The sequence below is a fragment of the Frieseomelitta varia genome, unplaced genomic scaffold (assembly GCF_011392965.1).
Source record: "Frieseomelitta varia isolate USP_RPSP 00005682 unplaced genomic scaffold, Fvar_1.2 scaffold_29, whole genome shotgun sequence".
In the NCBI taxonomy this organism is placed as follows: domain Eukaryota; kingdom Metazoa; phylum Arthropoda; class Insecta; order Hymenoptera; family Apidae; genus Frieseomelitta; species Frieseomelitta varia.
This window is the reverse complement of record NW_025110023.1, coordinates 358-71,096: the sequence shown is the minus strand read 5'-3', so window position 1 is coordinate 71,096 and position 70,739 is coordinate 358. Positions and strand designations below refer to the sequence as shown.

General features: G+C 39.2%; 4 protein-coding genes and 2 long non-coding RNA genes across 13 annotated transcripts in view; 4 read left to right on the top strand and 2 right to left on the bottom strand.

Moving 5' to 3' along the window:
* LOC122529491 (dentin sialophosphoprotein) overlaps positions 1-12,749 on the top strand; it is an 82,056-nt gene extending 69,307 nt beyond the window's left edge. For both annotated transcript variants that reach the window (XM_043655674.1, XM_043655675.1), the window contains 11 exons: positions 3,452-3,997; positions 5,996-6,216; positions 6,290-6,390; positions 6,460-6,576; positions 6,671-6,821; positions 6,892-7,230; positions 7,313-7,408; positions 7,514-7,643; positions 7,742-7,899; positions 7,980-8,084; positions 8,325-12,749. In XM_043655674.1, the coding sequence (XP_043511609.1) occupies positions 3,452-3,997; positions 5,996-6,216; positions 6,290-6,390; positions 6,460-6,576; positions 6,671-6,821; positions 6,892-7,230; positions 7,313-7,408; positions 7,514-7,643; positions 7,742-7,899; positions 7,980-8,084; positions 8,325-10,610 (4,250 nt within the window). In that variant the 3' untranslated portion in view covers positions 10,611-12,749. The remainder of the gene's footprint in view (positions 1-3,451; positions 3,998-5,995; positions 6,217-6,289; positions 6,391-6,459; positions 6,577-6,670; positions 6,822-6,891; positions 7,231-7,312; positions 7,409-7,513; positions 7,644-7,741; positions 7,900-7,979; positions 8,085-8,324) is intronic.
* A 5,904-nt stretch (positions 12,750-18,653) lies between these two features.
* Positions 18,654-31,525, bottom strand: LOC122529492 (mitogen-activated protein kinase kinase kinase kinase 5). 6 transcript variants are annotated; one of them, XM_043655676.1, is made up of 21 exons: positions 30,150-31,525; positions 30,008-30,065; positions 29,307-29,462; positions 28,968-29,200; positions 28,634-28,897; positions 28,345-28,540; positions 28,161-28,261; positions 28,011-28,078; positions 27,397-27,489; positions 26,523-26,561; positions 25,720-25,773; positions 24,960-25,027; positions 24,693-24,839; positions 24,391-24,566; positions 24,109-24,313; positions 23,857-24,040; positions 23,496-23,773; positions 23,325-23,408; positions 23,161-23,253; positions 22,957-23,083; positions 18,654-22,861 (listed from the first exon to the last, which is right to left on the bottom strand). In XM_043655676.1, exons 1-21 carry the CDS (start codon positions 30,258-30,260, stop codon positions 22,762-22,764), a joined length of 2,835 nt encoding a protein of 944 aa, XP_043511611.1. In that variant the 5' UTR covers positions 30,261-31,525; the 3' UTR covers positions 18,654-22,761. The 6 variants fall into 6 exon arrangements, with proteins under 6 accessions (XP_043511611.1, XP_043511612.1, XP_043511613.1 ...); XM_043655677.1 differs by lacking the exon at positions 25,720-25,773 and having other exon boundaries at positions 30,150-31,524; XM_043655678.1 differs by lacking the exon at positions 27,397-27,489 and having other exon boundaries at positions 30,150-31,523.
* A 1,130-nt stretch (positions 31,526-32,655) lies between these two features.
* On the top strand, positions 32,656-42,013 carry LOC122529493 (hemicentin-1-like). The gene is made up of 6 exons (XM_043655683.1): positions 32,656-33,961; positions 35,948-36,077; positions 38,603-38,802; positions 39,242-39,562; positions 40,049-40,543; positions 40,686-42,013. The coding sequence occupies exons 1-6, from the start codon at positions 33,592-33,594 to the stop codon at positions 41,231-41,233; spliced, it is 2,064 nt and encodes a 687-aa protein (XP_043511618.1). The 5' UTR covers positions 32,656-33,591; the 3' UTR covers positions 41,234-42,013.
* A 696-nt stretch (positions 42,014-42,709) lies between these two features.
* LOC122529490 (spectrin alpha chain) lies at positions 42,710-57,674 on the bottom strand. 2 transcript variants are annotated; one of them, XM_043655673.1, is made up of 14 exons: positions 57,431-57,674; positions 57,089-57,366; positions 55,387-57,007; positions 54,000-55,299; positions 52,883-53,926; positions 52,504-52,789; positions 51,661-51,879; positions 51,147-51,589; positions 47,930-50,721; positions 44,331-47,852; positions 44,099-44,236; positions 43,944-44,018; positions 43,714-43,760; positions 42,710-43,492 (listed from the first exon to the last, which is right to left on the bottom strand). In XM_043655673.1, the coding sequence occupies exons 2-14, from the start codon at positions 57,125-57,127 to the stop codon at positions 43,253-43,255; spliced, it is 11,766 nt and encodes a 3,921-aa protein (XP_043511608.1). In that variant the 5' UTR covers positions 57,128-57,366; positions 57,431-57,674; the 3' UTR covers positions 42,710-43,252. The 2 variants fall into 2 exon arrangements, with proteins under 2 accessions (XP_043511608.1, XP_043511607.1); XM_043655672.1 differs by lacking the exons at positions 43,944-44,018; positions 57,431-57,674 and adding an exon at positions 50,848-50,901 and having other exon boundaries at positions 57,089-57,268.
* A 1,444-nt stretch (positions 57,675-59,118) lies between these two features.
* On the top strand, positions 59,119-63,999 carry LOC122529497. Its single transcript, XR_006306817.1, has 4 exons — positions 59,119-59,240; positions 59,543-59,820; positions 61,669-62,696; positions 63,049-63,999. It is a non-coding gene; the product is annotated as an uncharacterized LOC122529497 (long non-coding RNA).
* Positions 64,000-64,024: 25 nt separating this feature from the next.
* LOC122529496 lies at positions 64,025-66,067 on the top strand. The gene is made up of 3 exons (XR_006306816.1): positions 64,025-65,188; positions 65,338-65,557; positions 65,630-66,067. It is a non-coding gene; the product is annotated as an uncharacterized LOC122529496 (long non-coding RNA).
* The last annotated feature ends 4,672 nt before the right edge of the window (positions 66,068-70,739 follow it).

The window sequence follows — 70,739 nt, the reverse complement described above, 5'->3', positions numbered from 1 at the left end:
TAATAGACGTATAACATAAAATCATCGTCGAGTCAAAATGAAATTAAATCATGGTACAGAGAGAATAAAGTATCTTCTCATGTAAAATTCATTTTTCCTGCGATAAAGAAACAGACCTAGCCTATTAGATATTAACATTAATGTTAGAAAAAAAGTATAAAAAGAAATAAAAAAAATATACAAGTACAAACATAAGAAATATATAAAAAAATGCCCATTTTTCTTAAAATAAAAAAAAACTTAATCTGGACGTTAATATTAATATTAAGTACTTATAAAAGTATAAAGTGTAAGAAATAACAGACACACGATGTCAAAATCAAAATTAAAAGTCATAGTACACACAGAAAATAAATAAAATGTGTAAAAAAAAAAAAAAAAAAGAAACAAAGAAAGAAGAAAAAAATACCCATTTTTGTCGAAACGATCGAACCTAACCTAAAAGACCTAGCCTGTACATTAATGTTTATAGGATTGCAGCGTATAGGAATAATAAGAGGCGTTAATTCGGGTTCGAGGTGAGAGAGACGGCGAAGCGTGTCATCGGTCTCGAGCGTGACAGTCGCGAGGAAGCTGATGCACGGCGAGGCCGAGACGAAAGTTGGTCCCGTTCTATTATTAGCCGAGTTCCAGCCAAGTGCAACATCGCGATCGGGGGGATAGGAAGAACGCATATGGCCAGCAACGAGCGAAACGGAGCAGAGCAGGAAGGAGCGGAGCGGAGCGAGGCGGAGAGAGCCACCGCCTCTCGTCTCCTTGCTCGTCGATCTGCCTGCCTGGCTGCTGTGCGTTAGCCTCTCCGCGTTACTAGATCTCCTCTGTTTAGTTACTTTTTCTTTCTCTTTTCTTTTTCCCTCCACGCCTCGGACCTCGATACGGCGGGAGCCGCCGCAGATCCGATGAACTGATTGCGTCGAGATTTCAGATTTATCGACCGAGTATGTATTTTCAGGATGATGGGATATTTAGATTAGCGAGGAAAGTCTGGAACGAAATTATGTATGCCTCGAGGCTGGTCGGGCCTAGTGACTTTTTTTTTCCCCCCGGGGATTCTTCCAGACGTCGGCGATTTGGGGAATTACTGACGACAAGACCATTAACAGCTCGTTTCATTTTGCAGATTTCGTACGTTTTAAGCATCACGAGTCAACGTGTAAAAGAACTTTCGGAGATTTTGAGAATTTTGAAAGTATTCAGGATTAATTGTCGTTTGAGATGGATTTTAAAAGTGTCTTCGTATTCGAAGTGCAACAACTGAATTGGCGAAGAAAGAATTTAAGAATCAAGTACACGTCTTTAGAAATAAAACTAAATGGCTTTGGATCGGGGATCCAAGAATTTTTCGAAAATCTACTCAGCGGCTCTTTTCTTCAAAATTTCAGAAATATTAGCAATGTTAATTAATAATATTAATAATGCTGTGAACAATGGCCAGAATATTTCCTTTCGACGAAGAAAGCGCGTAAAAGGAAGCATTCGGAGGGTTCTTCGAAACTGCAAGAATTTTAAGAATTTCAAGTGTCGTAAATGATATACAGAAGGTAATTAGCAATCCATAACGAGGTTGCAATTAAGAGAAAGGCGTTCTCCGCTGTAATATGCTCGCGGTAGATTTTTGGGGAAAGTTGGGTTTAAAAGCTGTAACGTTTTACTTTCCTGCAAATTGGTCCATCGATAACATTTTACGATGGAAAAATACGGTTTGCTTTCTTTGCGAATCGTGTTTGTATTTTATGCCCGACGCAGCTGCAAATCCTGAAAGAATAACTTCCTCCGCGTTGGCCGCTTGGCACCGAGGGCTCTGGATCATTACCGAGCTGCAACTTTTTCGTACGTAGACACGGAAACCGCGTTAATTACCTCAAGCGTGGAAAGTCGAGCCACGCTAATTACAACAAAAATATAACAGTTGGTATATCGGTGGCTGGCGAGAAGTTTGTTGCATTGTAAGAAATATGTGTTAACGTGCCAAAGGGATTTATTTAACAAAAATGTCACGCTATCGCGCGAGATAATTAGAAGCAAAAATTCATTATATCACCGTCGTGATATAAAATGTTCATTGGTATGTTTATTGGAGATTTACAACGATCAAGATCGAAATTAAGCAATAAAACAGTCTCACAGTGGTTCTCACAGTGAAAAATTATAAAACAATTGCAAAAGAGTATTTACTTTCTACTATTTATTATCAAACTTCAGAAAAGAAGCTAATAATAAATACGTAGATGACAAGTAAGACGAATGGTATTTTAAATTTTTAATTTTACAATACGAGAGAGAGAGAGAGAGAGAGAGAGAGAGAGAGAGAGAGAGAGAGAGAGAGAGAGAGAGAGAGGTCGATATTAGAGGAAAAATCCGCGACTTTCGCCAGGGGGGAACTTTCTCCTTGAATCACCCTATAGAGTTTCAGCGCGCGCGAAGTGCAAAAAACCGCGCGCTGGTACAAGTTCATCGGACTTAGTCGATTCACGTCAGCCTCGCGGCGAATTGGAAACCATCAGGGGCTGCTCGTTTGTTTATACGACATTGTTATGCCTCGGTCGGAGTAAAAGCACGAGCTCTCTGCCATGCCAGACACACGATATATATATTCGCAATAAACGAAATTCCCCGCGCTGCACGTGCGAAATCGCGCTCGCCTGTATGCGATAAACTGCCTGACAGGCAGAGTCGATTCTCTATTCTCGCTTTCTTTCGAGCGACAGTCGAAACGAAACTATTTTCTGATGATAATGATATTAGTAACAAAGTTCCGATGCCTCGGGTTAGGTTAGAATACGTCTAGGGATATTTTTTTTTTTTTTTTTTTGAGAAAATTGTACAAATTGCAAGCAAACGATAAAAATATTTAGTTACACTTGATAATGATACTAAAAATACTCAGTCACGCTCGAGGGACTAACACTTCCGTTTTGGTATTTTGAGAATTTTTAAAAAACTCGAGGTTAATTTTATAACCTCACAAGCGAGTTTGATAAAACTAGGGACTGTAATTATCCAGGGAACCCTAGAAATTAAACGTGATTGAATCGTGAGGAAAGTTGAATTGATTTTTTTTTTTTTTTAATCGAGCGAAGAATTGAACGATATATCTCAATGTTGAAATAAAGAAATTTTCAGAAAACTGGTCAATTTGGCTTCCAAGTGATTCTTTCATCCACGAGGTGGCGAATTCTCAATCTTCTCGAAAGACCGAAAGTTAAAGAACGAATTAAAAATGAACAAATTATTATACACATGCGACGGGCTGAGAGTCACTGCCTCCGATTACTTAATCTTCCAATCTCGAACAGAATCTTACAAAACTGTTGCCCACTTTCAACTCTCTGCTTGCCCAATTCCGCGGGGTCACACACAAGATGAAATTAATACAACGTTTCCCAACTTTTGAGACAGCCTGTTTTGTTTTTCTTTTTTTTAATCTCTTGTTTCTTCACTTTCGTTTCAGGGACAAGCACGGATCTGGTGCCCCAGCTGCTGGGGATGTTCGACGAGCTAGCTCGCCGGGGCAATGGCTACACCGAGCACGTGGTACTTCCGTCTGCCTGCAACATACCGGCGGTGCTGCAAAAACGTTTGAGCCTGGTGTCCCATCGGGGCTCCATATTCGGCCAGTTCCACCCCGAGTTGTCCAAATCGCAGCCGGATGACGCCATGGCCGAGCACCCGACTTTGGAGAACACGGTGGACATAGTGGTGGCCGACGGGAAGGAGAACGACGCCGGAGAAACGGCGGAGAACGGTCAACAGGGGCACAGAAACGAGTGTACGATAGAGGGGAAGCCGTACAGACGCGAAAGCAACGGTCTCACGCCGTTCAGGTACAACAGACGATGCAGAAACGCTGGGAGGCCGCTGTCTGGAAGCTCGGTCGCGTCCTCTGGAAGTTCGAGCACCTCATCCAGCGGGTGCAGCAATCAGGGGAACCCGTGCACCATTAATCCTTATTTGGCATCGGTCGAGTCGCTGGCGGACACTTGCGCCAGCTCGCAAGGTGAGGGTTCAGTGCGGTTTGGTGAGATTGGCAGAAGTTGGAGACGCGTAAAGGTGGATTGATGGCGTTGAATGATTTATTTGAAAGAATGGTCGTTTAGATCAGTTCAGGGATTTCCAGAAGAATTTTATAGGAATGATTAAAAAAAGGATAAGATTAAAAAAGATAAGAGAGATGGTTGATTTGAAATTTGATGGTTCAGAGAGGTTTAATGAGGTTGGCAGAAGTAGGGGAAGCATAAAAGTGGATTGATGGTGTTGAATGATTTATTTGGAAGAGTTGTTGAATGGTCTTTTAGACTAGTTCAGGGATTTACAGAAGAATTTTGTAGGAATGATTTTAGTAAGATTAAAAAAGATAAGAGAGATGATTGATTTGAAATTTGATCGTTTAAAGAGGTTTAATGAGATAAAAGTAGGAGAAGCATAGAAGTGGATTGATTTATTTAGAAGAATCGTAGAAAAATCGTAGTTTTTTCAGGAAATTTTCTAGGATCAGAATTTTGTAGAAATGATTTTAGTAAGATTAAAAAAGATAAGAGAGATGATTGATTTGAAATTTGATGGTTTAAAGAGGTTTAATGAGGTTGGCAGAAGTAGGAGAAACATAGAAGTGGATTGATGGTGTTGAATGATTTATTTGAAAGAATCATAGAATGGTTTTTTAGGGTCAGAATTTTGTAGGAATGATTTTAGTAAGATTAAAAAAGATAAAAGAGATGGTTGATTTGAAATTTGATGGTTCAAAGAGGTTTGAGTTAGGTTGGCAGAAGTAGGGGAATCATAGGAGAGGATTAATATTGCTAGATATTTTATTTAGAAGAATAGTTATATTTAGAAGAATTGTAGAATGGTCTTTTAGAGAATTCAGGAATTCCGAATTTTTTAGGAGTGACTTTAGTAACATTAAAGAAGATAGAGCGATGATCGATTTGAATTCTGAGCCATTTTAAATATTCAAATCAGTTTTATCATATCTGACATTTCGATTTTATCTTCAGGTGGGATTAATTTTATAAGAATAGAAAAAAAATCAATCAATTTTGTACTATTTTAATTGCCCAAGCCAATTCACTTTATATTCTTCATCAATCAAGAGCTTCATTGATGGCATTCGCTTCATCATAAAATAATCTCCAGTATAATCCAATATAAGATGGACGTGTACATCTTCTTTTCATCTTCTTCAAAACCATACTACTGTAATTCTGCTTGAGAAAGATACAAGCCAAATCGAATTATCATCATCAAGAGTAGATCTATAGATCATCCCAGATTTTCCTTCAACACTTCTGTTCTTTGCGGAGTTCTACAATGCAGAGTATATAAATAAATGAGCGTGCAGGTGGACACAAGGAACGTGTAAAAAGCTTGGAAAATATTTTAGAAATCCAGATATATCGGTCGAAAGAGATTTCAAGGCCTTCGACTTTCTCCCCGGGTTTGTAGCGTAATCAACGGCAATGACAGTAATGATAGCGGCGGTAAACTTCTCTCTCGACATTCCGCGAGCGTCGTTAAAGGAAACGGTTGCCACGGAGGCTGAAATAGCGAGGGAACGTGCGCGTTTCGACGATCGAACAACCGTCTCTGATAACACGTTATACGTTAATAAACAATCTTTCGAGCGCTTTCGGCTCCTTCACTTTCATTTTAATGGAGGCTGTTTGACACTTGGAACCAGTTTGGGAGGGAAAGAGGAAACGTCTTTTGGTTGTGTCGACGATGAACTCTTGTATCAAGTTTATAATCCTGATGAGGACTTGAAGTGAATTTCTTGAAAAGAATCGGACGAGAATTAATCTTTATCAGAGATTTTGAATGGTTTTTGTTTGGAATCTCAGATCTTCTTCAACATTGTTTTGTTGTTTCAACTGGTGGAGTAATTTTTATAGATAGAATAAAAAGAAAGAAACGCGAGTAATTCGTCTGAAAGTTCTGCGCGTGTTTTTGTACTTTATTGGAAATAAACGTGTGTGTAAATATCTTGTAAATTAAGGTTCTGGAGACAGTGGAGTGGTGACAGTGTCGGAGACCAACTGTCGAATAGGAGACGATGGCAGCGATCAAAGAAGAAACAGTACAGAGGAAGATCCGCTCAATTCTCTGTGCTTCAGGCCGCGTTACTGCGACCCCCATAGGAACCCTATGGAAAGGGTGCTCCTTGAAATTGTCGACACCGAGGCGATATACGTGGAACATCTGCGACAGGTCATCCAAGTAAGCGTCATCTCTCATCATCCATCGAATCTCGTCATCCAAACCATGAGATTCATTTCATTATTTCTTTCAGGGTTACCTTATATTTTGGAGGAACGATCCGGCGTCGTTTGTGGATCAAATGCAGCTGAGTAACTTATTTAGTAATATTGAAGATATCTTCGAATTCAACAGGTAAAATAACTTCTACTTCTACGTGTTATAATATTATAAAATTATTAATCTGAAAACACTTGACGTCAGAGAGTTCCTGAAAGAGATAGAGGAATGTGGTCTGGATCCAATCTGCGTGGCAAACACATTCATAAAGCACAAGTCGGGATTCAAAGTGTATACAGAGTACTGCACCAATTATCCAAGGTAAGATTTAGCGGCATAATCCCTAATGGGGATGCTGCTCAGAGTTTGGTACATTCCCCTGTGTAAACGTAGCTACTAACACTGTTCATTTTAGCACAGTTTCCGTTCTGACCGACCTCATGAGTCAAGAAAAGACTGCGCACGCGTTCCGCGAGAGGCAAGCAGCTTTAGGCCACGCGCTACCTCTTGGATCCTTTCTTTTGAAACCTGTCCAAAGGATCCTCAAGTACCACTTACTTCTGGAGGTAAGTCGTACCTGCAGTTTTATCTCTGCTTGCACGTGAGATTTACATTTACACCCCTGTTGTTGCGCAGAACTTGTCAAAGGAGTACGCGGCGGATTGCGAAGTAAGAGAAAATGAGACTGAAGGTAGCAAGGCGATCGAGGCGGCGCTGGCTGCCATGACTGATATTGCCAAGCACATAAACGCGATGAAACGAAGGCACGAGCACGCGGTGCGTGTTCAAGAGATCCAGTCCCTTTTGTACGGTTGGCCTGGCCCAGACTTAACCACCAGCGGGGAGCTGGTTGCCGAGGGAAGATTCCGAATGCGAGGCGCCAAGGCTCCCAGGCACGCTTTCTTATTCGATCGCATGATTCTGCTCACCAAGAAGAAGGAAGACGGGCTTCTAGTCTACAAAGCTCACATTATGGTACATATCTTTCATGACGTTTCATTTCAATCACTCGTGTAATTTGTTTGTTAATATTTCGTTGTTATCGGTGTGTCGACAGTGTTCGAATTTAATGCTCATTGAAAGCATACCAGGCGAACCCCTCAGTTTCCACGTGATTCCTTTCGATAATCCTAGACTGCAGTATACTCTCCAGGTAACATGATCATCCGTTATTATTATTATAATCCTTGATAGTAATTTAATGTCAAATTGGTATTTTTTTTTTTTTTTTTGTTTTGTTTTGTTTTTCGCTTATCAGGCACGAAACTTGGAGCAGAAGAGAGAATGGACTTTGCAAATAAAGAGAGTGATTTTGGAGAACTATAACGCGGTCATACCGTCTCACGCGAGGCAGTTGGTTTTGCAACTTGGACAAACGCAGTCGGAGGGTAAGTTTATTCGTTAAATTACACAATTTACACTGTGAATAAGTTGATAATAATAATAATAATAATAATAATAATAATAATGATAAAACGGTTTACAGATGACACTTTGGCAGATAAAGGGTCGCTGAAGAAACAGTACTCCTCGCCTCCGGAGTACTTGGAGAAACGAAAACAGGAGAAAGAGAGGCGAAGGTCCGAGACAGGACTTAGACAGAAGTTTAAAAAAGGTGGCAGAAGGTCTGAGACGACAACTGAGGTACGATCAGTTTCAGGCATATCTTATACAGTATTCTTCAACTCTTCGTCTCTTCCACTTAATTCATTCATTCTCAACAGTATTCTCCAGCATCGCCACGGAAAAATCAAGCCGAGGATTCCGGCATGAACGACTCCAGAGAACACGGATTTAAATCTTCAGACGGACGCGGATCAAAAGTGAAGGTAAAAACGTAAATATTTTAACCTTGACTTGGAATCTGTGTTCAGAATTTTAAGGAATCATTTTCTTTTGTTCTTTTGCATTAAATATCATCGTGTTTTTAGGATCACTTTGCCGGTAACTGAAAAATCCAAGTTAGAATAAATATTTTACTTTAACGTGGAGTCCGTGTCCAGAATTTTAAGGAATCGTTTTTGTTCTTTTTGCATCAAAGTTTGAGAGACGTTTGTCATTGTGTTTAGGATCGCTTTACCGGTTGGAGGAGGAAATCCGAACCAGGTTTTCAATCCTACGTGTGCCTTAACCAGTCCGACGAGGAACAAAAGGAGGACACGATCGATACGGGATCAGCCACGATCGAGACCGAGTGCGCGATTATCGAGACGATCAGCGACAAGCACGCGAGCTCTTCGCCGCCTGAAACCAAAGAGAACAACGAACAGCAGACCCAGGCGCAAACGGTCGAAGAAATAGTTGGCCACATTCTCATGCAGAACCAGGAGTTCCAGAAACTGCTGGAGAAGCAACGAACGAACAGTATAATCAACGTCAGGCAGCAGCAACGTTTCAACAAACGCGTGCCCGCCGACACATCTGACGACAGCGACTCGGAGAACACGAACTACATCGCGGACAATTCGGTGAACAACAGGATATCGCGTATTAGATCGGCCCATCGCGAACGATTCGTCAAAACGAACAACACTTGGAACTCGTTGTCATCCTCGCGTGATCATCAGCAGCCTGCTCTGCAGCTGCTCTACGATAATTTGAGCAAAACCGAGAACAACAAGTCGGCGGACAACAACAGCAATTCGAAGAACAAGATCAACATCGTGCAGGAGAAGAAAGCGTTGTTCGAAACGTTCAAGAAACAGAGCATCGTGACCGAGAGCAAGGTTATCAAGACCGCGCTCAGGATAAGAGAGAACTCGTCGTCGAGAAACGAGGAGACACAGGCTTCGGATCGGATCACGAAGGCAACTGATGAAATCCAGATCGTGGAAAACGACAGAGGGAGAAACGACGAGTGCGAAACGACTGGCGTTAATCAGGAAGCGACAGAGTCGAGCAAAGGTTTCGGGAACTATGACAACCTGCAGCACGTGTGGGAAGGTTGTCTGCAGGAGGAGAGGAGCTTGGACGGGAACGACAGCCCGACTCGTCCAGCGGTCTGGCTGACGAAACTGTGCGAGGGCCTGCCGACGTCGCCACAAAAGTGCGGTTCGCTCCCGCGTAGCTTCCAAATCCATCCAAACTCTAACCAGAACGTAACGAAGTCGCGGTTCTTGCAGAGGGATGGCAAACCGATGAGCGAGAGGCCGTTCACCATAGCCTCCGACAAGCCGGCGGAGATCAATCTGGAGGACATGGAAAGGTACGCGTCCACGTGCCAGCCAGAGGGAAGAATCGCCAAGTTCCCGACCTCCGTTTCAACGTCCACGTCCACGTTCTTCTGCTCGTTGGACGACACACTGACCGACGCTTACTCGGAGATTCACATGTCGTCCACGACCGCGAACATCCATCCCGATCACAAGATCTACAGGGCAACGAACGCCACCAGCGGCAGCACGATATTCAAGAACGTGCTCTCCAAGGCTGGCAATCGTCTTCAGGGCCTGAGGAACACCATGAGCACCGAGACTCTGGAGTGTAGCGAGGAGCTGGAGAGAACCAAGTACTTTCGTTCCCTGAGCGCAGGTAAGTTGAAGAAGAAGGGCAAGACGAAGCATCCGAGGGAGTCGTCGTCGGACGTGGAAGAGCTGGTGGGATGCACGGCCAGAGGGGGCAGTTCGGACGTGAGAGTACCCTCGCTGTACTACAAACAGGGGAGCTCGAGTTTAGGTGCTCGCATCGCTCAGTCCGACTACGCGGACCCGACCGTCTTGTTCTTCGAGAGCAGACGGCACAGCCAGCAAACGCAACAAGCGAAGAAGGAGAAGAGGAACGACGACGACGAGGAGGAAGAGGAGGAGGAGGAGGAGGAGGAAGAGAGCACGGAGAACCGAGAGAGCGAGACGGACAGTTTCTACGAAAGATCGTTCGAGACGATTGAGAACTACGTGGACGTGGACGTTGACGACGCGTTCCGGGACAGTGCAATATTCAGCGACGTCGAGGAGGTCCTGGTGGTCAGGCCGCAGTCGAGCCAGCCGTCCGAGGACTCGCCACTGTTCAAGAACAAGGTGGCGCCGCCAGTGCCGGCGAAGAAGAGAGCAGAGTCGATCGCGACGATCAGTAGTCACAGCTCGGGGCGTGGCGTTGCAACGACGAGACGTTGCAAACCCAGCGTCGCTCAGAAACCCGACTACCTGAAGGTCAAGTCGGTTTTCTTGAAGGGCCAGCGGGATGAACAACTGGACTGTAAAGTCTCGTCGAGGTCTCTCGCGTCCTGCGAAAATGGAACGTATCGTTCCACCGAGAGCAACAGCGGCGAAGAGAAAGACGACGTGTCGGCGGGACAGAGTCAAGCGGGTTGGGTGAGGAAGATAGTTGGCCAGTTGCAGGGCCACGTCGAAACGTAATTTATGCCAATGAAAAGTGTACAAATCCTCGTAACCTTGAACGCAGGAATATCACGTTTGTCAACGTTTTCTTTTTTATATTTTAATCTAGGTATCCTTTCCTTACCTTCGCGAGTTGACGGAACAAAAAAGAAAAAAAGAAAAAAAAAAAAGATGAAAGTGTGTTTTGTAAAAAATTTGAACGCGCGGTCTGCAGATCGATTGTACTCGTATGGAGCTTGTTCTCGGGTATGATGTATCTGTCGAGTACAATTATATTTGAGATTATATATCTTGCTAGCGAGAAAGAGCGAGAGAGATTAATAGAACTAAGGGCGTTGGTTCGGACACAAAATTGAAATGCTTCGATTGAAGAAAGAAAAAAAATACAACGCGTACGTAACGAATCATTTTGGTTGAAAGTTTTTCATTCTGTTTTTTGTAACATTAATGTCAATGTTTGCTCGAAACTGTAGAGAACAAAGAATATTATTCTTATGCACGTGTTACGTTGTTTAATTCTATTTGTGCCTTGCGTCAATCTCCGATCTGTGCAAGCACAAAGTTGTCAGCGTGTTGTGTGCAACAAATTGAAACGAATATTACTGCCGAACAATTCGTCTTGTCGTGTAAACTAGCGGTGAAACTGTTGTAAGTGATGTACTTTCTCAAATATCGTATGTCGTATTTAATCCGTGTCATGTATAAATTTAAAGGAATAATACAGGGTAATCGAGGATTGCTCTTTTGGAGATCGTTTCTTGTGTCGTTCGGTGATTGAAATGTTTAAATAAGATTTAGTCGCTCGACGAGACACTCGGCCGCGGTGTAAATAAATAAATTGTTACGACGAACGCGAATTGGGTTGATATTGAAAATTTTATGACCACCCTGTATTGTTGCGAGGAGAAGTAACAGTTTTTTCACATTTTAACGTGTCGTTAGTCGGATTATTGTTGATCGACTGATTATTTTAACCGTCGGTGTTAAACGACATTGGAATTAACTCGTTAGGATTCGAAAATCATTTTATTTCAGTTTATTTTTCAAGAATGAAAGGAGAAACGTTACGTTTTGTTTTCTTTTTTTATTTAAGTATTTTTTCTTTTTTATTTAAGTATTATCGTAGAACCTAACGAGTTAAGCATCAAGTTCAACAAGAACAAGATGAGAGAAAGAGCGTACGGTATGTTTAAGACTAGACAATAATGGACCCATGATGCAAATGAGATTACGATTTATATTTGCAGTCACATACACACACACACACACACACACATACACTGTGCAGAAGATTTAGTATCCTTGCAATAAATCGACTTGATTATTGTCAACCAGCGTCGCCTTTTATTGATCATTGTCACATCGTGCAACAAGGATGCAAAGATAATAGGATGTCCAGGTTCAGGTGAACTCGATTATCTCGTCACGTATATACTTATATACTTCAGGTAGATTTTATTACGAGAAATGTTTATTTACAAGAGGTTTCGGCTAGTCACTGTTTACAGATACAAGGGTAAATGATACGCAACGTTCATAAATTAGTTTCGCAAATATACTGTATACAAAAAAGAAAGAAAGGAAGAAAGCAAGAAAGAAGAGGAAAAGAAGAGAAAGCAACGATTCTAAAGTAACGTGAACGAAGCTGAGCGAAAACTTAGGGGAGAAGAAAAAGAAGAAAGGAAACGATCGTTCATTATACACATTATGTACAACTGGTAGTAACTATATAATACACTTAATCGTTCGCTATTATATATCCTCGAGTCAGAGCCCTTTCCCCATCGGAAAGGATCTTCTTTCTTTCGAATCTCTCCGTGAATATAAATATAAAGAATAAATTAAGATTTATCGTTATTTCGTTTACAGAGTCTTCTCCGGCGATCGGCACGTCGCAGAAAACGCGTTTCACCTAACGAAAAGAATCATCTTGTAACAACGACACGAGACGAGGAAGTGTTTTCTTTTTTTTCTTAGTGCATTTCATTCGATTACAAGATTACATCATCGTACGCATTCTAATCGCTCGAAATCAACGCTGCCCTTGAGATTAGACTTTCACTGCTAAAAAATTTCTCCTTGTCGCTGTCTGATGGTGTGCAGCGAAGAACAACACGGACAGCAAGGACGCTTCGTTCAAGGACAACACCGATTTGAAGGAAAAAAAAAAAAAAAAAACCGGAGACAGATTGTGCCACTTTTACTCCTCTGCCGCATTCATTCAGAACAGGTGAGACAGACAGTGTTTTCCAATCAGAATTTCTCCGGGAATTTACTTGTTTACGCAATTAAAAAAAAAAAAATAATAATTAAAACACCAATAATTATTCGTAGGTCTCGTGCAAGAAAAATTCCAACGAAGAGGACACGTTCACGAGCATTGGAAAACACTGTTTATTCAACGCGAGATCTCTTCCTCCTCCTTTTTTTTTCTATGCAGCGTCTCGCCGAGAAAGCTCCTTCTTAAACCTAGAAAATTCATTTACGCGACGAGACGACGCGCTCGTTCTCATCCTATGTAATCTCGTTTGCAAGAAACATATCGTCGTCTCTGTCTCGCGGCTAAAGCTTTGGTTAATAACATCGCTGTCGACGGTATTGACGATTCTTATAGTCCCTCCCCTCCCTCGAGAAACAACGCGAGCTAACGAGATCTCGATCATCGTTATTTTCACGCTTTGCAATCCTTTACACCTCTTTTGAACTTGCATTTTCTTCTCCGAAGAGCATTTTTATTAAATATATATATATATATATATATATATATATATATATATATATATATATATATATATATTTATATGTACGTGTGTATATATACATACACAACATGTGTATATATATACACATATATTTTCTATAATTCATTTTCATTATAATAATATTCTTTTCATTATCTTTATTATGTTTCAGACCGTAATTCTTCTGTACGCCGTCGTCAGCCCGTTTTGGCCGCCGGAAGTGACCCTTTTTTTCTCTTTCCCCGTATCACGATCTTTACTCCCAAATGTTTTTCCCTTTCCTCCAAATATTTCGTTGCGAACCCTCCGTCAACAGACCGAACGTGACTTTCCATTGCTTCTTCCATCACTGGTGGCAGCTTGCTCTTCGTCGCGATAGCCCGCCCGCCTTCTCTCCCGCCTTTTTCATCGATCCCTAGAGAAAGAGGAGGTAGAAAAAACAGCGAGAAAACGACGAGAAAAGGCCCGCGACTCGATCGCGAGACCGCTTTATTACTAGAATTATTCGCGATGCCTGGCCACGACGCGCCAGGAGAGAAATCGAGCGCGGCGAGGGACGCGACGAATTGCGGAGTCACAAATCGCGGGAGAACTGTCGAGAACTGAACAGTGCAGCTAGCGCAGGAGGAAGGTTCTCGAAAGCAGTTAACGTGCGAAACAGAGAACAAAAAGGGGAGAGAAAGGGAAAAAAAGAAAGGAAAGAAAAAAAAAGAAAGAAGAAAAGAACGAGGGAAAGATGCGATAGAAGAAAGTGGAGACTAACGCGTGGCTCGTTTGCATCGAGCAGCACAGATGGCGCGATGGTGTACGAGAGAGTCTTAAAAACGGTCGACCTTAAAACGAAAAATCGATACGGCGACGCGAGTGTGTGTGTGTGTGTGCAACGTGGAACGAAGGTTGAATTACAAAACGATCGATCGATTAAAATTAAACTACGTATGTATCTACGCTTTGACACGAATACGTCACGTTGCAGAAAGGTTTGGTGGTTGGTGGTGGTCTTGGTGCGAAGGGGCCGCGAAAGTCGCAAAGGAATTATATTGTTTGGCACTGATACCCGTCAGCTTGAACTCAATACGCTCGCCGTTTAGCAAGGAAGAGCCCAGAGCATTGGTAAGTCACGTGTTCCAGCCCTGTTCGTGATCGCTCTCTCTGTTTATGGCACATCGGGTATCTTCCTTGAAACTTCGACTCCATCATCCGTTTTCTTCGCTCGCGTCCAGCGAGGTTTTCCCCGAGGAAAGGAACAGAGAAAGAAGGAAACAAAAGCTACAGCGTGTCTACGAGACAGAATTGTCCACCGTTACGATTCAGCCTGCCAGATCTGTCTGTCCCATCTCGGAACCAAGACGTCGTCGAAGGCTTCACTTCCGGCGCCAGGTACGAAACAGCGTGTCGCCGAGACTTACGTCGGATAGTAGCACAAGAACACACATTAAAATCATAGATGATCGCGCGTCGTTAGTTACGCGTTGTTACGCAAGTGGCTGTCCGCTTGGCTTTCCCTTTTGGTTTCCTCCCGGACCATTTTCTCGCCGCGATTCAGATGACTATGTGGATCTCCACGTACCTCCGCTCGTCCCATTTTCTCTCGCTTCGTCGTTTCTCACCTCGTCGTTCCTCTCGTCCACAGTAACCCGAACACGCACGCAATTATGCACACTGCACGCGCTATTGGGTCGAGCGTTTCACAAACCCCCACCTCCACCCTTCAACCCCAATTCTCCCAGTTCTCCTCTCCTCGTCACTCGATCTCGCTTTCACATCTCGGAACCGCCCTCTCCTCGAAACCTGGCCGAGGTTTACGCATCGCACACGTCCAAAAGGAGCACGCACACACGCACACACACATACACATACACATACACATACATACACACACGCGCACACACACGTCACGGTTTATCGATACAATGTATAATAACGCGTTATTAGATCCTTCATGCGCGACCGAGGCCCGCGCGTTGCCCCAAGCGAGAGATTCCTCAGCCTCGTCGAGCGTGCCATTTTACCGAATGTCCTTTTCGCTCCTCGTTCTCTCAGCGTCATGCCCGCGAAACGAAAATCGGACGATCGTGCCTGTCCGTGATTAGCACTTGGCTGCTAACGGATGATAATCGGCGTATCGAGCTCTTTCTCTCTCTCTCTTTCTCTCTCTCGTCGAACGAGACTTTAAAATAACCACCCAGCCCGGGGGGGTAGAATTGGTCGGTGAGCGAAGTTTAAAACACTTGGACGACGTTTCCCCTTTGAAAGTGACTCGAGGTTAAAAATTCGTCAGTGTGCGCGCCATCATTTGTTCCTTCGTTTTTTTTTTTTTTTGGGGGGAAGATTTTTTTCTGTTTTTTTTTTCTTTCTTTCTTTCTTTCTTTCTTTCTTTAATGAAATCGAAAATCATGTCGTTTTTTTTAAAGAGAGTCCACCGATGTTTAGAACATGGATGGAGGATTCTCTCGGGAAGAGCGGATGATCTCTGCGAATTGGGCGAGGGGGGACAGAGGGAGGGTAGCTAGGACGTACTCCTTGGGAACCTTGGTCCATGATCGGTACCAGCTAATTCTCCGGGTGGTTTTCGCGTTGGCTCTTCCGTCTTTCGTCCATCTCCTTCGGATATTTGCAATTTAATGATTATCCATCAAAGATCAACTCTCCGTCAAAGTACAACACATTTTTATTTGCAATATTTTCCAATCAATTTATATATCATCGATCGATACGAATGAGACTGAAAGAAATAACTGATGTATTTATAACACTGTGAGCACACTACCGCTTAATGAGTTAAGCTATCACTACTGCAGTTACAGGGAGGATGTTTCGTTTTCAAAATTATTCAGAATTTGATCAATTGGAATCAGCTGGTCCAGGATCAAAAACTGTTTCGTCAGTTTCGTTGGATGTACGGGCGAACGAGACTCCTGGCGTGTTAAAAAAAAAAAAAGGAAAAAAAAAATATATATATATATATATCGAACTCATGTTTAAATTCATTCGAATGCAACGTGGTGCAAATCGCGGAGAACGCAGTTCCGCTTGCAGGCGCGCGGTAAACGACTCGCTCGACGTGCGATGTTCCCTTTCGTCGTTGCTGCGAGAACCATCATCATCATCATCATCATCATCATTATCATCATTATCATCATCATTATCGTGTATCGTATCCGATAGTGTCGATGATCATCGTAGCAATTAGTAATAATAACGATAGTAATAATAATTCATAATAATAATCCATAGTAATAATTATAATATTAATTAATTAATTAATAATATATTTATAATATATATGCATATATTAAATAAATTCTCCGATATAACTTACGACTTAATCCTAAAGCTTAGCTCGACTTAAGATTTAAGTAATCCCGCCCCCATTTCTTTTTTTTGCGCACGCGGGGGGATGCCCGTGCACCCTCCAGGGCAAACCCCTGAATCTAGTGAATCCTAAAACCGGAAGCTCCGCCGTACCGACAGGCCAGCTGCCTTAAAATTTTTCTCTTTTGTTTTCTTTTATTTTACTTTCTGCCCCCCCCCCCTCCCTCTTCTTCTTTTTTTTCCTTTCTTCTACTTCTTCGTTTCTCCCATCTGCGTTACGTCGCCTCTAGTTTCTCCGTAGTTTATCTTCATACTCGTTTCTCTAAATCGTCATCATCATCGTTTTCTAAACCTCGACTTTCGTTTTCCTCTTTCCAATCTCTCTGGCGGAGACCGTGGGTTCTCTCTCTCTCTCTCTCTCTCTCTCTTCCTTTGCCCCTTGCCTCGATCGCTATTCGCCTCGCGTACAGGAAGTCGAACGACAACCTCCTCCTCACATCTCGCTCGACTCTCCGACGAGAAGATCAACTTTCCGACGAGCTGCCAACTCCGTGAAATTTTTTTCACGCACCGCCGTTTCTCGTTGAAAAAAAAAGAAANTATATATATATATATATATATATATATATATATATATATATATATATATATATATTTATGTATTTATATATATATATCTCTCTCTTTCTTTTGTCTCATTCTCTCTAATTGTAAGTCGTATCTTACAACACGAGCTCGCCTCTTTAAAATATTACTTCTCTCTTTTGTTGTTCACGCGTTCAAGGAAAACATGACAATTACATAGCCGAGAGAACAAAGGGCCAAATGTCATATACATTCTGACAGAGTAACTTAATCACACGTTGGGACAGCACCAGCGAGAATACATGGTCTGTGAGAATCCTAAGAGTGATCTTGTCAAAAATTGATCCAATGTTGTCGACTGAAGAAAATAGTAACATAGCATGTTTTCGAGCTTGAGGGAATCCCTTTGAAAAATAAGTACTGCCATTTCACTGATCCGTGTTCACTCTGAGGATCGACTATTGCCGTTTGAAAGGTGAACAAAGCTGAAATTCCATCGGATAAAAAGAGTGTTACAAGACGTACATACAACAACGTTGCGTCGCTCCTTATACGGTTGTAAATGTAATTTTCTTCTTCAGACGATTCTATATTCTTCGTTTGTAAGTTTGTAAGTAGAGGCAAAGCCACTTGATCTGGTCAATATGGACAGGTACATGTTATCGCTGTACTATTTGTCCTACCGCTATCTAGAAATCTACATTGCGCAATGTGCAAATTGAACGGGGAAACGTCCCGTGACTCCGTGAAAAGAACAAAAGCATTAATACAGCGAAACACGAATGTTTTCTTTCTTTCTTTCTTTTTTTTTTTTCACGAAATCAACCAGTTCCAATTCCCAACTTGCACACGGCATTAAATACCACGTACACGAGAAGATTCGATAAAAATTAAATATCTTCAGCTATGCGCTACACATTCAAACGAAACGCTCTGTGAGGAATCGGTTTAAAATTTCGGTGGTCATAGAATAGAACGTGGATATGTAAAATCTCTGCATGTGTAACGTGTTTCTTGAGTTCCTAACAGATTGTTCCTAATAGTTGGTCTGTGCCACGTGGAGTATTTATAATTACTTGTCTCTCTCTCTCTCTCTCTCTCCTTTTCTTTTCTTCTTTTTTTTTTAATATTCTTCTCCGCTATCAGCGTGAATGTTGTTTACAATTAGTCAGCGTATGCGTTTCGCGTATACTGACGATGCCACGAATGAAATTATTGTCTTTAGAACAATAGAAAAATTTGCCAGGTAACATTGCAGTGTCGTTTTATTTACGAGATTATCGAAATGAAAAGTCCTCTCCTTTACTTTAGGGAATTAAAAGAATATAACACGTGTAAAAAATTAGACACATGTATCTTTATACACGCCCGTATAGAAAGCATATAGATTTTTCTTTCTTTTTTCTTTATCTCTCGTTAGTTCTAGTAATCTATATCACACGATTATACATTTGCCCGAAAATTATCTTCAAAGTATATGAGAGCATACCGATTACGTGAACACAAAGAGCAATTATACCTATACTGTAAAATTCCAAAACAATTGTTCAACAAGGAGCACTCGAACGTTTACAAATCTGTACAAAAAAAAAAAAAACTGTTACGAATATTTATATACCGAATAACAATCGACGAGAAATAATTAATAATTTCAATGAAACAACAAGCATGATTACAACGTAGGAAAATTTCATTTAAATGCCAAATGTTGCAACTGCACTCAATATCTTCTAACAGTACATGCTTAGTAGCAGATACAAGGAAGACATTGCTTTATATTACCTTTCCTTTATAAGTCCTACCAATTTACACGATTAACATTCTACTAGACGTCTCCGTTTGCGTTGTTTGTGTACAATTTGATTAAACAATTCGTGTCTGATTGCTCAAGCACTGATTGTAATTAGCATGACTAAACTGCTGACGCAAACGTGTAAGTATACCAATGCATAAACCTGAATCTTATTCCCTGAAGAAACATCTCTCTTGTCTTTAAAGCTATGTGTCTGTATATATTCTCCTCATTTAAAAAAAAACTTATTGGTATTGTAGATAATTCAAGGATCATCTTTGTCAATTCAGTTGAGACATACGATTTAAAACGATAAGATTTAAAGCAATTAACGATCACTAGACTTTATCGCATGGAATGGAACGTTTGAAATATAAGTAGAAAGTGATAAAGGCGATGCACAAGACAAGAGTGACATTTAAAACGGAAACTATCTTGGACATACCTTGAACATATGATCATTTCAATTCTTTTCATTTAACAGACTGTCAGCGTGTTTCAAGCATAATTTAGCTATATCTTACAACGCAAGTGGTACAAATTTCAATACTTTACAGCCACCACATATGATTCAAACGTTTTGTCGTCGTTTAATTTAAAGTAAAGCTTTTTAGTGAGTAAAAATTCCTCAAACAAGAGAAATCAAACTCGCGATAAAATTTCTCAAATTACTTACGCCGCTGGGCAATATATATACAACATGTTTCATATAACAGAATTGTTAAAACAAGCAGTCAAATATTATCAACTATAAATGACAGTATTATAGTAAATTTTTCATAGCGTAATACTTTCTTTAGTAATCCTACTCTCTATTTACACAGTGAATCTTCATATAAAATACCAAAATATTTCAACATTTTCAAGATAATTTTACTCTGTCAATCCTTCCTAGCTCAATTTACATATTATTCTCGCCACTGCAAATCAATTGCTTTGGTTTGCAAGCTATCGACAACGGATGGAAAAGTGCCAGATACTTGCTAGATACTAAACGACTTACTGTCAAATTCAGACATCATTTTCAACCTGACAATCAATTCTTAATGGCCCTGATATATTTCGTTAACTTGGCCAAATTATGTCCAATTTAAATAGCAATTACATTCTGCGATACACTAAATAATACTAAAATATAAACTTCTATTTACAAAATTCTATAAGCAAAATTTAAACTATGTAAAAAATTAGAAACTACTTCTAATTTCCCCTTTAATACTTTACCTTTATTTAGCTAGTTAAATTCTCAATAATACGCAATAAATTACTAAAATCTTTTTTTTAATCAGGAAATATTACTCACTGTCCCTACTAGCCCTTGATTAATTTTAATTATTCGTTTAAATGCTACTAATAACTGACCATTTCTCTTTTTTTTTTTATAAGAACTAAAATAACGCTCACAGTGAGATCTATTATTCTCTGCAACGTGCAGTCTTTAAATTAATTCCCTCTTTTCAAAAAAAAAAAAAAAAAAAAAAAGGTTGTTCGAACTCACTATAACTAATATCGAAATATTTAAACTCTACTTAACGTGTCTTTTAGTTTATATTATTAACCGCGTGCGAAGATGTGAACTTCTTCACTTGTAAGCATTTAAATTGGTCGTTTCAACATTTACTTTGCGTTACGATACGTTAAACAAAAGAAAAAGAAAAGGAAACATCAAATCGTTAAAAATAATCTTCAGTGCAAATAAAATGTCTATTAGTCTATATAAATAAATAATAATTGTTCTGAATATTTTAAGTAGTTGTTCATTGCAAACGCAGGCTATACAGTATCAGCCTGCATGTCTACTGTACAGAAGAAACCATAGAAATATCACATGATATCAATTGATTACTAACATTCTAACTAGCGCGAGTGAAATTCAATAACTGCAAGATACTATATGTTGCCTATGTTAAATGACATAAAAAAAAAAAGATGAAAGAAATCTCAAATGTTAAATAGAAGTTAATTTGAAAAAAGCGAGACTGAATGCTCGTTTCACCGTTTAACATTCGCATTGATCCTTAAGCTCTATTTTATCTAGCACTCTTCCCCTCCCTCCTGTTATACACAGTTAAGAAAGTCTTTCACAAATGAGAAATCGCATTTCTCCCAGTCTTGATACCCATCACACAAAATGCACTTAATGTCATTATCTTGAAGAAGTGATAGACGCTAAATTCCATTGAAATTCAAATGTATTATACGTATATATAGACACATCGTGCTCCTAAACTTTGAATTCATGTACAATTACGAAGAAATTGTTTTTTTTTTTTTTTTTTTTTTTTTTGGATATTCGTGATACATATCCACCAAAGCCATACGTTTTTTTAGAAGAAAATTACGGAGTAGAAGTCTCGTTAATTTTTTTTTTCTTTCCCTTTTTTAAATTCACGGAGCTTCGCAATTATATGTAACACAAAGCGTTCCACGGTGCACACATTTAAAACGGTTTATGTGACATCTACATCTACAAAAAAATGATTGTTTTTCCGATGAATTAATCGTTAAGAGCGTTTTTTCATACATACTTCTTAAAATAAATATTTTATGATTGCCCCGTCATAAACTACTCTGCAATTTATACTGTATATATTTATAGTACAATCATCCAAAATTAGAGACACTGATGAACGCAATGTCTTATTAAAATAACTTCGACGCAAAGGCCCGACATGCCTACCAAAGTAAAACTTATACAAAAGAAGATGAGACATTGTATTGCATCGAATACACGCGTTTCAATTTTACACTTTTCCATTCTTCTCTTTTTTTTCTCTCTTTTCTTTTATTCATGCAAGAAAAATATATTTGCTGAGACTGCCGTTCGATAAATATACCTTTATACACACGGTAATTAATTTGTATTTAAATCGTTGTATTTGTTGCTTCCTGTTTTACTTGCTCGAATATATATTAATCTACTTAAACTACCTTTGGCAAATATATCCTATGACTTGTACAAAGTTTAGACGAGAAGCTTACAATGATACAATTAATTTATTTCCAATATTGTAAGGATATTTCTTTTATATCATCTAAAAATTATTCTAAAAATATAAGTATCCGTGTATCTACAAGTAAATATGATTATATATGCGTGGTTCTCGGTGTTTGAAACTCGTGGGTGTGAGAAGATGAATTAGAAAAAAAAGAAAAAAAAAAATGAAGAATATTGCTTAAAATCAAGTTTCGTGTCTACTAGACATTTACTTCCTGTTTACTAGACATTTATTATAATAACGAATGTCTAGAATATCAATTGCGAATATTCATTCAATTTCGTGAGAAACGCACTTTCTCGGGTGAAGTTCTGATTGATATATAAGCTTTATTTTGCCAGGCATCAGGGCGAGATTTACAGATTATTACTTTAAATATATCGTGCTTCTTTCTAATAATCTGTTCCACCATGATCTTTATTCGAACCTCGAAGATCATCAATTCGAAATGTCTTCGTTAAAAAATTCTCTTTCTCTCTAGATAAATAACCAGTTTACACAGCAATGGCTATATGGAGAACAGTGACGAATGACGACTGTGTATGTGTGTACGTTGATGCACGCTGATTTCTTATTCGTTATGCACTTTAAAACAGGATAATTAACAATTCTCTTACCAACATCGACCACTGCCTCTCTCAGTCACATTTTACTTCACACGTAGTCAGTGGCAATCACAAGTCACTTGCGATTCACCATTATACCTCTGCACATTTATATAGTTGAAAGTATTTAACTTAGTAACTGGCTTCGTGTCCAGCGAGTATATACAAGTCTGCGCCCTCGGATTCAGTTAGTGTACCTGACTGAACCAAATGGCTCTCCAGCATCACAACTCTGTCGAGAGAAGAGAAGCAAATTTTTGTTTTTTCATTTCCAGACTTAGTTTAAATTGTTCGAAAATCTGTTAATGTTATGCGATGAATACATACTTATCCGATCCAAGTAATCTGTACGTCCTACTCGGATCACTAATCTCTTGCGTGACTTCCCCATTTTTGAAACTTCTGCCTTGCATGCCATGCTTGTGGAATGCTAACACACTGTCTGGTAAGCAAACTGAAGGCAAAAAGATGATTGTGAATACAACTAAAATAATCTATAGCGAAAACGTAACTTCTTCTATAGAAACTTACTAATGGATTCAATTTGAAAGTTAAAATGTAACTCTGACATGTGCTTCCTGCTCGATCTAGGTTTTCCTTGAAGCGTTACCACTTTTACTACGTCTGTAAGACAGATGTATAAATAAGTTATAGACATTTAAAGAATGTTACATAAGGATCTTCTCTATACTTACTATCATAACAGACTAATATTGCATTTTTTTCTAGTTGTGTAACATTGATAACATGAAGATTTTCTCTCCTTGGTATCACAGTAGCTATAAAAATTTAACAAGAAATAATAAGCATGCTTTTTTAACTTAACTGATACGTAAAAGTAAAAAAAAAAGAAAAAAAAAACGTACCAGAACCATCCATATCTTCCAATTCATCACTGTGAAACCAACTTGCCCCCGAGTTCATATTAATCAAATCCAACTTCAATTTGTTCTGCTGATATGGTTGTTTCACAGACACGCACACCATTGGATACTCCATTTCGGGAGTGATTATAATTTCGAATACGTTTAATGGTGTCGGTAATGTGCAATCGAAATGCTTTAATAGCATAAACTTATTTAGAGGGTCATACCATTGCATTAAAAATATTCCAGTAGGCATTGCACCGCATAAATATTTATACCTGCGTTAAATATTTCATCAGTCAATGCATTGTATACATATATAAAAAAATATTAATTCAATTTAAAATAAATGTTTCATTACCCGTTATATGGATTCCTTCCTACGCAACACTTGGTACAGCCTTTCGTGTCTGGTACTTTAGTAGTTAGAGCAAATTTCCTAGGTACTAATCTCTCAGATATTTTATTCATATGCAACGAAAATCTATGAGTCTGTTTGCTTTGCATCGCTAATAAATCGTGTCTATACAATTGGGGAGTCTTTCCTAAAATTTGAGACCACCACTGTGCATATAATAATTAAAAGGCGATGTATTAGCAATCAATATCTTACCAGATAAAGACATAAGAACATCCTTAATAACGTACATCCAGATCGTACGTCTAGGATACAACTGATCAATCGCGGTTTCATGAAGTTCATTTAGATTTAAATTGTAAATCCCTTCCTCCGCCGCGATTAACAAATGCTGATCTCTTGTGTCCGGATGAATCCAGCTCGCGGTACAATGTATTCTCAATGGACATCCATTAAATACCTGTGTACAAAAATTCAGACTCAATGTGGTTCGTACGATTAATTGGAATAAGATAAAGGTAAACAAATCGAACGAACTTTTGAGAAACATGCACCCATATGAACTTTGGGCGTTGGTGGCAGTCCATTGCTGATAGGTCTGGGAGGTGTATGGCGTTTTCTATCCCTTCTTCTTGGAGGAACAGGAGGAGTGTCGGACAATAAGTCTGGGCTCATACTTTCTCTGTCTCCTTCGCCTGGCATCTCATTTTGACCTGCAAGTTACCTTAGTTAAACGAACGAAAAGGAAGCATGCTAACAGTACGAGTATTAAAATTATAAATATTCACACTAAAGGGTGTGGACTACAATTTCAAATTAAAAATCAAGAATGCTCCTACCATTTGATCGAGGGGATTCGTCTCTAGGGCCACTGTCGGAAAGGGATCGTTGACGTTGTCCATTAACATTGGCTAAGGGTTGAGTATTGTTCACTAGACCATACAACTCGTCCACAGAGCTGTGACGCCTAGGGCTCGCTTGCGATCCTAAGCACGAAATCAACTTTTTATACTGATTACTATCTCGAAATCTTTTAGTATCTCAAAATTAATAAAATGATATTGACATCGATGAAATGTCTGTATAACGCAAAACTACATGCTTACCCGAGATATTATAATATGGACAATGCACTTCACAGTCATTCGACGACTCCCCAAGAGGAAGAGTAGCTCTAAAAAAGAACAAACAAATTGGCAATTATTAAAAAATATATATCACTATGTATCAAAAAAAGTGAGTGTATTAGAAATTTTCCTTTTAAAAAAGAAAAAAACCAGATGTTACTAATGTTAGTAAATTACAAGTAATCTTTAAATAATAATTAAGAAATGTGTCTTAATAATAATAATTAGTTGAGAATTAAAATAGTTATAGCGTCGTTTATGAAATTGAAAAAAATGCAATGTGAAATTGTTAAAATCAACATGTATAAAATCATGGAGTATTAAAGTATTTGTTATTGTACTATTTAATAAGCATTGGTAGGTGTGGACATTTTTGAAAAAGAATACGTCTTACAAGAGGTGGTGCTTAGAAAAAAAAATGAAATGTTTAAGCAAGTGTACGCAAATGTTTGTCAATAAATAAAAGGGAAAAATTTTTAAAATAATAATGCTCTGATTTTTACGAGTTTTCTTTAAAATATCTGATTTTCCATGAATTTTAAATATATTTGCTTTCGTAGTACCTTACACAATTTTCTTAAAAATGAAATATTTCAGTAAACTATTTGAAGCTGGACATTTACTATAAATGATTTGTATTGAATAAAATGCAAGTGTTACAAAAGTAACAAAAATAACCGTATTGTATCTACAACCAAAAGATGGAACAGCCTACTATTACATTTTATCGTTTACTTACTGCAGGGAATATAGCTGGTCGCAATGCCCACCAACCATCGACATTGCATTCCCCCTGCACACATGAAACTATGATCATATACTATAAAATGATTACACATTCTTTTTGTTATTAATCCTGTGGAATTTTTCATCAATATATTCACACAATTAATTTTTTTATGTACAAAATTATCCACTTATTTTATGGGGAATATATGGGCAATATTTTTCTGTCAAAATAATATATATAGGTATGCTTACTCATAAATGAAGGATCATTACCACAACCAATTAATTAGATATTTCATTTGCTTTTATCATAGCTGAGCTTATCAACGCTAAGTTACAAAAATATAGTTGAAACAAATATTTGAAATCTCAATATGATACATAAACTTCCACCACCAATATGGTTAACAATTGTAAAAATTAATTCTAAAAAAAAAAATTAAAAAAAATATTTACATGCAATAATAAACATTAAAAACATCTATTGCTAAAGAGCCATACTTTAAGAGTATAGACTCCAAAATCACAATATTTACATACGTGTGTTGAATGTTAATGTTCACTGGGAGTTTTGTAAAAGGTATAAATAAATTGTTAGAATGAGTCAAGGAAACGCATAATGCAAAGTAGCTTTAATCAATTTTAATGCTTCAAATAAAATGCGAAAGAAATAGTATTAAAGTAAAAATTGATAAATAGATTTCAATAAGTTAATAAGAAGCTGCAGAAAAAACTAAATGGTTTAAATGCGAGGCATTAGGAAATATATGTGCAAGGTGCAAGGTGCAAGGGAAAAGGGTTACCTGCCAATACCTTAGCAACAACTCCTCATCAATGTACTGCAATAGACTCCTGTTGGGAGAAATTATTAAAATTACAAACTTATCAAAGAAATTAAAGCTATGAGAATTAAAATGCCGTGAGATTCAAGGATTAGACGTAATATAAGGATAATGTAACAACTATTTCAAGATACTAAACTAATTCAAGATTGCAAATCAGATTATAGATTTTTAATTTAATAAAATATATGCTCTGTAAACATGCCAAGATTTTATTACTTTCAATTATATTATTTAATATCAATTATTCATCAATTACTGGTTGCATAAAATATTACAGAAATATAAACAAAAGTTACAATGTTCGAAATAATATTTTAAATAAAAGGATATGGAAATAAATTTAACAAGACAAGATTTATATAACGAAAAAAATACGAGTGTAACAATAATACTTACGCAATGGGACTAGTGAATACATCAAGACTTTTCTGAACTTTCATTTTAATCATGCAACTAATTTATATAATCATCATGCATATATTTATGGTATATATTACTTTAAAAAATCAATCACTTGTACAATATAAATAAACAAAAATATTAATTATTCATAAGTTGTAACAGTACTTACGAAGAAAAAATAAACATAAAAAAAAAAGATTTATTTTCATTAGCCTCATGCTTTAGATTTTTAGTCACATTTTATATCAATTGCATGCACGTCTACTTTGAGAACATCATAATTTATATTTTTTATTAAATTAAATGGATGATAGCATTCCATCTTGCTTCTACTTTTATATGTTTATCCGGGGAATGATATTAATGTTTAATTTCTTTGGGTAATAATTCAAAACCATATCATATCATATCTTCATACCAAACTACCTGCATTTCATTACCTTAAACTCATATGAAATATCTCTGTGCCTGTATTGCCTTGATGACATTCTTTACTATCTGTCGTATCTGTTGTAACGCTAGCGCCAACAGTACTGATACAAAAATAAATTATATCATGTCTAGGAAGACTATAGAATCAATTATTTAAAGCAACCAAGACATCGTAAATTTCTTTCATTAATTTTTATATGGCACAAAGAATAAAAATTATGTGAATAATTTCAATACTATAATTTAAAAGAAAAAAAAAAAGGATTTGAATAAACGAGGTCGTTAAATCTCTAGAAGCATTAAATTTACATATTTACTTTTCGTAAGTTTCTATTAATAGTTGATGCAATGTATGCGAAGCAAAAGCAGACGTGCCATACGCAGCTCGACATTTGTTAGATTAAAATTGCTGTTTTGTTCGATTATCAATTGTATCACGAAATTAGGATTTATATAAAATCTTCGACATTGTAGTTGATAATTATTGTTCTGTTTAAAAGACAGAAGACCAAAACAGCAATCACCATATTAGTGGAAGGATCTTAAGCATCCCCTCCCTGAATTTTCCAGGACCACATATCGATTTGTGTAATCAAATAAATCTATTTGGATGTATACTTACTTTTCTTGTACGTCTTCGAACGCCGATCCGATACCGCAATCCGGATGAACATCACAGTTATGAACAGACTGAACAATTCAACATAAAAATATTATTTTAAATCTAACATTTAAAAATATGAAACATATTTTTCATAAAATGTGAAATCACCTTGACATTATTCATAATATCCATAATATCCCAAGATGGAGTAGTGTCCACAGAAGAAGAAATCGCATCTCGTTGTAACGTTCCGTCAAGATTAATTTGATCTGTAATACAATTTAAATACATATTTAATTAGATTACATATTTGTAAAAATATAGAACGTATGTTTGAGTATAACATCTTTACCGTCGCTGTCTAATTGTGGTATAGGACTTTTTGGTCTAGGTCTCGCAGTATGACGAGATGCTATCCTCTGTGGAACATTAGGTACAGCTCCATCTTCATCTGCCTCTAAATCAGTAAACATATGACTAGGATTCGATACTTTTTGCAACAATTCTAGAGCTAAACGTTTGCTCATTTCTCCTTGAAAAAATGCATGCTGAAACAGAAAAGTTTCTATTTAAAATATTTTCCATAAGATTTCGAATCAAATCCAATGTGCATTATTGTATGTTCTAAAGGAAAAAATAACCTGCAGTAATTTTTCAGCAGTCGGTCGTTTTTTAGGATTTTTAGTTAGAGCAACTTTTACAAAATTATGGAATGTTGGGCTCCATTTGTCACGATCCTTCAACGTTGGCGGTTTAAAACCAGATTTAGACATGAGAAAGAGCGCTCTCATCGGATGCAAATCAAACATAGGTGGTTGCAATTCAGCTAATTCTATTGCAGTGATTCCACATGCCCAAATATCACAAAGTTGATTATAACCACCCTTCCTTTCTACAGCTGCAACCTGTAAAAATTTAAAATGTAGGCTTCTGAGAGTAGTCTTCGCAAAATTACTCGAAGGAATCTCAAAGAACCTCAGGTGCCATCCAATAAGGAGTGCCAATAAAACTTTTCCTTTTGTTAATGGTCGCAGTAATTTGCGCCGATACACCAAAATCAGCTAATTTGACGTCACCAGCTTCAGTCAGTAATATATTGGCACCTTTAATATCACGATGCATTTTGCCCATGCTATGCAAATAAGCCAATCCCAAAAGAGTTTCTCTGCACATGTATGCTATTTGTATTTCCGATAATGGTCCAGTTACTGTAACATCATTAAAAAATACTGTAATGTATTCTAGAAATATCTTTTTTTTACGTTGATTGAAAATAAAAAAACTATTGTAAAAATATATTAACGAAATACCTACTGTGATATATATCTTGCAAAGAACCACCTCCACAATATTCCATACAAATCCATAATTTATCCCTCCTCAAGTAACTTCCATAATAGGCAATAATATTAGAGTGTCTACAATCTTTCATCATTAAAATTTCTTGCTGGATTATTGCAAAGTCATCCCCTATAATATTTAAACAATAATTTAATAATAAGTCATTGTCTTACACAGAATTTAACAATTTGAAAATAAATATTGGCTGATGGTAAATCAAAAAAACATCACATTAAAACATATTTTATTTATATGTAATAGGTTATGTAATCATAAATAAATGAACAAATACAATGTTTCAATTAATAAAAAAAAAAATAATATATTCTAAAGCTCTTCATATTCTAAAGCTCTGCATTATTGTAAAATATAAATGTACAAACTTATAGGCTTTTACATTTAAACATATATTCTTTACTAAAAAGAAAAAGAAAAAAACTGCAAATACAAAAAGGAAAAATTGGTAAAACAGTGCAAGATACAGATCGATCACTGTTTGACCAATAATAACTTTAGATCAAAGTAACGAGGAAGTAACGTGAAATTCAGCTTGATCAGCTTTTCTAAATCACTGATAGCATATCGAAAATGCAAATGGTCATTCGCATCGATGTTAATTCTGCAAAGGTCGAATAGTTGACAAAAACAAGCGGAGAAAGACTGGAAAAGCATACCTGGTTCCAATTTAATAACCTTAATTGCAGCGAGGTCGTTCATGGAAAGTCTTTTGGCCTGCAACAAAAAACCGAGTAGTACACGAGCGCAAAATGGTCAATGGCGAATGTAAGAAGAAAAAAAGGATATACGCTTGCGAACCTTGTAAACATCTCCGTACGTTCCGCTGCCTATCCTCTGAATGAGCTCGTACTCATCCTGTGGATTCCTTCGGCTTATGTCACTGGACAACGCGTTCGCGTTCAAAGCCATTCTAAAACACGGATTCTTGCCGGCTTACCAGCCAACGAGCGTAATTAATATCTACAAAAGAAGATTAACCGTTAAAGTGTAAAAACACATTTGTTCGTCGGAGTGTCACTTCTCTCCAAGTGTCGCCATTGTTCACAACAGCTCTGAGGTTAGTTACAACTGGGCGAGCGGTTCTTGCGATACATCGATCAATCGATCTTGCATCTCGTAATGAAAATGTGTTGGAACTTGTTCTTTACTTTTTTTTTTCTTTCATTCATACCTTTCGTTGTTTCTCTTTCTCTTTCTTTCTTTTTTTCTTTTAAATCTTTGTTACAATAGTTTTCGTTTCTAAAATTTTTAGCGAGATAAGCTAATAACAGTCGCGGTTTAGGAAACTATATACACACATGCACACGGACACGCACATGTACTTCGACTACATTTTTTGAAATTACGAAAATTGAATTTGTTTGGAAATTGAATGGATTTTAGTTTTAATAGGACTAAAACAAATTTTTGAACTATGCAAGACTTTGAAAACACTGAATAATTTGGTATTATTTATTATGTTAGCTAGATTGGAAGATAATATCGGGAACATAGGTCAGAGATAAACGTTATCATGAACGATAGCAATAGATAACAGATCTAAACAATGCATTCCTTATTTATATATGAGGCACTAAAGTACTAAACTTTGATATCATTCAAGGCAAGATCAGAAATATATTTTAGGATTGTTCCCGCTGGAAATAAATGCTATCACGAGTAGATTATTTACATTCTTCGAGCGTGCACATATGATAGCTATGCATATAAGAGCATTCAGTATCAAGTCAGTTTAGTACTGAACGTCCAACGAAGATTAAATTGAATTTTTCTCTTTAGAAATACCAGCAACTGAATGATAACTCGACAAGTAACGTAGAACTGAATAAATAATGTAGAACCACGTCAGACGTAATGTATATCCTGATGTACATGCACGTACGTCCATTCATAATCATGAAGAACTTCCTTCAGAACACCGAAGGGAGTGCGTTTTCCCAAAGGGGGAAACTCCTTTTCACAAGAATCCGAAAACAATCTTGGCTAGTCAGAATACAATAACTCTTATGATGTTTCTAAGTTCCGTTCATCGTCATTAGCTTGCTATGTCTATCAACAGCTCGTTAGCGCAGTCATTAACTCGCGCTTCCATGAAAAGACGATTCACCGATTTTTCCAAACTGCTTTTACTTTTTATGGAACCATTCAATTTGCCAACCAACGTTATTCATCACTAAATAGTAACCTTGTTATTACATGCATATTACTCTGCAAACGAAAATCTGATTGGGCTCTGACGCGCACGCTGAGGATAAAAAGCCTCCGTCGGTAATTTATCATAATTGCATTGATGCGCATGAATATTCTTCAGAACTTATGAACCTAAAATGCAACGAATTATTAGAAAAATCTTGACTTATGAAATTACTTGTATTGTACCTGCGTAATCGTTGATGTATAATACTAAAGTTTTACAAGCAACAAGCTTGATAACGAAGCAACTGAAATTTTAGAAATTTGCAAAATTGTAAAGATTTTTGATCTGCAACTTGTAATCTTCCGATTCAGTGATGTTGTTAGTTGATAAATGATTGCGCAAAAGGTCCCTGGTAATTAAATTGCATTTAGCGTGGACTGGATCCTTGTAATGACTCGTAAGCAGCTTTCTCTTGTACAACTTCGTAGAGACAAGTTCGGGGGATCGGGTTGGAAATTGGAGGGGGTGCGGTGGCGTGGTTTCTCCCTGGCTAAGCACATAATAAAAAGGTATATAGAACAAATGGGCGGCTAAACTCGCCGTAGCATGGCATAATGATAACACGCTCGAATAATAAGGATAGCCAACAGAGGAGACAGGGTTGGATACGCACGCGTGGGCCTGCGTTCGGGGCCCGTCTTCCGCTTCCACTCCGGTGAACGTTCTGGCTTTAACTCCGGCTCAGTTCCACTACGTGCCTCTAGCATTGTACTCCGACGTCCTAGATACACTCGGTTTTACGTCCACCGGGCTGTTTTCTTTTCTTCATTCTCAGCCATCTCAGCTGCTTCCTGCACGTGATCCGCCTATCCTCGTCAAATTACAATACTCAAACAACAATTAATACCTAGGTTCAACAACGTTTGAAAGAAGAAAATTGTGCGCTGCGAAAGAGAGTTTAATCTAGCGAGGAGTTTCGTTCCCTGAATTTCTTGGTTCCAAATTCGAACAGGTGGTGTTTGATAGTAACATTCCTCACGTTTCTAAAAATCAATAACACGAAGCAATAATATAAAAGTTTTAACAAGTTGGACGAGAATAAATTTAGAGCGAGGCTCTTCGGTTCGTAAAACTTACCGTGATAGATAAAATTATCATTGTTGAACAAGACGCGGTGGAATTTAATTTTTCCGCTACGAACGACAACGAAAGTGACGGAGAATATAACGTGCTGATGTTTTCATCCGTAACGTAACTTTTTAACCGGGACCGTTCTGTTTGTTGAAGATTAGAAAGTTTGCCTTGCCCGGATAAGTCCTGAAATCGACGTTTCTGTCGTTTGTGAGCTGAGAAAAGAGAAAAGGGAGGTAAAAAACGTTCGAATCTCACAAGGGATGTGAGCATGCTTCGACCAACCACCGACGATGGCGCTGCAGGATCTCCGTTGTCACGGAGTCTCTTTCGAATTTCACAACAGCTCACTTCGTCCTATGTTCTTCGACGGTGAGATCCCCGATGTTGATTGATAACTATAAACGTTAACATTATCCCTGAAACTATAAGTGAAAAATCTGTCTCGTTAACTCAAACCGAATGTGTCGACGTTTTAATTTCACACAAGTGCCGGAAATATTGTATTGAATCGTATTGTACTGAATGTGTTTTAAATCGAACCTTTTACATCGAAGTGCTTGTAGTGTTTGTAACTCGGTGAGAAATATTGTACTTGTAAGAAGAAAAATATACGTACAGAACATATATTCCATTAAAGAGAACAAATGAATTCACAACTCAAACGCACCGTTACGGAAGAAATTGCAAAAATGATGGCGCTGGTCTCGATGGATCAATGATCGATTATTTTGTTCTGAGGCAATATCGATTCGACGAACAGCTCGTCCCGACAGGATTGATATCGATAACAGGAACAAGGAGAATTATCGATAATAATCAAATCGGTCGGTGCAGCCATCTTAGAAACGATCACGTGAATAAAATAAACAAACATACAGAAATTTTAATAACCTTAATAACAAAAACGTACAACGAAAAAGGAGATCACAGAGATTTATTTAATCTTGCAAATTTAATTTACAACTTCTCATGATGAAGTCCACTTATTTCCAAAGCATCGTTGCGATCGTATTTTCAATCGTCGTTCGAATCACTGGCGAGCAAAGATTCGCGGAGACGCCAGCGCTGTATCAAGAAGTGTCGTCCGGTGACGACGTGCAACTGAGGTGCAGGGTGCAGGACAAACGTGGCCAGTGCATCTGGCAAAAGGATCGAAAGCCAGTGGGAATGCATCCGGATAAATACGAATGGGCCAGCGGACGCGGCAGTGATTGCACTCTCCTTATCAGGAGAGCCTCCCTTGACTTCGATGACGGTTACTGGGAATGTCAAGTCACTTCTGGCGACTTCACGCGGCAGGATGCACTCACTTCCTTGCCATCTCGACTTTTAGTTAGAGGTAAGGTGGAAAATTCGTCGATTGAAGATTCACGAACTATGATTTTCAGGGTGAACTGAAGGCGATATATCGATAGTTAGCAATAGTTTGGTTAATCAATGTAAGAAGAAATTAATTCAATGAATTGACATAAGACTAATATTCGATTAATATTATTATTTATTATAATATTTATAATATTATTTATAATATTTATAATATTATTTATAATATTATTATATTATATATAATATTCTTATTATATTAATATCATTCGAGTATCATAATTAATATTGTAAATTCTTAATAATCCTCTGGGAGAAATTGCGGTTTTTATGAGCCATTTATGAAGAGGTTTGTTTATATGTCTTGTAACTTGTAAGTTGTAAGTTCTAAATATTCGGTTGAGTATTCTTAGATGCAATTTTTTTTTTTTTTTTTTTTTTTTGTATAAAACACCATCTGTTACTTGAGAAAATGGATCTTTAAAGTCTCACAGAATATTTTCTTTCTGTCTTTTTTTTCTTGTATAGTCACTGTTTGATACCATTAATACTTTTAGTTAGAGGTAAGATGGAAAATTCGATGATTGAAGATTCACGGACTATGATTTTCAGGGTGAACTGAAGGCGATATTCGTCAGCAATAGTTTGGTTAATCAATGTAAGAAGACGTGAAATTAATTCAATGAATTGACATAAGACTAATATTCGATTAATGTTATTATTTATTATTTATATTATATATAATATTCTTAATATATTAATATATTAATATTATTCGAATATCATAATTAATATTGTAAATTCTTAATAATCCTCTGGGATTAAATTGCGGTTTTTATGAGCCATTTATGAAGAGGTTTGTTTATATGTCTTGTAACTTATAAATTGTAAGTTCTAAATATTTGGTTGAGTAATCTTAGATGCAATTTTTTTTTTTTTTTTTGTACAAAACACCATCTGTTACCTGAGAAAATGGATATCTAAAGTCTCACAGAATATTTTCTTTCTGTCTTTTTTTTCCTGTATAGTCACTGTTTGATCCCACATAAATAACAAGTTTTACGCTCTTGAAAATCTTCACTCCACCACTTCACCGCCAACCGAATTTCCGTAACCTGCGCCAGGCCGAGAATTTTTTCACCCACTTGAGAAAGAGCGGAACTTTGATACCAGGCTGTATCTGTGTGTCTTGAGATACCCAAAGTAAATATGGGTAACAGATTGCCTGGTTTTTCGAGGATCTATCTCGTGGAAGAGGAACACTCGAACTTGATCAACCCAGTAATCCAATTTATCTTTCCTGAAACACGGTCAGAGTTGCCGCTTGGAATGGATCGTACATTAATGTAACGTGTCTAATTGTAAGTCGCAATTAAGAAATCAACAGCGGCTACGTAATTGATCAGCGCGCACAGCGCTCCACGAAACGTTAAATCGCTAAACAAGTGTGTAGACTTAGGTTTAACGGAACGTTGCGTTTTTTTACGTCACCCCCTGTAGAACAGATATCGCTCTCCACGGCGTGAATGATCCTCGACGATCCGTGTGTACAAGCGGTGTAATCAGATTCTGACGCCTCCTCAATGGAACGGTGCAGATTTCGGCGGCGTAATTTCAAATTCGCTGAAACGCGGGCAACGCGACATGATGCAACGCGAGCCAACACACACACAACGTTCTGTTCCACTTTCCTCTTCGCCGCCTGGATTTTTGCAACAGTTGCCTCGACCAAAATTTCCTGCCGAAATTGAACTTCCGTGGCTGTATATATAATCTCTGCCTAAATTCCATTTCTTCAGCTGTATTCGCAAAGAAGCATAAATTATCATAAACATCCGCAGTCACAAAGGATATAGTTCCTTTTTGTACGGTGTATCGACATGAAGGGGAAAGTAAGATGAAAGCGTGGATAATTTTGTTTAATTGCAATTATGGACGAGAGGGAAGAAATAGAAAGTTTCTCTTTTATCTCTGTCGTTATTGAACGTCAAATGAATTTCAGTGAAACCCCGGAAGCCACGGCTGGAATACGGAGGGACGATTTTAAACTCGGCGCTGACCCTAAGGGAGGGTCACGAAGCTACCATTTCCTGCGTGTCGAGATATGGAAACCCACCGGCCCTTATCAAATGGTAAGTACCGAAAGGATGAACTTAATTCAATCTTGCATAATCATTGCTAGACCAGGGATTCTTATGCATTAGAGATTGAAGAGATTAAATTAATAAATTAACGTACTTACAGTCAGTTGTACATACATGGTAATATGTATGGGGTAGCCACTGAAAAACTGAAGGGTTTGAAAGAGTCATAACTTGCTCATTTTCAGTCTTTTATATTTCCTTTTCTTGTAGGTTACAGAAAAAGAAAAAAAAAAAAAATACTGAAAAAAGTCCATATAATTATGTTTCCAAATAAAATAATAAAAAAAATTAAGAAAACATGTGATTGTAAAAAATTAAGAAAACATGTGATATTTTTGTTTTATATATCATTCAGTCTTTCAGTGACCACTCTATATAAAATAAATTTGTATAAATCTCTTCTTTTGGAAGAACTTCAGCCTCGCGATTAATAATATTGGTCGAAATTGTGAAACACGAAAATATGTTCTTTTCAATTTAATTTTTTTTTTTGGTCCTTGCGCTGCACTCCGTTCCAATTGTACGCAGCAACGAAACATTTGCGCAACGGTGCTGACATATTCCTATTGTTTTTGCAACGACTTTCATTTGAATGTGTGCTAACTGTAACTGAAATCACGTTGCTGCTTCTCTCAAATGTAAATAAAAATCGTCGCACAAAACTCTAAACGACAGAAATTGTCAATTCGCAAAAAAGAAAATGAACGTGATTCTGTTTCATCTATTTGGGACATTTCAATTGACATTGGTAAAAACAATTCTGTAAAAAGTTTCCTCGTTGTTATTATTAACTAGACTAGTATCACTGACGTATACTTTGTCTTCGCAGATTCTCTAGTCTCGTGAAAACAGTATTCTGCCAAGAGATAAAAAGGAAAAGAAAAAAAAAAAAAGAACGCGATTCGCAGAGGCTCTAGCCGAGGCAAGAAGCCATAACGCGGTGTTTATGCAGCGGAGAGGTTAGCCAGCAGCGTCTTTTTCCATGTCATGGTCTAGCGACCAGCTAGCCACACCTCATCTAAATTCTTATAACATAAAACTTCACTTCTCCGCCGATCATCGCGTTCGCATGAGCGGCGTTACAATTTCCACGATCGCCTGGCAGCCGTGAAACGCACGTGTTACAGGATGGAGAATTTTTTCACAAATAACAAATCGTCGTAACTGCGAATTGAAAATCTCCGCTTTCATTCTGTGTCTTCGCAGCGAGATTGTAACAGAAATTATGATCTGTAGTTGGTAGATTCACGATTTAACGTTCGTAAAACTAGATCTAAAAAACGTTGTGTGACTTCTAGATTTAAAGATAGTTAATTAATTATATTTAGATGCTTGAGATTTGTCACATCATGTCTGTAAAAACAAAGAATATTTCCTGATGACGAGGATTGCGAATCTCATCGTCACAGGTCCTCTATCGGCTAGTTAGAAAGCGCGAACGATTTGGATGGACGAGGAAGTTGTACGAGCGGTGGGCAGGTTTCACTGGTAATTGTCCGTGAATCAGATTCGATTCGTCTGATTTTTCAAGCAATTCAGTCCGCGTTTCTTCTTTTTTTCTCAATAGGAGAAAAGAATGATTTCTCTCTTCGCTGAAAAACATTTCGTAAAGCAAGAAATATCTCAAAGACAGAAAATCGTTTAGCTAGTAAAAAGTTTCCATTCTGATTAAATTTTCGCTCGAGACAATTTATGGTCTTCGCGCGTCACGGCTCATTGCATATTGCCTTTCTGTATTTCTCTGACTGGCATCAGCCTGGCCGCTCGTAGGGAACAATGAATTTCACTCACGTATGCATGATTTTGTTTTCTGCGCGGAAACGAATCGAACGTAGAGAGCGAAGAGAGCCAGAACAGTTCCTAACTTCACACTTGGAACTTGCGTTCTTCTTACAGGCTGTCTAAATAGTTCGTCGTCCCTCAGATTTCTTTCATTTGCTCTCCTGTCTCTTCTTTCGTGCTCCGTTCCGCCGAGGATTCAGCAGTAAGCGCAATTATGCAGATTGCGGCCGTAGAAGCGGAGAAACTGGCCGCCGGGCATAGCCGCCCCGTGAATCATACTAGAAAGAGTGTAAACTTATAAACCTTGAATATCGGTATTCGTGGGAAATTGCTAAACCGCTTTGCGGAAACCTGGCTGTAGCAGCTGTTGCGATTAGAACATGCGGCGAAGACTATTTATCACTTGTAACTGTAGAAATTTACTGCTAGAAACTTCAGAGAATTTTTCTTTCTTTTTTTTTTTTTTTTTTCTTTTTTGATACATCAAAATACAAGCTGAGTTCCAGTTATATCACTATGAATGTATCAATTCATTCATGAGAACATCCTTGACTCACTTTCAGAACGTCTTGAATCTTGGCAGTTAATCTATGAAAATGAGAAACAATCGTTATTAATCGATCTTTGGCATTTGTTTCTGTTCAATGTTAAAATTAAATTTAATTATTTCACATTAATTTTGAATAAAAAAATTTACTGTTTGTTATAAAAGATACATTTTTTTTACACAGGTACATAGGAGGAGACGAAGTAGAACCACTGAGAGAGCAGACAAATGCGACAGAAGTGGATAGTCCAAAGACCTGGGCAGCCCACAGCCTCCTTCGGGTCCGTGGACAAAGGGAGAACCATGGTCTGCCGATTCGATGTATCACGATGCATCCATCCAGCATCGTTCCAGTCTCTGCGGAAACACGACTGGATGTACATTGTATGTATATACCGTGTACTTTTGTACAACTGGCTATAGACAGGTTTCTATCGACGCAGAATGGAAACAATCGTATTTTGCAATTCACGCTGCAATTCACTTTTGTCCACCAGACGATAATGTTTCCTTGCACATAAAATAGAAATCTAGCGTCGAACGGAGGGCTCGAGTTTCCAACGAACAGACTTGGAGAAACGATTCAATTTCTAATTCTTCTCGGCGAGTCTCTACTATTCGTTTCAATGTTTCAACGTGGAATCTTCGAAGATTGATCTCTAAGAGTCATTTGTACATTGAATTCCCTAAAAATAGAATTGCCTAAACACTGGAAAGTAATAATGTCGTTGTCAGAAGATTTCGATTTTCCTCTGAATGTTGTCTAAAATTCTTAAATGATGGTAACTTCGACCACGTTGCTGAATTATGTGTCGAATTTCAGATTCCCCGGAAGTGAGACTAGAGACGAAGCCCCGGCTGCTGGTGGCAGCTTTGGAAGATTCGGCCAGCTTTATGAGCCTGAAATGCTTCGCAGACGGCAATCCCAGCGGAACGATCAAGTGGTTCAAGGATTCAGCTCCCATCGTGGTAACGAGCAACGTGGTGGCGTTGATGCTAAACAGAACGCAGCAGAACGGCACGATGACCGGCTCCGAGCTGAGATTCGAGCCGGTCAAAAGAAACGACGTTGGTCTCTATTCTTGCAAGGCGGTCAACGCTATCGGTGAAAGCACCGCAGCTAACTACAGACTAGACGTACAATGTTAGTTACCGACTTTTACCGTGATATCTATTTCCTTTTCCTTTTTTTTTTTCCTTTCTTTTTGTCCACCTCTCGTCCTCTTTTACAACAACCACCGTGATCAACGATGAGAGTACGTCAATTTGGCTACTTTCCTCGCCTAACTGTGCGCTACGCTTTATACACTAACCGCTCTTCAGACAGAGGAACGGTTGGATAGAATAATGGCAGTTGTGTGCTCATTGACATGAACGTCCATTTATTAGCGGCACAGTTACGGCTTGCTTTAAGCAATAGTTATTGGGTTTTCTCTTCTTTTATAAACTACACCGTAGCCTATTTTCGTCCGGAACGATTTTCTCTCTGATTCTTTTGATATTAACAATAGATCAATCAATGTTACAGCAAATGATTTTAGGATAATTCTAAATATCACAGGCGACCTATCTGTTCTTCAAGTGAATCTCTGAATCACCAAAGGGTAAAAGACTGTCTCTCGGTTTTCAGATGGCCCGAAATTAAAACCAGAAGACCCTACTCGCAACGACACCGTGCAAAAGTACGAGGAAACGACCCTGCTCGGCACAAGCTTGGAGCCCTTCGAGTGTACAGACTTCGAAGCAAATCCTCCAGCTCAATATCGTTGGGTGCACGTTCGCGGTGGCGTTACAGCGACCATCGAGAATCCGTTGCAGACGAAGGACGGTGGCAAACGCCTGCGTTTGGAGAACGTGATGTGGTCCGACGAGGGGGAATATCGATGCGTGGCGTTCAACGTGATCAACGGAGTGCGAAGAGAAATGCCCAGCGAGGCTCATTACGTGCTCCACGTAACCGGACCGCCTGAGATACAGGCGAGGCCTTCTTCTTCCGGTGGAAAGGGCATTTACGAGTCGTTGGGATGGGCTGGGGAACCGGAACACACATTGAAGTCTAGATTCTGCTCAAGACCGCCGCCCAGGCTCGTTGCTTGGCAATGGGGAAGTTCGCACATCAGATCTGGCGAGTATTGAAACAGCTTTATGAATTTGTCATTTCTTTTGGGAAGCTACTAGAAAACTAGCTGAAAGAATTCCTAAAGGACCACTCATCTTTTTACTCTGTGTTTTATACTTTAACTTTTGACTTTCATTTTTCTATCTAGGCGAGAGCATTCACCCGAAATATGAAGCACTGTCGTTGGAGCACATCAACGAGGACGATATGCCTACGAATTGTTACTGGGCAAAGCTGGTGATCAAGGATCTCCAAATCGAGGACGCTAGAATATACACCCTCTTGGTAGAAAGCGAAAAGGGCAGAGACTCCACCAACATCAAGTTGATCATTCGCGACCCAACGGAAATGAGAGTAATCGCCGCGGCTGCTGCAGTTGGCTTGCTGTTTCTTCTTCTTCTGATATCTATCGCCGTGTATTCAGGCTTGAGATTGAAGAACAGAAGATATCGCCGCGAAGAGGAGGAAGGTAGCATCGCTGCCGACGCGTTTTACAGCAATACACCTACGACAGATAGACAAAAGAACGGGAACTCGTCTCAGAGTAAAGGATACGCAAGGAAAACGAACTCGGAGGGCGGATTGGCTGTTACGTATGATTATGACCAGATAACAAAGCAGGTGCGCGCCATGAGTCCAGAAGCGCTGAAAGTCAGGCGAGCACCAGCTGTTCTTCAACCACCAACCATTGTGTGACTATTACTGTACGATGACTGACGGTGAATTGTTCTGTTATTGACCATATTGTACACTAAAAACCACTAAAAACAGGTCAACATTTTGTATACTATTTGCGACTGAAAAGTTTAGATTTTCTATGGTAATACTTAGGAAATTTTCGTTTATTTTTCTCGTAATGATGAGAATTATTTATTCATAAGTAATTTGATAATGTATGTTGATGTTGTCATAGATAAAATTGAATGTATGTGATAATTTCACTGCAAATGTTATCTCGAGTACTTAACTGATCAATTTTTAGAAATTTTGTTTTATTTGGGAATTAAATTGTTTGTTGTTACTATTACTGTTACATTTTAGATTGATTTTAAGCTTTGTAACTTTGTGTAGAAAGTAAAATACTTGGTTTGTAATACTGCTTGTGCAACACACAAATGCACTTTTGTATTAATGTACTAGAATTAGAGTTTTAGTATTTGCGTGCCTGATCTCGTTGAACATTGCTTGTAACATACTCGAAGTCTTACATCGATACATACTTTTGCGATATTTTTATGTAAAAAGTAATGTCTAATGATAAATATTTGTACATATTAGATTATTATATAAGGAAGGTATTGCATAATATAATAGGAAATATTTAACTAATTTCAAAGGTATTTCACGTGATAAATCTTGCACTATAAAATAACATATGTGTTCAGTGCAATAATATGCAGCGTTAATTTAATATCGTTAATTCCAAAGCGTATTATTAAGATGTTATAATAAATTTTGGGCCTTTTTCAAGTATAATCCATCAGTTTAAATTTCTCTTTTATTTATTTAATCTTTTCAAACTTTCGATCGCTGACATATTTTATAAAATAACACTGACAAGCCTACATAATAATACACAATTAATCTTTATGTAGCATTAAATACACTTTACACATTGTAAAAAAAAAAGGAAATGATATTTATAATCATTAATTTTCGAGAACGAATAATTTTCTTCATTTTTCAAAAAAAAAAAAGAAAAAAAAAAGGAAGAATATGTGTATTTTTATTTCTGATATTTTAATTATTTGATTTATGATCATTGGCTCCAAAGGGACGTTCTGAAATATATAATCATTTGCAACATATATATTACCGATATTTATAAAACTTAAATCTTATATTATTCATGGAACTATATGTTCCTCTCCCATATATTTCAACACTCCTCTTAAAGTCAGGTACACTTTAAATAAATTCATCGCGTTTAAGACGTTATTCTAGTCATAGTTCTTCCCCTTGTAGCTTTACGGTGCATTAAAAAAAGAAAAAAAAAAAAAAGAAAAAGAAAAAAAGATATCCACGGACCAATTTAACGACCGTAATAACTATGACAAATTTCCACAATAAAATTTATATGTTGCATAGATGGAGGCACGATCTTATCTATAACAATAATCCCTCGAAAATTATGTTCAACAGTTGCTTTTCTTTCTTTTCTTCGTACTTTTCAATCCCTGTGACACATCAGGCATATTTGCACATTTCAGCACAAGTGAAAGCTATAATAATAAAAGAAATGCAAGTGTTCTCCATATATGTATATTTCATAAATTCTATATCGACTGTAACATTTGAGTTGAACATGCCACAGAACTTCTCAGAAGTCATCGTTATGTATAACTTTCGACAGTAAGAATTCACTGATACATTGCCTTCAAATTAAATCAAATTGCAATTTCATAAACTATTTGAATCAATAGCGTTCTCGTTTATACTGCGGTCTGTATATATAGCTTTTTCTTTTTTTTTTTTTTTTTTTATACATGATCAACTCAACGTGTTATTAAATAACGTGAACGATAAAGTTTTATTTTTGTATAGTACATAAAATATATATAATTTACAGGAATCGTTTTGTCTATCATGCTACAAAAATAGCATGTATATGTGTCTTTTCTGACTCGAAGGAGCTTAATCTTGTCTTTGTTCCATGAAAACTTGTACGCTTGTTACTGACATATTCCGTAAGCATAAATATCGTCGTCGACATGGTTACGACTGAGGTTTTTTGCGCCTGCCAAACAGGTTACTTAAAACAGAGCTTCGTTTGTAATCGCGGTCCTTGCGATTACTACCAACGCTGTGTTCACTTTCTGACCCACTTTCGCTAGCTCTTCTACCGTCCACGTTCGTCAACGATTGAAGGTTTTGTGGAACTGCCGGAGGAGGCACGTACGACGGCGGTAAAGAAACTGGCCTACCTGTGAAGGTTGAGTTATTCTGCTGCATACCCTATAACAGACAAAAAAACGTATTGATATCGTAAATCTTCTTCTAGTCCTATTAACTGAACAAAAGAGATAAATGAATAATGATAGATTAATAGTATTTTTGTAAAGATCTAACTATGTAATTTCAATTGGTAAATACATTTGAGTTTCTTGCGTATGTTCTTTCATTGAGAAGCCAACAACGCTCCTTTCACGTTTATTCTTTCAATTTATTATAATTACCTCTCTGGATCTTGCACTTCCATAAGTAACAGAGACATTCCCATAAGCTGTAATAGAAAATGATATTTATTACTTCTTTTTTCAAAATGGCTTTCTCGGTAGCTTTCATAGCAATTATTGATTTATCAAGAAATTTTTATTTTTAATACACATTGTTAGGACACTTTAGGACAGAAATTACACAATTGGAAGGTTGAACAAAACGATTTGCTGATAAACAATTAACTAACCAGGATCATGAGGAACATTCCACTGAGCTATTCTGGTTGGTGGGGGGGCACTTGATGGCAAGGGAGGTGCTAACTCTACAAAATAACGACATACAATGAAAACAAGGGATTTTCTACGTGTACGCAAATAGAATTGAGAAGATTTCTCAAAGTACCTTGGTGCGGAGTACTAAGATCCACGCTGCTCTGCCTATGCCAAGTTGTATTGGATGGATACTGACTGGAACCATTGTGATTCAAAGTTGCGCTACGCTGTTGGTAAAAGGTGGATCTTGTTTGTACCTGATCCATGTCTGCAAAACCAGAAAAGCATCATGTTCATAAAATCAGTATCTTACAATTCTTCTAAATTAATGAATTCAAAGAAAATTTATTCAGTTACTATACCATCGCGTCTGTATTGCGGGATGGCTTCTGAACTAGGTGATCGCATTGGAATAGGAGGCGGTGCTCCTCTCGGAGGAATGGGCGGCTTGTCTCCAGAATTTGGTTGATACTGTTCCCTCTGACTAGCCAGTTGCTCTTGTTGTATGAGCTGCTGCTGCTGCTGCTGCGCCATTAATTGTTGCTGTCTGTGCATCTGCAGAAACTCCGTTTGCGTTTGAGGCGAAGCCATGAAATCGGTGTTGTTCTGCGAGTCGCGTTTCTGTTGATTTTGCCTGTGCATTTGCAGGAATTCGATCTGCACGTTGCTCCCGGAGTGTTGGTTCGACAGGTCGCGTCTGATCACGGAATTCTTTCGTTCCAGTTCGGGAGTCGACGCGTGACTGCTACTGGTTGAAGCGTTGTCGTCGCCGTGGTCCCCAGGCACATTCTGCAATCTCTCCAGGCTTTCCTTCTGCGACTCGTCGTAGCTCAACAACTGCATGCTCGGAGGTAGCTTGGCGTGGAACGATATCTTGTTCACCCAGTCCTCCATTTCCTGTTGATTCGGTGCCAGGAACAGAAACTCCGACCCGTCTGTGCATTTCAGTCTGAACACGTTCTTCTTCTTGGTGTAGTCATCCGCTTTCTCGCATATAGCGTTGAAGATGGTGATGGGAGCGGTGGCTGCTTTGCTCAGTGAGAAATCCTCCATGTCCTTGAAGAAACACAGAAGCTGGCCGCACAATACCGTGTAATATTGCTTCCAGGAACGCACCGCCGCCTTCTTGCCAGCGCTCTGAAGTTCGTGTTTCCTCTCCAACAGACCCTGAATCTCAACCGGTGGAAGGGCGTCCATGTTCTCCATCCTCTGAAGCTTCCTGAAGCTCTGAGTTCTCCTCCTGGTCGTGAAGCTCGGCGTTCTTTTCGGTTTCTTCGTGTCCACCTTCATGCTCTCTGCCCTTTTAATGTCGGGCGTCGTTCTTTTCAATTTTTCACCAAACACGTGGGATATCCCATGGGGTTTCTGCATCGGTGTTGAATCCAAGCCTGAGTCAGTCGTAGTAGCAGTCTTCAAAGGTGGTAGTTTGTTGATACACTCGTGTTCGTCGGTCGTTCCGTTGACCTCGTCGTGCATGGTACGATGCGGACTATCCAGCAGTCTTCTTCGCTCTTCCTCGCGTTTCCTCTCCTCCGTTATCCTCTGTACCTCCTTGCGTTTCCGTTCCTCCAGGCGAGCACGCTCTATTCTTTCCTTTTCAGCCTGTCTAGCGGCCATTTCCACTTCCTGCTGCCTCTGGAACGCTTTCTCCAACATGGTTATACGCCTGAGCGCGTTGAACCTCTCCTCCTGCGCCTCGATGGTCTTCTCGAAGTCCTCGTGCTTTCTTATGAGCTCTTCCACCTGCGGGATACTCTCCCCTAATTTTCCATCGTTCAACATCGGCTCCCTGCTCACTATCCAGTTCTCCAATGTCTCCGCCTCGCGTTTGAACAGCTGTGTATCCAGATTCTGCTCGTAGATACGTCTTCTCTGCTCCCAGGTGTCTTTTAGGAATTGTTGCCTATGCTGCAGGACAGATATCTTATCCTCTATTTCCTTTGCCAAGAAGTGACCACCCTCTATCAGTTCCTGGCCGGTTCTGTAGAACTTGTCGAAGGCTTCGTTGCGCGTTTCAATCTCTGTCTTGTACTCGTTGTGCCTCAGTATCAAGGCCTCGGCGCCGGGAACGTCGCGGGCCAATTCAGGGGCGGTGACTTTCGCCACCATTTCGTTTATCCAAGACATCAGATCTCTGTACTCGCCCAGGTACGCCTGCAGTTGCTCCGCCTGAGACAGCTTGCTCCTTCTCTGAGCTGCTTTCTCCAGTAGCTCGTTCCAGGCTGCCTCAGCTTCCTGGTGCTTCACCTCTATGTGCGAACGAGCATCCGGGAACAGTTCGATCAGCCTCGACGCCTCGACCATTAGCTGTTCAACCTGTTCTTTCACAGCGCCCAGGTCCGTTTCAAACCCTTGGTGCTTTCTCACCAAGGCTTGAATCGTTTCCAGATCTTGGCCGTAACCGTCAGAGCTGAGGGCAGTTTCCTTCTCCTGGATCCAAGAGATAGTTTCATCCGCAGTTCTGTCGAACATGTGCACCTGTTTCGCGCCAGCTAATGCGTCCTGCCGCGCGTGCGCCAGCTCCTTCAGATCTTCCCACTGTTGCTTGGTCTCCTCGATTTTCATTAATATTTTACCCTTCTCCGGATTATTCTCCTCTATTAGTTTCTGCCCTTCGTCTAGCACCGCTGACACCCGACCTTCGCTGGTCGTCAAGGCAGCCAAGAAGTTGTCGAATATCTGAATGAGAAGCTCCACGTGCTCCACGTCGCGGCCATAATCCTCCGACGCAGCGACGGTTGTCTGATCTCCGATCCACTCGATGACCTCGTCCGCTTTCCTGACAAACTTGAACAATTTCTCGCTCTCGCGCAATCGCTGGAAACGGTACTCCTTCAGTCTTTGCAACTCCTTGAACTTCTGCTCGATTTCCAACTGTTTCTGCATGATGTTCTTACTGTCAAAGTGATGCCGGTCGATCAATCCGTGCGAGAGTTTCTTCAAGTTCCCGATAGTGTTCTCGAAGCCGATCAAGTCCCGCTCTATCTCCTCCAGTTTCTTCAACAACGACTGAACGGAATCTTCGTCCTTTCCGTAATCGGTAGCAGTCAACTGCGGATGTTTCTCCTTTATCCACTGTTCGGCTTCTGCCGCTTCGGCGTAGAACATTTGCGACTCAACAGCGTCGAGCAGACGTAGTTTCCTGACGCTGGCCAGGTCTCTGAGATGCGACAGTTTGTCCTGCAACTCCTGCGACAATTTCTCAATCTTCTCCGAAGCGAAATGGCCGCTTCTCACCATAACCGTGGCTCTGCTGACTAGAGACGCGACCACAGGTTCCCTGGAAATTAACTCCGCCTCCAAGGCGTGATGCTTCTTCTGCAATCGTTGCACGGTGGTCAGAGAGCTTCCCAGATCGTTGCTCGCGGCCAGTGGTTCCTTCTCAGACAACCAATGCATCTCGTCTTCAACGTCCCTCGTAAATTGATGCAACAATTTGGCGTCTTCCAAATTATCCCTTCTTATCTGCATCGGTTCTTGCAGGCTGTGGTATCTGTTTATCGTGACTGCTGCTCTCTCCTGTATCTCGTCGCACATGAAGTGATTCGATTTCTGAAAACTGGCCGCTGTTTCCTTGATCGACTCGCAGGCCTCGTTGTGGCCCAGAACGTCGTTCTCCAAGTTCGTGTGTCTTTTCAACAAGTTGGCCACGCTAGACAAGTCTTTTCCGTGATCCTCCGATTGCAATTGGGTTTCTACCTCGTCCATCCACGTCTCGAATTCGTCCAAAGTCCGTCCAAACAGCAGAGCTTGGTAAGCGTCGTTCAATCTGTTCTTCTTCAGTTCGCTGGTTTCTTGGAGCAAACGCCACTCTGCCTCCAAATCGTCCAAACGTTCTTGGATGCTCTTCGAGGCGTAATGGCTCTCCTCGATCAATGATTCACCTGATAAAAAGATTAGAATTAAATTTTGCAGGATTTGCCAATTTGAGAATGTAACAAATTATTATGAATTAATTTACCTTCACCGACTACCGCAGCTACTCTCCCCTTGTTCGCCATCAATTCACTTTCGAATGCAGCGTGCTTCTGTATCTTGCTCTGCAAGTTGGACGAATCTCTGTAGTTCTCGTCACCGGCCACCTGTTGCTTCTGATGGAGCCAGCCTTCGACTTCGTATATGTTTCTAAGGAACTGATGCAGGTGATGGCTTTCCAACAGTTTCTTCCTTCTTGCTCTCGCGCTGTTTTGCAGTTTGTCCCTTCTGGCGCAAACAGATGCCAGTCGATGCTTGATAACGTTTGCGTCCGCATGTTCCTTGGACAAAATTTCGTTCGCGAATTTCTCCAACTCGTCGATACGACCTAATTGAGAGACAAGCATTTTCTCAAACTCCTCGTGTTTACGTAACAACGTCTCCACGCCGGACAAAGATTCCCCGAGATCGTCGTTGTTGAGGAATGCTTCCTTCGTTGCTAGCCAACTGTCTGCTTGATTAGCTTGCTCCTTGAACAATTGCAACTGATGCGCTTGCGTTAATTTTTGCCTCCTGGCCTCCCAAGCGTTGACCAATCCTTGCCGAAGCTCCTCCAGACGTTCCAAGTTGTCCTTCACATCTTCGTTGATAGCTAAAAGCTTCTGCCCGTGTTCCTTCAACGCTTTGAAGGTATCCTGCCTTCCATCGATCTCAGCTTTCCTTTCTTGATGGAGTTCCAACAGGGCTTCAGCCTCGGATATCGTTGCCGGCGGCTCGGACTCGTCCATACGTTTAATCGTATCAGCTACCCAAAGTTCCAACTCGTGTAAATCGGCCTGGAATTTGTGCAGAGTATAAGCTTGATTCAGGACCTCGCGACGATGCTGAGTAAACCGTTGCAAGTCGTCCCAGTTCGATTGTAATTCTGATAATATTCCATTTATTTGTGGAGCCTTGTCCGGGTACTTTAATGATAAATCTCTAGCTTCCGCTTTGTGCTCTTTCAATTTCCCTTCGATGGCGGTCATGTCTCGCTCCATTGCCTCTTGCTTCCTCTGCAGATGCTCGACAGCAGGCAGATCTTTGCCAACATCGGTAGTGTTCATGGCGACTGACTTCTCGATAACTCTTTGACTGGTGTCATCTATATCCCTGTTGAACAAATGAATCTCTAACGCTCCAGCTAGAGTTTCCCTGTAAGCGCTCAATGCTCCTTGCAAGCCTTTCCACTTGTTGTTGAAGTTGTCACGACGTTGTTGTATAGCTTTCGATTCGTTGTCCCTGCCTTGTTTAATCAACTTATCGGCCAGAGCGTTGATGCTCTTTATTCTGGAATCGTCCACCCTCATATCACTGTCTACGTCGTCGAGCTTTCTTTGAAGGCTTAAACAGTGTTCATAGTCCTTTCCAGTGTCTCCAGCTTGGACCATCATCTCTTTGTCTCTTATCCAGGCCTCGATCTTCTCCACTTGGTTGTTAAATTCGAGGATATCCTGAGCCTCCTCTAAACCTCTGCCACGGTTCCCAGACTCTAGTAACAATCTTCTCCAAGAAGCAGTAAGATGTTCCAGCTGTTGTCGAATTTCAGCGCTCGCTGGGTGCTTCTGTTGAAGCAATCTCTCTCCTTTGGTCTTGATTTCTTCGATTCTACTCTGATTTGCTGCCAATTCGGCTTGGAACGCCTGGTGTTTCTGCAGTTTTTTGATCTTGTCCTCCAAACTGGACACCTCACCTTTCGACGCCTCTGCCTCGAGTTTCTTTTGCTTCTCGCCGATCCAGGACTCAGCCTCCGCGACGTCCCTGACAAACTGAGCGTGTAGTAAACCAGCTTCTAATCTTTCTCGCCGTGCCTCGCAAAGGTTTCGAATTCTTGCACGTCTTTGTACAACTTCGCTCAACCGTTTGGCAACCGTAGGCGAATCAAAGTGATTCTGAGCTAGAAGCTTGTCACCGTGCTCTTGCAGAGCAGTCAGTTTCTCTTCCTGCGTGACCAGTAGCTTTTCAAATTCGTTGTGCTTCTTCACTTGGGCGTCCACCTCTTCGACGGAATCGCCAAAGTTGTCGCCGCTTAGCGCAGCTTCTTGGGTAGTTGACAGGTTGTCCAGTTGTTTAGCATCTCGCAGGAAGAAGTGCAAGTCTATCAGCTGGTCCAGATGTACTTTCTTGTGTTGCCAAGCGGTGTGTAATTTTTGCCTCTCGTCCAACAGCTGATTGCATTTTTCCTCGACCTCCAAAGCAGCGTAGTGGCCAGTCTGAACCATAGCCTCGCCCAAGTCGAGAACCGAGCTGAAGCTATCTTCTCTTGCTTCGATCTCCCCTTTCAGAGCCTCGTGCTCTGCCTTTAAGATCTGCGCGCTTGCTGCGTCCCTCACCTTGTCTTCGGTCGACATCGCGGCACGAAGTCCAGCTGCCCAATTCATCAAGTCCCTGACTTGGGTTAAAAATCGCTGCAGATCGCAACTCGCTTGCAACTGATCTCTTCTGTGAGCAGATCTCTCCTTCAACTCTTCCCACTGAGCGATGACAATCTTTTGTTGTTGATCAATGTGTACCGCATTATTTCCTGGATAGTGTGCTTGCAGCCTGGACGCGTCTTCGACCAAAACTTGAAGTTGCGCCTCCAAGGCGACCAGGTCGTTCTCGAAACCCTCGTGACGCCTGATTAATGCAAGCACGGAGTTTAGATCGCGCCCTAGGTCCTCTGGTAAAGCTGCCTCTTTCTCTTGTATGCGAGATAATGCTTCGGCCACATCTCGATGGAATCTATGGATCTCCCCGGCAGCTTGTAATCTCTGCTCACGGTTTCGAATGAGACCAAGAAGATGTTGCCAGGATTCCCTAATAAAATATGAAAAACAATCCTAACTTTATCATCTAGATAGTTTTAATCTTCTTTCACGAGAGAATTACAAAACATGCTATTGATATTTACAATTTACTATGCTACGGAATCCACCAACTTACATGATAAGAGCATGCTGTCTCTGCACTTGCTTTACAGGATCGTCATCGTCTTGTCTGCGTTAAATGTATGTACAAAAACAGTTAGTAACCCAACACCGACATAATCACACTCTTCAGTCTATTACCCATTTTCAAAATCATACTAAAAACTATATCAACTATTCACTACCAAATATATAGTGCTATTAAAATCAAAAGATAACATGCGTTTGGTGAAACGAAAAATTCCATGTAACGTACACAAAAATTTCTATGTACATAATTATCATACATCATTGAAATTAAGTATCAAATCTCACCGAAGTTGTTCCTGTCGTTTCTCAATATCCTGAATGTATGGACTCTCATTAGCAATTAATTTCCTGGCCAACTCCTCGCACTGGTTGAATCTTTCAGAGCCTGCCTCTATCCTGTGTTTAAAGTCGTTGAACTTAGCCTGCAAGATCAGTAAATGTTCGTAATCTTGGCCGTAGTCTTCAGATGCTGCCGCCTGTTCCTGTTCCTTGATCCACTGTTCTAATTCTCTGCTCTCTAAGAAATACTCGTGGCGATACATGCTTTCCATCAAGCGTTGTTGTCTCACTGTGGCTAGTCTCTGCAATGCTCTCATCTGTTGAGCAATAGCTTGTTGCTTATTTGCTATTGCTTTGCTATCGGGATGTTTTGCATTAATCATTGCGGCAGCAGTATGACCCATCTCTGTTACAATGCCATTGTAAGTGTCTAGTTCTAGCTCAACCGCCTAAAAGATTAAGCAAAAGCCAGTTATCTTATGAATTTTATGTTTTATAAATTAATGACGTAAGAGTTAACCTTGTGCTTCGTTAATAATTTTGTAGCGGCATCGCGATCTCTGCCATAATCGGTTGAACTGAGGACGTCGTTCTTTTCATTTAACCAGCTTTCAACTTCCCCTGCTTCGAAGAAGAATTCCTGCGCTTTTAGGGATAAGTCCAGAGCTTTGCTTCGCTCTCCGGCCTTCTCTTGCAAGTCTTTCCAAGCTTCGTCGAGGACATCGCATAGTTCTCGTATCTATACAAAAGTAAAATACTTTAGTATAATTTTAGCATAACTTTACAGTTAATTCTATTAAAAAATACATTGAGAAACATATTTTACGTGTATTTTTTTTTAATGAACGTATAAAAATAAATAAAATAAAACTTTGTTAATGTTTAAAAATGTAAAATAGTCTAAAATATAATGTAGAATAAAAGATAACATATCGTGTAAAAATATATATTTCAATTTTGAAATAAATCACGTAAGACAAGCACATGCATGCTGTAAAAATTTTCCTATTTTTTTATTTAAAATATATATATATATGTGTGTGTGTGTTTAAAAATTTTTAGTTCTTTTAAAAATTTTTAAAAAACCTTAATTAATTAAAGCGGTATTATTTCTTTTTTATTTTTACAGCTATTTGGCGAATCACATTGTTACTTTTCGAATAAAACAACAATACTCATGCATCTGTGCCGACCTTACCTCTGCAGACCCAATATTCTTGTAACAGTCCCAACTGTGCAAAAATTATAAACTTTTATTTCAGATCAGACCAAGTATTTCTCAAAGAACAATAGCAAGGGAAATATACAGATTTATTTCTCCCTAACAGCTAGTTTCAAGCAATTTTATTGCAAATATTATTACCTTCTTCTTCTCTGGATGTGCTTGATCAATCAAAGCTTGCCCCGAAGCTGCGGTTTTGTCTATCATTGGCTGATGGCCAGCGATTTCTGCTTCCAACTTCTTGTGTTTCTTGTGCAGTGTTTGAGCCTGATGCAGATTTTGTCCGAGTGTTGTCGACGATGCTTGAGGAAGATGATCCTTTATCCATTGTAACTCAGCATCTAATTCAAAACCAAACTTGTGGAATCGTAAACTCTCTTCCAGTGCTTCTCGTCTTTTCTTAGCTGGTTCTTTCAAGCTACGGAACCTGCACAAAAATAAAAATCAAATTTTTAGTATTCAATAATTAAAATTTAAAATTTTTGTATCGTTTACAAAATGTTTACAAAACATTGCGTACTTTCTTTGCGTGGCTTGACTGGTTTTCAATATATTCACAGCATCGAAGTGCCCTTCATGAGCCATTTCTTCACCCATAGCAACTAGATCATCTACTTTCTGTTCCCATTGACACATGTCACTCTCGAGCGTTTGATGTTTCTTCAACAACTCCTTGCAGCTTCTAAGATCCGTTCCCACTTGTTTACTTTGCAAGCAGTTCTCTATTTCCTCTAGTTTCAATCTGGCATCCTCCATCGTTCTATTGTAACCGTGTTGAGAAGCAGCTTGCCTTAATCTGCGACCCTTTTCCAAAGACAAAGCCACCAGTTGATCCCACTGGTCATTCAACTCTTTCAATGTTTTCCCCACGTCTTCCGATCTGTAGTTCTCCTCAGATATCAAAGCTTTTCCAGCTTTGTTCACCGCTCTCAATTGTCCCTCGTTAGCTCTCAATTCTCTTTCAAATGCTTCGTGCTTCTGTAATTTCCGTTCAAGGTTGTTTAAATCTCGATAACTCTCATCGGACGCCGTCTTCATTTTGTCGCCCAGCCAGTCTCGCAGGTCATCAACTTCCGCAGAAAATTGCTGATAATGTTCCGAAGCTTTCAAAGCTGCACGACGACGCTGAGCAGCATCTTTCACTTGGTTCCTTCGAGCCAAGACTTGATTCCTTCTGTCATTAATGTAGTCTTTCTCATAGTGATTTTGAGCGATCAACTTGTCCGCGGTATCGCTGAACGCTTTCAGTCTGTCGTCCTGCGCGTGGAGAGTGTTCTCAAACTTTTCGTGCTGTTTCAGTAAGGCTTCAACGTCATCCAAGGACTCCCCTAGATCAGTAAATTCTAGGAACGCCTCATGAGAGCTGGTAGTAGCTTCAATTTGATCAGCTTCGCGATTAAACTGCTGCAGCTCCAAACATTGTTGCAGCCAGGCTTCCTTCGCCATCCAATCTGACGTTACAGCCTGGTACAAGCCGTGCAATTTATCCAAGCGTTCACTAACATCCACCAGGGTTGGATTACGATGTAACAATTGATTTCCAAGTTCCTCGACCTCGCGAAATCTGAGAAAAAATGAAGATTTTGTTATACTGTTTCGATTAATTTAAAAAATTCAAACGTTCGAATACAACTTACTCGTCCTCGCGTGTTCGTATATCTTCTCCAAGTTCCATGTGCTGCTTTCTGAGTTGTTCAGCTGTGGCAACGTCTCTAACAGGTTCCTCGGCCTTCATCGTCTCTTGCATATCCGTAGCCCAGTTAATCAAATTCTTCGAACTGTTCATGAAGATTTGTTGACCCACCGCATCTTCCAATCTGGATCTGCGTTCCTTAGCCTTCGTTTGGACTTTATTCCAGAGTTCTTTGATTTCGTTTTGCCTGGCGTTCACGTTGTTCAATTCATGCGGGTAAGAGCTCTTCACGCTGTTCGCTAGCAAGTTGACCTTTCGTACTTTCTCTTCGACCGGCGCCAGCTCCCTCTCCAGGTGTTGGTGTCTCCTTTGCAGAGCCTGGACTGTTTTCAGGTCTGGTCCAAGTTCTGCCGTGTCCAACTGAGTAATTTTTTCTAACATCCAGTCGTGAGCCTCGTCGCAAGTTCTGTTAAACAACTCCACGCTAGAAGCTCCTTCCAAACTTTTTTCCTTCTGAGCCTTTAACCTGTTCAAGTGGTCCCAAAGCTGATGGATGTGCCTCTGTCTGGCCTTGACTTTATCCAACTGGCTATGCCCTTGTCTGACGAACTCATCGACCGCGGCATCTATGGCCTCTACTCGTTTTCCTGACGCCGAGAGATCCGTCAGGAACTTCTCGTACTTTCTTCTGGCAGTCTCTACGTTATCTCGCGTGTCGTCAGCTCTTAGCATCTTTTCTTTATCCTTGATCCACTTTTCAAAATCATCGCATTCGCGATAGAAGCCGTAAAGTCTTATAGCATCCTCTAACAAAGCATGTCGTTTCAACGCCAATTCCTGGAGCTCGCTGTAAGTTTCATTGATCTTCTTCAGCCTTTTCTCAACGCTATCTCCATCGGATACAGCCTTTCTTTTAACTGGTTTCACCGTTGATTTTATAGACTTCACTCTTCTGACCGGGACCAATTGCTTGACCATCTTCGTTTTCTTCACTCTTTGTGTAACCCTAACTTTCTCTGGTCTTCTAACCTGAACCTGTATCACCTTGGGCTCTAATTCACGGACGTAGTTCGCCGGCACGAATCCATCGGTGCCATCTGCTTTCCGGACGCTCCACCAGTCAGGATTCGTCTTGTTTAATAAAAACATCACCTCACCCTTTACCATTTGCATACCCTGACCGCTGAATGGATACAAGCTCTTCACTTGGGGTACCAATCTGTCTTCAAGAATCGTTCGTGGTTCTAATCTTTCCACCACTTCGTCCACCCACTCGTCCTGAGGAACTAATCTAATCTCTTTGCCTGGAAAAAAAAAAAAAAAGAAAAAGACATTTTCCTTTTGAATTAATTCTTTTATAGGAAGAAGAATTAACGAGAACTTGAACTTACTCCATTCTTCTTGTTCCAATTCCGCAACGGGTTCTGGATCAGCGGACAACTCGAGAGTGGAAATCCCAGACTTAATAAGCTTCTCAGCCTGCATGTTCAGCGACTGCACGTCGCCTTTATAGGCGTTCAATTCCCCTTCTAAGTCCTTGTGTCTTTGTAAAAGCGCTTGAGCGCTGGGTTCGTCGACTCCGTAGTCTTCAGAAGCCACGAGAGTCATCTTCTCGTTCATCCAGGAATCTGCCTCGTTCGCGTCCGCGTAAAATTGAAAGGCCTCCGCTGCGTCGTCCAACTGTTTCTTTCTGAGGGCAGCCAACTCTTCCAAGACCTTCCAGTGTTCTTGCAACGAGTCAATGCGATTTTGAATTTCCAAAGACGAGGGATGATTGTCAGCTATGAGCTTCCTTCCGGCGTCACACAACTGTTCGGATTTGGGCCTCCGTACTTTCATCTCGTCCTGAAGAGCCTTGTGCTTCTGTTGCAACGAAATTACAGCACGCAAGTCCTTAGCTGATATCCCAGCTTTGCAAATGCGTTGTTTCTCAATCAACCAGGACTCCTCGTCTTCGTGATCTTGAAGGAAATGGAAGAAATTCCTGGCATCTTCTAAACGAGCTTTGCGCTCCTTACTGTACTCCACTAGGTCGTCGTAAGCTCGATTCAACATCTCCAGCTTTTGCTGCAACAGAGGTACCTCCTTGCTCTGAGGTTGAGCCAAATGCTGAGCCGCTTGTCTACCCAGCCTCCTCTGCGTTTCTCCAAGAGCAGTCACTTGCAATTCTTGCAAGCTGTGCTTCTGCAACAGGTCTTCGACTCCCAACAGATGCGGCCCTACGTCCGTACTTTGGAAATTCAGTTGCAGTTCTTGTATGGAGGCCAAGGTTGTGTCGATCTCTCGCATGAGGCTCATGAGAGAGCTTAAGGCAACTAAATTGGATTTATGATGATCTAGGAGAGCTAAGAGCTCCTTCCACCTTTGGAGAACCTCCTGTTCTCTTATTTGCACCCTCTCTAACCCGTGGTAATTTTCCCTTACTAATTCCTCCGACATGTTCGTCAAATCGTGAAACCGTTCCTCGCGAGCTAAAATATCCGCGCTAATCGCTTCGTGTTTCTTCACTGTGGCATCTACCTGGGCCAAATTGCTACCGTATCTAGGATCCGTCAACACTTGGATCATTTCCTTCAAGTAACCCTCCCTCAGAACACTCTTCCTTTCGAATTTATAGTTCAACTGTTCTAATCTTTCCTGCCTGAGAAGCTCGGTCCTAAGAGCGACTTCTCGACGATGCTCAGCCCGTTCCAGCTCTACCCAATTTCTTTCGATGTCGTGTATCAATTGACCCTCTTGAGGCGTAAAGGCAGGCTGATTCAACGATTTCAATTGGGTGTTTATGTGAAAGTACAGAGCCTCTATTTCTGACCGTTCTTTGTACTTCGGCGGTTTCTCCACCGTTCTGTATTGCTTGAATGCTAACAATTCTCTCTGAATACCCTCCAAAGAGTTGGGGAAGTTCCTGTTCTCTAGTACTCCTATCTTCATCTTGATCCATTCCAACAAGTCTGTCGTGAGTTTTTCGTAGTGAATCTTCATCTTGTCAGCGTCCATCATTTGCCCCACGATCTAAGGATAACGATATTGTAGTTTGAAAGTTCTTTGATAATCAAATTGATAGATAGGTGTGCAACGTGAAACCTGACTTACATTCGCGATTCTTTTACCGCTCTTGATCTCGTTCTTCATCCTGGCGAAGGTGTGGTAATAAGAAGCGACGTACGTGATGATGGATTTCTCGTCGGGCCTCGCTGTATCAACATCCTCCGCGTCCAACAATCGCGGGATTCCAAGTTCCGAGTTGGCCACGTCGAACGCATAATTAAGATTGTCGATATTTTTATTTTGCTGCAGCTCTGACCAATTGACCAGGTCTGGTCTGTGAGCATGGATAAGGGCATTGAAACCAAGACCACTTCTCCACGATACTGCAATCAATCACATTTTGTCACGTCAGATCGCGTTTGGGATAGACTTGAGCAAAGTACTCACCGGTGAAATCCTGGATGTTAACGCCAGGATAACCGTTAGTTTTCCTCTGACACCAGAGCAGCAGCGCATCTTTGGCTGACTTCTTCTCGCTGCTATCGTTCTCCTCGTCCACGTCGATCTCGATCTCCTGGATTTGGAATCTCAGGATAATGGTCCAGATCAGGCCAAGTATCAACCTTGGATTCCCGTCCACTATGTCCTCCGCTCCGATACTTTCCAAACGGACCTGCAAATATTGCGATACGTCAATTCATCTGTCGAGACGTCCAATTCTCTCTGTGATCAGGTGAACGTGAGCCATAAACGCAAAGCGTAATAACGCGCTCGTAGAATTTATGAGAAGGGATCGGTGGACTCCTGGCACGAATGATATTCGCATTCCATCGTGCACGTGTGTTGGTACGCGTGTGTGCGCGGAATGCACGCTGGCTATTGGCATCGCGCGCGTTGCGTAAACAGTGGGCCTCAATAGGCGCCTGTACGCGAACATCTTGCTATGATAAAACAGGCATGCACTCGCGCCGCGCCATGTGAAAAGCAACAACTAGCTAGACGGCCTTCGAAACATCGTATTATGATAATGATGTTTGTTGAAAACGAAGAAGCTTCAAATATATACGAGGAGGTGCACTGGGTCATCCGATTCTGACTGAGTATGAACTGTTGGAAAATGGACACATTTCTGGTTAAGTTGACAAAATGATCTTTCGTCGCGTTTCAGCTTTGGGTGACAGTTTTCTTTTGGAAGTTACAGGTAAGGAAATCGAGTGAAACATATATGTCGGTAAGACAAAAATGTGAAAGAACGTTTAATCCTCGCGCCGCCATTTTCGCAGACGCTGGAATGCATAACAATAATGACAGTGGAATAACCTCATAAATATTAATCATCTGCATTGGGATTGTTCTGTTCGTTTGAGATTAAAAATTTTATTAAGCGTATGTACAAATAATCACGTTGGATATATATATCATTTAACTGCTTGCGCTGGCAATTGATTACGGACCATAACGAGTGACCAAACCGTATACAATAATTTCGTCGCTTTCTTTTTGAACTCGTCGATACAATATCATTGGATTATTGAGATTAATATTAATATTAATATTAATTAATAAATTGGATTATTGAGAGGTAATAAACTTATTATTTGTTATATTTCAGTATACTTAAAACTGAGAAAATATTGCAATTTTCGGCCAAATATTTTTGACATGCCTGGCGAAAGGCGTTAAATCAAAGAAGACTATGGGAAGGTACAAAAATTTGCAGAATGAGCCAAATATTCAAATCTATTCATTGCATTCATAAAAATATGAGTCCGTGATCTACTATTGCAAAAAATAGACCAGGTAAACAATTTTTAATTAATCAAATCAACAGACAATAATCATAGATATTGCCACGAAAGAGGAAGTATCATTTTTATTGGGCCTCGATTACAAAAAGTGGGTAACTCATATATAATCGTGCAATCATGCTGATCCTTCAGAATGAAATTGTAGCGGTGTCCCGACATCGACTTATGGCTTCATTGACTTCTCCGGCACATTCGATCGAGCGTTATGATCGGGGCCCGAAGAAACCCTCGTGGGGGCCAGCAAACGGCTCCGCTACGCCTTATTATACTTAATCGCGGTGCGCGCCCGAAGCGCGACGTTCTCGCGATTGCTGGAATGTCGTCCGATCACTTGCTTGCCGGTCTATCAAGGCCGTTGGGAAATGAAAATCGTTCCTTTCTGACCGACTGATATCTTACGGTCTTGCGGAATCCAAAAGATTGCGAACGGGAAAAGGGTGGGTCGATGGGTAGGTAAATACCGGTTAATGCATCTTGCAGATATGAAAAACTGGTTCACCGAGACGTTACAATCCACAATAATATTAAATTGTACCCGCGTACCCAAATTGTGGCAGTAGTGTCGTTGAATTGGGTCGTTCATTTCTAGATCTATCAGCAATCTACACGTTAGTTTCATAACTGAACAAACAGTTATTATCTATTAAATATTAGAAAATTTAATACGCCATGTTCTTTAATATTTACGATTATTTTTACACAATAGTACGATCATTTTTTACACATTTCTTATTTTATTTTATTCTTAAAGGATAAAATATGGCACCTGGTATGGACGCAGGTTCCTAAACAACAAGATTGCAGAGGAGGTAAACGAGAACAGAAGAGACGATGCACTTCATAATCATTCTCATTTCCATACGGAAGTTATCTATTACCCTGAGCGTGAGCATCGAACCATTACGTTCCATTTAATTAACAATGTGGCGGGCAAGCGTCAATCTCGAAGCGCCTCGTGCAACCGATGTAAACCACGCGTTAAAATCAATCATCACTAGGCTCACCCGGTGAACAACGATTAGCCTGCGGGTGAGCAAACAAATGTTTCCACGATGCGCGTTACACGTCAGGGCAAATAGACTGCACCTTCCGTCATGTAATTCGTAGTCGTGGCGCGCGCCTCATATGTGTAACGATCGATGTGATCACTCGATAATAACAGATCCAAGAATATCCAGCAGAGTGGACGTTAGCCGCATCATCGTCCCGATTATCAATTTCACCATCTAATGTATCATTAGGGCATCATTGCTGCGAATGCTCTCCGGGATAAGTATTGATAAAAGAGCACTTGGACGATTTACCCATCATTTAGACACGCTTACAATTCTACCGCGTGAAGTGTAATTTTGCTCGTTTTTTTTTTTTTTTTTTTTTTTTTTTTTTAGATCAAAATTGAAGAAGAGAAAGACCAAATCCCAAGTTAAGTTTAAGTTCTTAAAAAGTCAAGATAACCTTGACTCTCTAATCTTTGTAGAAAAGAAGGAAAGGGAGAAACTAATCTAAAAGTTATTGGCGATTCATTTCTGGGCTTACTACCATTACAATAAATTTACCCGTGCTCGCGACACAGATCATCGAGAAGTACAGCCATTATCTTTTACAATTGCATCGATACAACGGATCAACCGTCGAATTTCCAAAGAAGCAGCCAAACTGCATACGATCACGTTATAAAGCGGCCAGAGTGTATCAACGCATGCCAACGTATGAATAATGAATGAGCCTCGGACTGCATAGAACGACTCTCTCTCTCTCTCTCTCTCTCTGGGAACACGGTACTGTTACATCCAACGAAAAGGTGGGGTTGTGCACAGTTAAAACTCGTGCAACGAGACGACCGGCCAATAAACAGGCGTAAAGGTGACGGCGTTAAATAACCGGTACTCGTTCTATCGGCCGATTGCTTTTTGTTGTAAGCCATGGCACGTCAGAGTACCACTCTGCCGACCAGCGAAACGGCTAATGTTCTCGTTCCTTTTTTCTTCTTCTTTTTTTTTTCATCTTGCCTTCTTCTTTCTGTTTTCATTCTTCTTCCCCTTCTTCTTCTTATTTCTTTCTCCTTGACTCTTTTACTCTTTGTCGAGCTCGATCGCGAGGGGACGTTGAAAATATTTTTTGACATATTTTTCGACTTTGTTGCCATAATGAGATCTTCCTATTTTAACTCGTGTAAAGAATCGGTTCTCTTGTCATTAGGGAATATATGAATGTTGAAAATTCGTCGAACGCCAATCTTGTGATCGTTAAACTTTCGCTCGGTTTGTACTTGAATTTTTCATTCAGCGTAGACAGTCGACAGAACGGTATTTAAAAGGATTTAAATGCCTTTGCACGTTCTAAAGATCGATATGCTCGCACGTATGTATTTAACATCTCCTATGAAATATCGAATCTTACACGGTGAACTAGTTCCCCGTCAACCAAGTAACGAGTACCGATCGATTAATTCCAAGGATCCTATCCAGCAACTTTTACGCACCATTTTTTCTTGTTGGACAGGTTGCCTCTGGTTATAAGTCCTTAAATGCATCCGTGCGTCTCATAACGTTCGTCCGATTATCTGTTCATTCATTTCGCTTAATTGCGAGCACCGTTATCAGCCTGCCTCTACGTCCGAGGCGAACGCTTTATCTGCGGTCGTTTCATAAAAAGGACAGGTTTACTCGTACGCAGATCACGTTGCAGATAACGTGCGAGTAAATTCGTATGTGGGTAACTGTGGCTCGGGAAGGCGGGTGAATTGTTATTAAAAAGATCCGAGATAAAGCGAAAATAACAAAATAATTGTGCAAAGACTATGGAGAAAATTTAAAAAAAGAAACGAAATTGATTTTAAGAAACTGCTCGAGATAAAGGGATTGTTTTGATTTTTAGATTAACCGCCAGGATGGAGCTAGTGAACTTTAGATCAATCATTAGAAAGGAGTTGCCTGGATATCTGGAACTGTCAATTCCAAACTCTGGAGATCTAACAAATCTCGCTTCATTTCCTCCGATGGGTAGTATAGAGTGAATTAAGAGACCAATAAGAAATCAATATCACCGGGAGTATCGTGGTAAACAACGGGGTCTGTGGACTGTGCGAAGCCAATGGAATGGTACTAGACGTTCTTAATGCATTTAACGTGGAATGCAACTCTTACGTTCACTGGATCGACCGGCGCGGCTCGTTTCGTCCGACGTTAACCGAGCTACAATGCGAGCCGCTACAATATAAGCCTTTGAGCGGCGCAAAAATGTGAGCGGTAACCGTGGGCGATACGATCGTCATTTAATAATTTACGGCTGGGTGGTCTACTTACGGATCAAGATGAAAATCCATCATCGCTTTTGCAAAAAAAAAAAAAAAAAAAAAAAGATAGCTCACGCTCTCGAAGAGAACAGCGTATCGATCTCGGTTAAGGTAGCGAGGATCATTGGTCAGCGATGAAGAAACGAATTGCAACGCTCATTGTACACGCTTGTTCGCAAGTTGATTTTGATAGGAGCGATCGCAACACGCTTTGAAAGTTGCTCGAAGTACACATCTGGCTTGATCAAGTTTTGACCAAGGAGGGATGCGTGATTTACGAGCTTGTGATTATGAGGAATTGCTAATGGAACTGTCTGCAAACTCCTTCTTGTTACAAAAACAGATTGGTCGTAATGTGAATTTAATGAATCGCGACGTGATAAAAAAATTTGGGCACAACCTGTATCAAACTGGACAGCGATTGTAATCTAGTGATGCTCGTCTGTGATCATAATCTACACAATCTGACAGGAGTTACCATTCACTCCAGAGACACTGAAATCACCTGAATCCCAAATTATTCCACTCTCGGTGTTGAGCGTTAACCACTAGCGCTGGCAACTGATTGCAGACCATAACGAGCGACCGAACCGTATACAATAATTCGTCGGTACGATATCACTGGATAGAAATTATTGACAAGTAATCAATTTATTTGTTTTGCCTGGGTTGTATTTAAATATACTTATATAAAAAAATTTATATAATTATACTATATTTATATAATTATAAATATCAAATGAACAATATATACGTGTCGTGGCAAGTCGGAAATATTTGGCCCAAAATTGCAGTATTCTCTCAGTTTTAAGCATATTTAAGTATAACCCAGGTATTTAAGTATAACCCAAGTATTGCAGTTTTGCAAAAATGACTCGGCAGATACGGTAAAAATAATGAAACGCATTAAAAATCGCGACGAAAGGAATGTTGAACGTTAATTATTAAATATTTCGTTACAGAGGACGCGAGAGGAAAATAGGAAAAGTGGTCCAGGAAGCCTAATCGCGACGACCGGGGCCCGGATTACGCGGAACACGTCCAGCGGTACAGGTTTAACGGTAAAGGCGGATAAACGGCTCATCTGCGGTGTTCGTACGATTCCTTAAACGATGACGAAACGTCGGGAATGTTTCGTGGTGCACCGCGTGCGCGCTGCACGGTCACGATCAGGAATGTCCTTTTGCGAGCTGACGTTCGCGTGCCTTCGATCCACATTCCGCAGTCCTGCCAAGAATGCGCATCGCCAGTTGTAAACGATGCCCGTAGAAAAACCGCTACACGGCCCGACTTAAACAAAAGAGCGAGAAAGAGAGAGAGAGGGGCCTGGTGGATGAAAATAATTACTAACGAATTCGAAATGCCCGATCATGACTGTTTTCACTCAGACGGCGCTAATTCAACAGAACTGATTTGATTTCACTTGGAATGAAGATGTGAAGTCGCGGGACAAAGACAGTAGATAGATAATTTATATACCTCCGCGGGAAATGATTGCGGATGAAATTTTCATAATTTTCTTTTTGTAGGAGAAATTATTTCCAAGAGCGCGCGTTTGATTTATAGTTTCATAAACTTGAGAAGAAGCGGGGAGAGAGGAATTGGAACGCGGAGTACCATGGAAAGTATATTTTACATTTATGTGCTCAGAGACTACTGCAAGCGACTAATCATCGCGAGGGCATCAGGTCCCACATTAATAGAGATATTTGGATTCTGTTCGATAAAGTAAAGCCTCGGTAAACGAGCGTATCTTCCTTATCAATTTTAACGGCACGCTGTCCGCCATAATGCTCGAACACGCAGTAAGACCAGCATCGTTCTCGTATCGCAGCATCGAAACACGGACTTTATTACGAGACACGCACCGTGAATACGAGAGATCCGCGACTTCTCCGAGTCGTCGATCCATTAAAACGTAAAAACTTATCTCGTCGAGGAACACGATCAACTTACTGTCCATTTTTTCATGATGACGAGAACGTCTAAAAAATGTTACAAGTGTACTTTCATGCAAATGAAAGAAGCTTGCAAGTGACTTAATTTTGCATAAACTTAAGAATCGAAATTATCACTTTTTTTAAGTACATAGGATGCAAGTTTGATTGCCAATATTTTAAACAACTTAGTCATGAGGATAAAAGTTATTAAGAATCAATTGTCACAATTAGTTGATTTAACAAGTGCTCTTTTTATTCTCTGCACGCTTCAGTTTAAGCAAAAAAAAAAAAAAATAACAAGCCACACAAGCGGTAACAATGCTGCGACGTTTTAATCAGAGATACCTTGTACGGTTATAGGGCACAAGGTTGATCGAAAAGACCCCGACAATATCCAAAGGGATATTCATCGCTACGAAACGAATAAATCAGCTTTTGTAATGACGAACCGACCGAGAAACGTTGTTGTTCCAGTCTCTTGCCAGCGACCACATTCCGCAATATTTCGTTCCTGGCCAATGGCAATGCAACGAGAACTGCAGATGACACTGCCATAACAAAGTTTCAAGACGATGTTTCTCCCTCGAGAAGAATTCGATACCTCATTCGCGCTAACCACAGGTCCCTGAATTATTATTAAATCAATCCTTAATTCCATCTTTCGGTAAATCGTGCACACGTATGTACACATGTATGCAAAATAAAATTGTTAAATTAAATCGAAGCAATAATTTACAACGCCGCTTCAAGTTGCCTCGATTTAAAATTTAATTAAAATTTATTATCACGCCGGAAGGCTGTTCAGGAGAAGAGTTAGAATTGCCTCGGCGTTTTAGACATAATTCCGTTGCAACGGGATATGAAACAGTATCGAACAGCTGGTCAAGGATAACCGAACGAAGCGAAGATCGGTAGAGAGGTGGTGATATCTATTAAGTTAGAAGGAGACTCGGGTCGCCCTCTTTTGATTTTACGATCGTTTCACGACATTGATGGCCCGCTGAACGTTTTTACGAGGCAACTATTCCGGCAGAATCGTAAATCAGGAGTGTACAGTCTGTCTCGTTTCAGAATCGAGATAGCCGACACGATGATTTTTGTACAACTAAACGAACGAAATAAGATTAGTGAAACAGTGGGAAACATTCTTCTAAAACCTCAAGTGAGTTTGACACATAATTTTCTCAAAACATAAAGAATTTTGACTAAATCCAATTCCAATGATGCTCGAAAAACAACATTTCTACACAACCGGTTTTTAATTTTATACTTTATATCGATATGTATTTCTGTATCACCCTGTACATGTAGCCACACGCATGACCGGAATTTTGAAGCGTTCTGTACTGCTTTCTCTGACGAGTGCTAAAAAGAGAAACCTGGGAAATGCATACGAGGTCACTGGCATAAAATCTGTGGTTAACTTAAAAACCAAATATTTATGAACATTTTGTCGGTCATTGATATCGATTGTTCAGGCGCACGGAAGAGCTGCAAGACACCCTCAATTCATGCAATTATTCGTAATAATGTAACGACTTAATTTTTAATAATAATTAAACACGTTACACTTGTGCAAATTAATTTAATTTCAATATTTCAGAACTGTGGTGTTGTTCACCGGATGTAGAACAGAGTACAGGAAGAGGACGAGTTCTGAGAATAATTGTTTCACCGCAAAATCGACCGTGACTCACGACGACATTAAGTCACGCATCCTACGTAAATCCTGCGATTCATTATACAACTGACACGGTGATATCATCAATTTTCCCTTAGAAAAAAAAAAAAACACCGTTGCAAAGTCAGTCATAAATCAATATTTGATTTTGTAATCTTGCATCACTGCCAAAAATAAATGTCGCAGATATTCACACCAGATTAGTAACAGGAAAATAAGGAATATTAAATATATGTAAGTCATCATACAAATTACAAATCATTAATATTATTCTGGAGTTATATATGAAATAATTTTATATATAAAATTGTAAAAGGGAAGATCTCATAAGCTGTAATTTGTCATTTCGTTGATACCAGTTGCTAGATTATTGTAAAGTTGTATAAGAAATAATTTCATGTATAACTTTATATATTATATAAAATTGTAAAGGAAAGATCTCATAAACTGTAACTTGTCATTTCATTGATAGATTATTGTAAAGTTATATAAGAAATAATTTCATGTATAACTTTATATATAAAATTGTAAAAGGGAAGATCTCATAAACTGTAATTTGTCATTTCACTGATACCAGTTGCTAGATTATTGTAAAGTTATATAAGAAACAATTTCATGTATAACTTTATATATAAAATTGTAAAAGGAAAGTCTGAAAATCCCCCAACTGTAACTTGTCACTCTACTAATGTCAGTTGATGGATTATTGCGCAACCAGATCCAGAAAATCAAACAAATTGATACTTTTGAAAAGACCTAATATTTTAATTCGCGTAGAATTCCTCGCAACTCTTTCCCTGATCTTTGCACTATATGTCGCCGTTCCAATTACTCCCTCCCGCGACATAAAATCGCAACACTGACTGATAACGACAGATCGTTCCAATTAATTGTTTACCGGATTCTTGCTTTATCGTGGTTTCGAAACGAAGGTTATCACACGGTTGTTTGAATCTGGTTATTTTCTTTGAATATATATATATGTAACCTGCGACACCAGTCACTCCAATTCCCGGCCCCTTTCACGATAATTGCTAAGAAATGCAAGTCACACGTTCCCCCGACTGCACTTTCACCGAAACTTTTTGCTCAGCCCTTTCAACGAGCAGACTTTTAATCGTCCATACGTGGAAATGCATGAAGACGAATTCTTTCATTCATCGGTTTTTTGCTGGTCGAGTGAGGTAACACTCGATTTCTTTCACTGCAAGTGACGTAGAATTACGAATATAGACAAATACAAAATTACTCCAAATCAAAATCAATAAAATAACTAACGATAAAAGTAAATTTGCACGATGAAAGTAAGAAGACTGAAAGTCAAAGGCTCAGAAAGTTTAAAGATCTTTCTACTTTTTCATTACACTACATATTATTACTACTATAAATTAAGAATTACTACTATAAAATAACAATTAATAATTATTATATATAAAACTGTAATAATCATTATAAGTTAATAATTATCATTATAGTTCATATGTCATGTTATCAATATATCATATTATAAGTTAATAATCATTATATATAAAACTGTAATAATTATCACAAGTTAATAATTATCATGTATGAAACTGTAATAATTATTATCATATATAAAACTGTAATAATTATTATAAGTTAATAATTATCATATATGAAACTGTAATAATTATTATAAGTTAATAATTATCATTATAGTTCATATGTCATGTTATCAATATATCATATTACAAGTTAATTATTATTATATATAAAACTGTAATAATTATCACAAGTTAATAATTATCATATATGAAACTGTAATAATTATTATAAGTTAATAATTATCATTATAGTTCATATGTCATGTTATCAATATATCATATTACAAGTTAATTATTATTATATATAAAACTGTAATAATTATCACAAGTTAATAATTATCATATATGAAACTGTAATAATTATTATAAGTTAATAATTATCATTATAGTTCATATGTCATGTTATCAATATATCATATTACAAGTTAATTATTATTATATATAAAACTGTAATAATTATCACAAGTTAATAATTATCATATACGAAACTGTAATAATTATTATCATATATAAAACTGTAAATAATTATTACTCCTATAAAATAAGAAAAAGGTGGGATACGAAGGATACGCAGGAAGAGTAACTTGATTTTCTGGCAAACTGAGCATCTTGAATTTCGCGGGTTCCAAGTTTCCAAGTCTCCAAGTATCTCAGGAGACATCTGACTCGAGATACTTTGTTAATCCCTGTTAATCTCAGATTCCACTTCCCGATGCCTGATTAAAACGTTGTCTCGTCATCGACGCAATTGCAAATGAAAACGTCGCCAGGCTCGTCGCGAGGGAAAAGTATCAAGAGAGAAGAAGTGTCACCGAGTTGTACGCACGCCTAGAGGCGTCGGTCCAAGGTGTGGACAGGCTCGTAAAAGCCGTTCTTCGTTGCGGAACCAGCGTCTAACGTGAAATGATCGGCACACGAGCAACGTATGTGCCCCGTCTGGTTTCATTTCACATCTGCGGGGCTCACGGTCTAGCAAGTTTCGCCTCGGTCGCTGACCCTTCCTTCCCTCTTTCTCTCCCTCTGCCTCTCCGTTTCGCTCCTTTGATCGTACCTCCGGTTTCTGTCCCTCTTCCAGAGATCTCCCTTCCATCCCCCCCTTTCTCCTCTGGCCGCTCTTTGATTGTACCCTTCGATTTCGATCCCTTTCGTTTATCCGTCCTCGCACGGTCCTTCGATCCTCCGACCAGTTCCAGCGATCCAACGTCTCAAAAATATCTCTAACATCGTCCGGGAATGTGCAAAAATATTCCGCTAATCCGAAACGAAAGATATTTATATATATTTGTATATTTCAATATTTATATTTATATATTTCAATATTTATATTTGTATATTTCAATATTTATTTATATATATTTGTATATTTCAATATTTATTTATATATACTTGTATATTTCAATATTTATTTATATATACTTGTATATTTCAATATTTATTTATATATATTTGTATATTTCAATATTTATTTATATATATTTGTATATATATTTGTATATTTCAATATTTATTTATATATATTTGTATATTATTATTTATATATATTAATATATATATTTGTATATTATTATTTATATATATTTCAATATTTTGATAGTCAGTAACTCGATATTTCAGTACTCTGGCAGTGTCTTGGCTCGAATATCCAAAGCTTTAACGTCATTGACGCTCCGACAAACCAATCCAATTTTCCACTGTAAATTCTAAGTGCAAATACATATGTATATAATTATACAATTTGCACGATTACACGCTTGCACAACTCGAACGTTTATTCAAAAGCGTTGCGGCTCGTCCGGCTCGTAGAATCCAATTAATCTCTCCGTCTTTAATTCCAAGTGTCGTTTATACTCTTCAGGTAGCATCCCCTATTCCTTTTGGGAATTTGACGAGTCTTAGAATGTTCGAGGTTTCCTTGTGATATGAATTTTATTGTACTTTCTTAAAATGAATTAACCTTTGATAAATAGTTTAATTAAATTAACTCCCAACTCCCCTAATAAATACTTAAATAAAATCCACATGAATTTTATTGTACCGTCGACTTTCTTAACATAAAATTAACCCCTGATAAGTAATTGAATTAAATTAACTCCCAACTCCCGTAATAAATACTTGAATAAAATTCATATGAATTTTATTGTACCGTCGACTTTCTTAACATAAAATTAACCCCTAATAAGTAATTGAATTAAATTAACTCCCAACTCCAATAAATAATAAAAAAATATATTAAGTGATTTACGATATATCTTTCAATAATAATTTTCAGACGAAAATTACTAATAAGCCCCAGAATTGCTTCTTCTCCATAAACCTACGTTAGTCCTTGCTTCTCCTTGAGACTGGACACTTAAGAAATATAACCCTCGTGCACGTGGCTGTTTTAAGTTGCTGAGGGGGCTATGGTTTCTGAGAATGGCCCGAGGATACCTCCCTAATTACTGTCGGCTCGGATTCTTTCGGTCATGGGAACAGCCCCTAGCCGGTCCGTGTTTTCAGACGCAGTTATCTTGTCAGAACTTTGGAAACATAGTTAGAAATCGCTCCGCGAGAATTATTACAACCTTTTGTCGTAATTTGCATTTTTATTATATATATTATACATATTATATTATTACATATTATTATTATTATATTATTATATATTATTATATATTATATTACATATTATTATTAGTATATTATTATATATTATATTATATATTATTATTATTATATACAATTTTGATACTTAAATAAAATCCATATGAATTTTACCGCCGACTTTCTTAACGTAAATTAACCCCCGATAAGTAATTGAATTAAATTAACTCCCAACTCCCCTAATAAATAGTTAAATAAAATCGTGGATTTTATTTAACTATCAAAATTCCTTTAATCTTTAATCGCGTCTTCCTTTCTAAATTTATTTCTACATCTTTTGATTTTCTTTTTCCCTTTTCTTTCGTTCCAAATATATTTAAATTTTTTTCTCTGCAAACGATTGAAATTTCAGAGTTTACTCTCGGCACTACGTACACAGAGAATTTTTTAAAAAGTTCTATGAATTCCACTCGTTCGAAACAAGAGTGAAATATTAGAATACAGAAAAAAAATTCGAAGACGTAGACGACGTTATTGTAAAGAAACGCGTCGATCATGTTTAAAAAAGCACAGTCGTGCTGCGACGTGTTTCGTAAATGAACAGCGACAAACAATCTTTGCGAATTCCGAAGGAGATTTCAGCGAAGATTTTGTCATGCAAATTAAATGTCATGCTAACTGTGGAACAAATACTTGCAGCTAAATAAACGATTGTTTTGCAATTCCAAATTGTTCTGTCATTTTATTGTTCGCCGATGTTTTCGCAAAGGATGGAAAATTTTCAGGAAACAGTGTTGAAAAGACTGGGGAATAATCGAATTTAATTGCAAGGCATTTCGATATGCAGCAACAGAATTGTAGGATTTAAATTGAAAGCTCCGTCG

What these genes read in the sequence shown, in the direction of transcription:
- LOC122529493 (XM_043655683.1), top strand. Translation starts at nt 33,592, where the DNA reads ATGATGAAGTCCACTTATTTCCAAAGCATCGTTGCGATCGTATTTTCA. An exon ending in ATCTCGACTTTTAGTTAGAG is followed by an intron (nt 33,962 to 35,947) that starts GTAAGGTGGAAA and finishes AATGAATTTCAG; the next exon opens with TGAAACCCCGGAAGCCACGG. An exon ending in CTACAGACTAGACGTACAAT is followed by an intron (nt 39,563 to 40,048) that starts GTTAGTTACCGA and finishes CTCGGTTTTCAG; the next exon opens with ATGGCCCGAAATTAAAACCA.
- LOC122529490 (XM_043655673.1), bottom strand. Translation starts at nt 57,127, where the DNA reads ATGAAGAACGAGATCAAGAGCGGTAAAAGAATCGCGAAT. An exon ending in AAACGACAGGAACAACTTCG is followed by an intron (nt 50,722 to 51,146) that starts GTGAGATTTGAT and finishes ATATTTTATTAG; the next exon opens with GGAATCCTGGCAACATCTTC. An exon ending in GAAGTGCAAGATCCAGAGAG is followed by an intron (nt 43,493 to 43,713) that starts GTAATTATAATA and finishes TGTCTGTTATAG; the next exon opens with GGTATGCAGCAGAATAACTC.
- LOC122529492 (XM_043655676.1), bottom strand. Translation starts at nt 30,260, where the DNA reads ATGGCTTTGAACGCGAACGCGTTGTCCAGTGACATAAGCCGAAGGAAT. An exon ending in GGTTATTAAATTGGAACCAG is followed by an intron (nt 29,463 to 30,007) that starts GTATGCTTTTCC and finishes TAAATATTATAG; the next exon opens with GGGATGACTTTGCAATAATC. An exon ending in TGTTCTTATGTCTTTATCTG is followed by an intron (nt 24,041 to 24,108) that starts GTAAGATATTGA and finishes CTCAAATTTTAG; the next exon opens with GAAAGACTCCCCAATTGTAT.